This window comes from Phoenix dactylifera, chromosome 17 (assembly GCF_009389715.1).
Source record: "Phoenix dactylifera cultivar Barhee BC4 chromosome 17, palm_55x_up_171113_PBpolish2nd_filt_p, whole genome shotgun sequence".
NCBI lineage: Eukaryota > Viridiplantae > Streptophyta > Magnoliopsida > Arecales > Arecaceae > Phoenix > Phoenix dactylifera.
In genome coordinates, this window is record NC_052408.1 from 3552040 (window position 1) to 3624128 (window position 72089).

Genomic DNA, 72089 nt, shown 5'->3' on the forward strand with positions numbered 1-72089 from the left:
TTATTTTGGGACATGGCTTCTCTAGTTCTATTTAATTATGGGGCATTCTGCTTTGCTTGTGGGTAACTTCAATGTTACTACAAACTAGTGAAATAGAAGTATCAAAGAGTTCCAGGATTTCATTGTGGGAAGTGGGTTGATTCATCTTGGCTTCTCTGGTTCTCCTTACACATGATTAAATAATCGGTAGGGTCAAGCTTGAGTTTGAGAAGGACCGGATATGCCACAGCTCACGACCTCACTTTTTGGCTCCTTAGTCCTGTATAAGTATCCAAAACCTTCTCGACGAATAACCGAGTGAGACTAAACACACACCTGCACAGGTCCTCACATACTCTACTCGTTCAAGGTCTGACGTCCTCGTCAGGCTAAGGATTCAAATCCATTCAAATCTAATCACTAGCACCACGATCGGCCCGTGGTCAGCCTCTATGAACTCATGCTGCAATGTCTCCTAATCTACATAAGCTATGTGCCGAATTCGCTCTAATATAATTTGTCACAGCACAGAACCTCACTCAAAATGGCGAGCCAAAAGGTATTTTTTCAGTTTCTTAGTCCTGTATAAGTATCCAAGATCTTCTCAGTGAATAAATGATGTGAGACTAAATACACGCCCATACGGGTCCTTACATCATTAGTTTCTAGTTGCAGAATTAATCAATTTCCTGGGGCAGAGTCTCCCATCTTCCAAGAACTAATTCTGATCATTATCCAATTTTTATGCAGGTTTCATTTGATGACAATCAAAAATCAAGCCCTTTTAGATTTTAAAAGTTTTTGTTGAAATGTTATGGGGTCATGGTAGTAGTTCACCATGCTTCAAACGGTCACAGGGGACTTTCTCCAGCTACAGGGGTCATTACACTTGTTCATGCCACCAAAAGAGCCTTGTTAAATTGGAATAGAAGGTGTATTAGTAACTTGTTCTCCAAGGTTGATAGAATTGAATAGGAAATCAAGGCGTTGCAAGAACAGGATATAAATTCTGGAGGGTTAAGCCCGAGTAAATTTTCTATCCTTCTAAAGAAACTAAGGGAACACGATCGTGTTTTGTAGTAAACAAGAAGTTTTTTGGAGGTAGAAGTCTCGAATAAGATGGCTAAAAGAGGATGATCTGAACATGAATTTCTTTCATAAGATGACGATCCTTCGACACCGATGGAATAGAATTACTAAAATTGCTAAAGAGGATGATACCTTGTTGGATAATGAATGATGACATTCTCATATCCTTTTAAAATTATTTCCAAAGTAAATGGTCTACGGAATTGTCTGATGGCTCATTAGATCTTCCACCCATGCTATGGAGATTGAAGATACTGTGATGCTTCTTGCCTCTGACGAAGCTCCTAGACCTGATAGGTTTCCTCCATTTTCTTAAAAAAGTATTTTGGCTGATCGCTAGAGATAATATCATTGATACAGTTTGGATTTTTCAATTCAGGTGGCATGCTAGGGCCTTGGAGGTTAAACAAGAAGATTAACCGAATTGAGTTTAAAGATTTTAGGCCAATCAATTTGTGTAATTTTTTGTAAAACTGGTAGCTAAATTGTTGATCAATCAAATGAAGGAGATCATGCCCAAGTTAGTGTCAGAAGAACAGGGTGCATTCATTCCAGGTCGGTAGATTTCTGATAATATTCTCATTGCTCAAGAGATTTTTCACTCATTGGAAACAGACCCTAAAAGGAGTGCCCTAATAGTTATTAAGTTTGATATGAAAAGATCTTATGATCGGATGAAATGGAGTTATCTATTTGCAATCCTTTAGCATTTTGGTTTCCATCACAAGTTTATTCATTGGATTAGTATTTTTGTGTGCACCCCAATGTTTGTAGTATTAATCAATGGCTCTCCTTCAAATTGGTTTCATTCTACATTGCGTCTTTGGCAAGGTTTCCCTCTTTCTATTTGTTCTCTATTCTGATATGTTGTCTAGGGCTCTACAAGCAGCTGTGACTCTAGCTGAATCAGAATGGACCACTGATTAATTTTACATTTGATGTTCACGGATAACCTACTTCTGATACCGAAGGCCACGAGATCAAACATCACTATTTTGAGGCAAGTTATGTCTTCTTGCTGTAATCAATCTGGGCAGCTTATTAACATTGACAAATCTCAAATTCTATTCAGCTCCAAGTTGAATGGTGAAGTGCAGACAGACATATCTTATATGTTGCAGATAAAAGTTATGTCAGGGACAATCAAATACCTTGGTATTCTAGTTTTTGGAAGATGCTTAAAAGTTTCTGAATTTTAGCCCCTTTTGGACAAGCTTAATGGTAGATTAGAAGGTTGGCAATGGAGGGTTCTCTCTCAAGCGGGAGGCTTACTTTGCTTCAATCAATTCTGGCTTCAACCCCTCTATATCTACTTGCTAATCGTATTGTGCCGGCTACTGCTATTGATAAGATTCGGCAGATTTTTTCAAGTCTTTTTCTATGGATCATAAGATAGGTCGAAGGGATATTCATTTGCTACATGGGATGCAGTTTGTTCTCCAAAAAAGCATAGAGTTCCGGGTATTCGGGATCTGAAATTCAGACATAAACCTTTCTTAGCTCGAGCTGCTACGAGTCTAATTTTAAAGCTCAATTCTTTGTGGGCTAAGGTGGTTATTTCCAAATATGGTTTTAATGACTTATGGAAGATCTACAGGTGTCAAAGGAAATACTCATTCATGCATTTGGAACACCATCTCTAGTTTAGCTCTGACTATTTAGTTGGCATTTTAGTGGTAGATTGGAGATGGAAATAGAATAGATATTTTAAATAATGCCTAGTTGACTAATGCTCCATTGAACCATAGGCCAATTCCTATTAATTCCACTTTATGTATGGATTGTCATGTATCTAACCTACTCATAGATCAAGGCTCCACTCCAAGGAATTTTCAACATGGAGATGGTTGCTGAAATTTCTTTTCTCTTTTTTTTTTTTTTGGTGAAAACAGCATTTAATATAGCTCTAACTTGAGTACATCCAGTCATATCAAAAGAAAGTAAAGAGTACAAGGTAGGAGGAATATCTCCTACAGATGTCCATGTGATCTTTCCGGAGTGCCGGGCAACAAATGAGGCAACCCAGTCTGCTGCACTATTCGCCTCCCGAAAAACATGTAAAGCCTGTAAATCACTCGGCTCCTGAGCCAGTCTACGAGTCTCACGTATGAGAGGATGACCATCACTGTATCTGTCCACTTTTCGAATCCAATCGATCACCATATAGGAGTCTCCCTCAAGGCATATATGCTCAGCACCAAGTACCCACCTCGCATCGGATATCCCCTTCCTGGCTGCCCGCAGCTCCACCCCGACTGTAGTAAGTTCCGGCGTGCGACGGCCACCAGCTGCTATCAACCTACCCAGATGATCTCTGATGACAAAGCCAGCACCTCCTGACATCCCGTCCACCGACATACTACCATCGAAGTTCACTTTGAGATGACCAAGAGGTGGGGGTACCCAAGAAACTAGGGTGAACCTGGGCACTATGACAGTGAAAGGAGTACCCCAAGTGTCCCTGGCCATCTCAAAAGAGAACCTAATGGCAACTGTAGTAACCTCTCTCGCATGAAGCATGGCTCTATCTACCACCATCCGCGGGGGTAACCGCCTGCCCTCAAAGAGGCCAGCATTCCTGTCCAACCAAATAGAATAAGCCAAATATGCCCACCGAATTCCGGCCTCAACAGTGCTAGGCCTCCGCATGGAGGCTCTCAGCCAATGAATCAAATCCTGTATCAACTCGACTGAATGGGGCAGCAAGAAATTTCTTCCATTGCTAATTCAAAAGGCAAGTGCGGCGATCATTTGACTTGGCAGAAAACTGGTTCAAATTACGTTCTACACTTTACAATGTGGAAGACTTTTGCTTGAAGCTGACTCTAGCATTGTCATTCATTGGACCAATGGGAGTCTTCTTGGCCATCACACCCTCTTATTTTTTGACATACTTCATCTCTTCACGTCTTTGGACTTCTTTGATGCCATTCATATTTCAGAGAAGCTAATTTTCCTATGGATTGAATGGTAGATAGAGATTTCAACTGCGACGGTACCTCTCTTCTGTTGCAAACTGATTATATAAGACTTTGTTATTAGCAGTCTCGCTGAGATTGTTTTTAAGGGTGTTCTTTATCCCTTCTACCAAAAAAGGATAATTTTTTTTTGATAAATAGAGTTTTTGTATATTATTTGACCTGAGCTTTCAAATTGATATAAAAATATTTTTTACAATTTAATGTTAATAATAAAAAGTAAAAATTATGATAACTAAAACTCTCCTAGTATGGCATTTGATATGAACATTAAATCATAATGGTTGAAATTTTGGTTACGATATAGCACATCATCTATCAACCAATACTCTGCAAATAAATTATCTCTAATATTTAACAATATTTGATGTACAATATCATATACAAGGTTTAGAACATCAGTGCTTGTAGGATGTATGGTCAATAGCTAGGATGTCATCTAACCATAGATTGTGCTATTCCTACAGGACACATGGTATGTCATGGTGATCATACCTGTAGCAAATACATTGCGAGGAAAGTTATTGGTAGGGAAAACTAACAATGAAAGATAAATTTGAAGAAAACTAACATACACAAAAGTCATTGCAAAAAGATGTTATTGCTGAATTACTAATTATATATAACTATTTATGAAAACAACTTTGAGAGTTCTCTTATAAATACTTCAGGAGACCATCAAATCGATGAAGACCTCCATAGTGTGCTCAATACAAGGATGGATGGCTTTAGATTTCCACATCGATATGTTCTTTTCAAGCTTTTTGTGAAAACTTGATCCACTTGCTTTCTCGCTGCTTCCTTACATTGTATCTCTTCTTTAGTATCTCTACTATTTGATATTTTTGTTAGGATGCACTACTGATCTTATAAAAACCAGCATAGCTCTACTCTCCAAAAAGATTCCCGTAGCTTATGAACTCATTCATTTAAAAACTCCATGCAATGTTCGGCATCAGTTTCTTCCGCACATATCTATTCTACTATACATCCAGAAATTCTTGAGAGTCAGTTCATTTGTCTGTTCACAACTCGGATATGCACACAGCTCTTGCACTTCTCTTGAGAGAAACTTCACTGCTGACACTTGACCTTCATTTTTTGTTTCAACCCTTCGAAAGATCATATATGTCCATTAAATACTATTTCCTCTTCCATTACCATGATCATTAGTGTGTCAATTAGCACAAATGAGTTTAAAACACAATTACGCACATCAAACAATAGTTCGAATACTAGTGATGGTAGAGTGAAGCTAGATGGAGGATGAAATTTCCTTATTATCCTTTTTTAAAAAAATAAAAACGATTTTGGGGGATGCAGACTCAGAGTTACATGCACATGGGCAAGTCAGTAGTATCTTGATATCACATATAACATAGTACTCTTTAAAAAATAAAAAAAATACTTCTAGTTTATCTTCACTTGTGAAAATTTGAAATTGAGAAAAATAAGCCATCTATTAGCATAAGGATATCCTTGTATTAATATGACATCATTTCAACCTTAATTTAAAAAATAGGGCATTAAATTTTATGTGCTTACAAGATGTATCTCCAGGGTTATGTAGTTACAAATATTTTGCAAGGGTGGGATAACTCAAAGTATAATATTTTGGAATATGATATAGTGGATCGATGGTTGGTAGTAACCTTATAAACGCATTTAAGGAGTGATAACAGAAAATGACTTGAAGGTGAGATAATTAGCTGAAGTTGCTATAAGTTAGTTCTAGCTATCATGGGTTCTTGCCTAACAAATAATAAAAGTGGTCAAATGCACTGTTACAACCACTTTTCAACAAGCAAATGGTTGAAACCGAAGTGTGCTTTGAAGTGTAGTTTGAGAAAATGCACTTTTCCATCTTTCACCACCAACCCAGCACCAACATAACAAAAAAATTAGGAAAAATTCAGTCTGCTCAATTTAACCTCCCCATTCTATACACAGGTCTACTGCATATGGCAGAGTTTCTCGGCACTATTGATGATTCACCTGTTAGGTTAGCTGGAAAAATCTAGGGCCCTCATTCTGCTCTTGCAACATTCAGAACTGTACTTGTTTCTGGGTGCCCCCACTTCCTAGCTTTCTCAAGGTGAGCTTCGATGGCAGCATCAGCGAGGGAGGGAGCTGCGGAGGTGTGAGATTCATGATCAAAAACCATGACGCTAAGGTGGTAGCGGCAGGAGAAGGCGGATCTTCGACACATCTGTTGCTTGCGCCGAGTTTAGAGCGACATGGGAAGGCATTATCTAGGCGAGGCTGGTATTGGGCGCGGATCGCATCTTCCTCGAGGGGGACTCGGCCACGGTGATGAGTGGGTTCGGGATCAAGGATGTGGTGCAGAGGGGAGGTTGTTGCTCCACGTCGTCCACAGATTGCTGGGGGAGTGTGACTCTCATCAAGCCACGCATGTATACAGGGAGGCAAACGGTGTTGCATACTAGGTTGTCTTCTATGCAGCCCGCCACTACGGAGGTTTCATCCGGGCGAACCATGTGTCATTGACCGTGCCCTTATGTGGTCTTTTATTTCTTGATCTTGTTGGCTGCATTCACACCCGTCGAGTGTGATTCGCCGTTGTACTAATACACACACACACACAAAAGATGACATGGTTTTGCAAATTGGCTCTCCATCAATTCTTGGGACAATTAAGTATCCTTCTAGGACTCCTCCCAAGCTAGCTTGAGCAATTACCCACCTTCTTGCTCAACAGATCCTCGCCTTCCCTGCCAGCCTACCCCCATATGTTGTGACCTCAACATGGCCTAATTCCTCTAACAATTACCTAAAATAACTTAGTTACATACTTGTCAATAATTAGTAAATAAATAAATAAATAGTTTTGATAACTTTGAAGTAATAAAGGTATTTATTTTTTTTATTACATAAGAAGTTTATATCTCCACCATCCTAATAAAATACATGGTTAGCCTATCAGTTTCAGCAAGTCTGTTGAACCCAACTGGATATTGTGATTATACATTTCCAAGCTAGAGAAGTCAACATCATTTTTCACAAGCCAAATAGTGATCCAGAGAAATTGGTATTTCACCAAGATTATCAAAATTTATTATTTTCAATAAAATGAAGAAAAAAACTGCTTTTAAATTACATTTATAACTTAATTTTTACCTTTCAACCTCGAAAATATTAAAATTTTGTTGAGTCATGAGACATGAATTTTAGATTCCACATAGTGAAAAGTTGTCTTGTAAAAGGTATTCCTGATTTATTGTGAACTATGACAAATTTCAACCATTTGATTCAACATGATATAGCAAATGTTTTTCATTTTTGAACTGCAATTCCAACATAACTTTCTCAGCTTAATTGTAATATACTAATATAAGTTTGATGAGTTTTCATAATTAAGTTATGGGTAATTACAACCTCTGGCTATATTATCCTCCTACATGTATGTCTATATATGTATAAGAAATTAAGTGAAAACATGATGGCAATTTGCTAATGTATATAAAGTGAAAGAAAGAGAATAGGCTATTATCCCTACAAAGGAGTATGACATTTGGACTCTAGATTTCAGTACTTGGAAGTAAAAGGAAAGCTTCTATGTGCTTGGGCTTGGGCCCACTAATGCTAGGCCGGCAAGTTACACTCCATGACCTCCTATGTGTTGCCCAATAGATGGGAGGAGGAACCCTTCATATGCATGAAATAGATGCCCAATAGCATAAAAGCGTCCAAAAATGCCTATGTTTTCGAAAGCTCCTTGACGTTGACTGCACATTTCTGAAAAGGAGACGAAATAATGGTCCAATAAGCAATCATGCAAGGAAAAGTTACTCATTCAAATTTGGCTTAGAATTTATTTGTTCACTATCTCTTTGTGAGTTATTCACATGAATAATGCTCTGTTTATGTGTGTCTAATGTATGCTCTACCTTCATTAACGGAGATGAAAAATGCCTGTAAAAGTTCTAAACTCAACAAAAATAACCATTCTGTCGATGTTCTTTGTTTTCAATGGTCAAACAGTTTGGCCATGGCTAATTATAAGCGTGTTCAGTTAATCTTTCTGTTTAATTTTAAAATATTTTGTATTCTGATTTCCAAGAATGTATATGTATACTTGAATAATTTAATTCATCCAATTTCCAAAAAAAAATATAATCAACCTAGAAGAAGAAAATATAGATATTTTATTAGAAAAATTGAGGAAAACAAAAGAACATAGAGGTGATCAAAGAAAAATGCCCATGATATTCCTAAGGAAGACAAGAGGGCAAGAATCCACATGATTTACTTTGTTTATGTGACCTTGAAACCATTCAGTATTTAAATATATGCATATACATGTATCCCATGTAACACCAACATAACTACCTCATTAACTAGTTGCGATATTACTTGGCCATAGCAAATTGCTAGACTCAAGGTTTCAAAGAATCTGGCTCCTCCATGTTTAGCATCCCCTTTTATTCAAAGAAAATAGTATCTCCATTTAATTGAAAAAGGACAGAACCTCTCTCATTGTTATCTATGTTTAATGGCGTTTAAGATAAGTATGTCGATCCCACAAAACTCCTCTGCACATTAATTACACAATTAAGGAATTTAATGTCACTCCAAATAACCTTGCAAGAAATATTAGCCATCCAAATTTAGCACAACTATAATTAGTTGCCTACTTGTTGCTTATATTTTGTAATAATAGTTCTTTAACGGAGATTAAACATCCATATACATTTAAACAACAATTAAATAGATCGCCAGTGGATAACATGCAACCCCCCAAATGTAATTCTCATGATATAGTTTTCAATTATTTGCAACAATCAAATGATCCGGCCATGTCGTGGGTATAGTCATGTATCTTTCATGGTACACCAAGAATTATGGAAATGAAGAAATGGATATGAGAGGTGATCAAATTTCAGAGGAAAGAAAAACCCTTATGATGTTTTAAAGCAGGAGATGATGGAGCAAAAATCCACATGATTCTGTTTGCTCCTGGTCCTTTATTAGTATTTGACCATATGGACATGTGCTCCATGTTATATCCATTAACTAAATTGGGTTCGAGTTATATCTTTCATATGAATGAACGATTGATCTTCTTTTACGACATCAAATCATATCTTGCACAAATCTCAAAGCATTGCAAATTTTATTTCATCTATCTACACAAAATTGGAAGTAGGCATTAAATGGTCCAAGATGGTGAATCAGCCTTTCATGCGAAAGATATAACTCGAACCGCATTCCTGTAAGTGGATATTGATCATGAAATTTTGAGCTATATGTGCAACTCTCCGGCATTCAATCATAATGGAGGTTGATCTTAAATAAAAAAGAAAATCATTTCAAATTTTGTGCATAAAAAGTTTCAATGCACCTTCCTACCATATGGATTGCAGAGAATCTGCTGCCTAGTTTTGACAAATATCTACAGTCAAGATTGCGTAATCCCTCCTCATAGCCTTCCATCTTCCTTGTTTCTACACCACAGAAAGAAAAATACCGATAATGATAGAAAAAGAAACCAGTTAAAAAAAAGACAAGACCCTCGTCCCCATTCCTTCCCGTCTCTCTCTTGCTCTCTTTACTGCCTATACCAAGCATTCAAAAACTCATAAGAATCACAAGAACAGATTCAGCAACATGGATTCCCCCCGCCAGGAAGAAGAAGAAGAAGAAGAAGAAGAGAAGCAGAAAGAAATCACCACCCCTCTCCGTAAGCCCATGATCGACATTTCCTTCCCTTCCTCTCCCACTCATCTCTTCTCATCACCTCTAACCTCCTCCTTCCCTTTGAGCGAGCAGTTCACGCCGACCCCTCAGCCTCGACATCATCGTCATCTTCCCCGCCGCAAGCAGCTGACGATGCCGAGGAGGAGGAGGAGGAGAATTCGCCGATCGAGCAGGTGGCTCTCACCGTGCCGGTGGGCGACGACCCGTCCGTTCCCGTGCTGACGTTCCGCATGTGGGTTCTCGGCACGATCTCCTGCGCGCTGCTGTCCTTTCTGAACCAGTTCTTCTGGTACCGGAAGGAGCCGCTCTCGATCACCTCCATCTCGGCCCAGATCGCGGTGGTGCCCCTGGGCCACCTGATGGCTCGGACGATAACTGACCGTGTTTTCTTCAAGGGGAGGCGCTGGGAGTTCACGCTCAATCCGGGGCCGTTCAACATAAAAGAGCACGTATTGATCACCATCTTCGCCAACTCCGGCGCCGGCAGCGTCTACGCCATCCATGTCGTCACCGCCGTCAAGATCTTCTACCACCAGCACATCACCTTCTTCGTCTCCCTCCTCGTCGTCCTCACCACCCAGGTCTCCTTTATCTTTCTATCATTTTTCTCATTTTTTAATATTACATAATACGTTTTTTATTTAAAAAAATGATGAGGTTGTTCGAAAAAGGTGTTGGGGTTTGGGTGGGCGGGAATATTCCGGCGATATCTGGTGGAGCCGGCGGCGATGTGGTGGCCGTACAACCTGGTCCAGGTCTCGCTGTTCAGGTAAGGGGATTAGCGTTTCACCCATTTCTCATTCCCGGCCAGGAATCCTTCTGTTTCGGTGGGGTTCGGGTTGTATCTTTCGCGCGAAAGAATGGTCGATCTTCTTTCACGACGTCGCCCGTTGGATCGCTCTCCGCAGAGCACTTCGAACTCTCTTTCATCCGCCTGCGCAGCTCTCGAAGCCACCATTTGCGAAATCTAATGGTGGATTCGCGCGAAGGGAGGTGAATCCTTCTTTTGCGCGTAGATACGGCGCTGTACCGTTTCTGTGTTGGTTGGTTCGACACGTTTAATGGCTGAGCCACGGTTAGGTTGGAAATTAGCTGGCAGTGATGGTTACGTTTGGTGGGGCCCGAGTGTATTTTTATTTATTGGATCCGAAAAATCTTTTATAGGAAAGGGATGGGTGTCCTGTCATGAGGACGTGCCTTACCTTATTGGGTTTTCTTTTTTTTTTCTAAAAAAAATACTGATAAATTGTCGACCATGTCAATTGTCAAATAGCTATTCGGGAATTTTTTATTTTCTAATTTTTATGTATATATTTATACCAGTAGTATATAATCCATTTGTCTTATCAATATATATATAATAATTTTAAAATGATGATGTCGTCATTATTTATCTTAAAGAAAAGTATGCATATATTATGTGTCATCCAAAAATCTAACAATATACAAAAATACTTGAAAAAAAATATTCTCTTTCTATAAATCCACCATTAGATTTCAAAATGAGTGGTTTAAAGTTCACGTAGCGGATTATAAATCAATTTTGAGTATGTGGAGGTTTGTGTGGTGCTTAATCCAACGATAGACATTGCAAAAAAAAAAAATATATTTTTTTTTGTGCTAAGAGATACAAGCCTAACATATTGTTTAGAGCTTTTTCACGGTATTTTTTTCTTTTTTTTTTCTTTTTTGTAAGTGCGAACTTTGATTTTGTTTGCCAATTTTGATTCTACCACGCGTGCTTAAAATTTTGCAGAGAGACTATTTGATTTAATTTCCAACATCCGCTTTTCGAACGCTAGAATCAAATGCCCTTCCTCCCAAGGAAAGGGCGCTAGATGTCAATGATAGGACAAGAATCTGGCATTTTTATAAACAGAGAATTGCTACGTGGACCAGTGCGTACCTGGAATGAGCTCAGAACTGGGTCGTGAAACCCATGGGAGACTCTTTGATTTCAATTCAGAGCTCTAATATCTATTTTTAACTCCCGGCAGCCCACAAAAATCCCGGTTGCGAAGGCATTATTCTTTATAAAAAATTGGTATACAACAACTGCCTACCTGTGCCTAAACATCTTCCAAGGAGTAGGGTGTCATTGACTTATTTATTTATGGACAAGGCAGCAGTTTTCATGAGCTGTCTTCTCTTGTTTTATCCCAATGATATTTATTTAAGGCTTTTGCATGGTGATTGGTGATCCTGCGTTTCACGCGTAGAGAAGAATCCAACTTTCAAATAACCAAGCTTTTGCTGCAAGAATTTCTAATTTATGAAATTAAATTATAAATAATTTTCAAACAAGAAGGATGCTAAAATAATGAACAAGTCTTTGCAAGACAAGATTAGCTCTATGAAATTTTTGCCTTCAATAGCCTCCATACCAGCCCACACATAGCTGCTAACATCTACCTGTTATTATTTATGCGTTAACTCTAATAAGAAAAATGTTTTTGCTTTATCATGGTTCTGAAAAAAATTCTGATGTTTGATACTGAGTATGGTGATGACCTTGCTAAAGGGCCTAGATCACCATATATGGAGACTGCAATGAAGGAGTGAATGGCACAACCGGTCAACCTAAACACCTTCCTTCTGAAGCCTTTTAGAGCCACGGTTCGCTTACGTAGTGTCGGAATCAATTCAATCAAGGAGTGTCATTGAATCATACGAGTTGAATCAGAATACAATGTTTAATGATTCGTTTGATTGGGCTTTGAGTGTTTGAAAATCAGAAAATACGTAAGTAATTAGTTTAGGAGAATATCGATTATAGTGGGTTGGGTTTAACTGAGTGCAATCAATTATTTGTGAAGTTAGACTAGGCTTGGATTCGATATTTTGTTAGCCAGATTGAGCTTAGGCTGGTTCTTATTTGACCAACCCGCAGTCCTACTCCTTGTAATCTTGACTGCCAAAAACACATTGCTTTAATTATTTGAATTCAGTTTGTCTTCTTCTTTCATGATTTCTAGAAATTGAACATGTTTTATCACCTATACATCAAGCGAGCCATAAAGCAATAATACAACAAAAACTTTTTCTTAATCTATGGTTCAGAGTTATTGAAAATTCTTGAGTTTCAAATATATATGTTTTAAGATATGTAGACTAAAACTAGCAGTGTGTATTGATTTTGGATGGTTCGCTGCCTACAGCAAACATAAAAGCATTATTGAAAGCACTTTTTAAAAGCTCGATGATCCAACTTAAGGAATGATCAAACAGTATCGGATCTATAAGATTACTGGTTGGATCGCTTATCGGATCGCTTATTGAGGAAACAATTCAATCAAAAACTCAATCAAAGTTTCAGAAATATCTCTATAAAAATATTCAATTTATTTGCATGCACTTAAAATTATATAATCATTATTTTATTATATATATATTTATAATATGTAGTTGTCATATGTTTAAATATGATATTGTATATTTATGTTACTAAGATATTCTATTATGTATTTGATTAATTGACTTGCAAGTTAGTTCATCCAAGTCACCAATCCACTCGGATCACGGGTAAACTGGTTTCCATTATTTTAAATACTGATTTAAAAGATAATATATCAGCCTTTTAGGTAAGTAGCTTGTAGTTCAGGAATTGAAGTTTAATATCATATAAGCTGAAAGCTGGAAAAGTTTTGAAGAAAAAAAAATTCCAAAAATGCTTAGATCTTAATCAACATATAACAACTAGAATATCGGTTGATGTAGTAATTAAAAAAAACTTAAATTTGTGTATAGATCTTGATTTTAATATTTTGAAATAACGTTTAAGATAACACTGACAGAAACTTATATGGCATCAATCTGAATAAATCACCTTACATATGCCGATATTACAAAGGCCAAGAATGCTTTGTATTGATATCTTTGCTAGATTTGAAATTCTTCTCAGAAAAAAAAATCAACTCACAGGAATCTCAAATCTGATTTAGACTTGCTACATGCATATATACATCATTTGGCTGACTACATTTTTATTGAACTTTGTTGTGCAGGGCACTCCACGAGAAGGAAGCGCGGCCTAAGCATGGCCTGACCCGTAACCAGTTCTTCATGGTAGCCTTTATCTGTAGCTTTGGCTACTACGTGTTCCCGGGCTACCTCTTCTCCATGCTAACCTCCCTCTCTTGGATCTGCTGGATCTTCCCTCGCTCCATCCTTGCCCAGCAGCTCGGCTCCGGCCTCTACGGCCTCGGCATCGGAGCCATCGGCCTCGACTGGTCCACCATCTCCTCGTACCTCGGCAGCCCCCTGGCCAGCCCCTGGTTCGCCACCGCCAACGTCGCCGCCGGGTTTGTTCTCATTATGTATGTCATCACCCCCACCGCCTACTGGCTCAACCTCTACAAGGCCAAGACCTTCCCCATTTTCTCTGACGGTCTCTTCAGCTCGACCGGCCAGAGCTACAACATCTCCAGCATTATAGACTCTAACTTTCACCTCGACGTCGACGCCTACGAGAAGGAAGGCCCTCTCTATCTGAGCACCTTCTTCGCAGTGACTTATGGTGTAGGCTTCGCTTCTCTCACAGCTATTGTCTCTCATGTTCTCCTCTTCCATGGCAGGTAACTAACGGAAACTCTTTTCGCTTTTAGAACTGGACTGCGTACGTGCATTAATCAGCTGCCTTTTCGTTGATGCAATTTATGTCGCAAGCGCTTTTTTCTTTTTTTTTTTTCATGACCTCGCTTTGTTGCCTTCACACATTTGTGAAATGAAACAAACTGCGGAGTCATTTGCAACTCTAGCTGCTGAGCCATAGCAAAGATGCTGCAACATATATTTAATCCTATCCCATGAAGATCTTAGGTACTTATATAGTGCTAAAAAATCTAAATAATATTTTCTGACTAGCCCTCTTAGGTGAGATCATTGATTGCGATAGAACGGATCCAGAGCATGATTTATATGGATTAAGGGACGCTGTAGGATAGACTTATTCACCACAAACTGATTATGGTATTTATAAGTGGACTTATGGTGCTTATAATTGAATTTGAATTAATTTGATTCTGATTATTTGTGCAGACATATATTTAGTTCCACATCGGTTATTCGCTAGAGAGATCTTGAGTACTTATATAAAACTAAAAAATCCAAATGATACTTTCTATCTAATCTTTTTAGGTGAAGTCTACAGTTGTGACAGGCTTAGAGCTTTTGAGGATTTATTAGGGTTACACTAGGCAAAGTAGCTTTAGCTCTAGCTTTATCCAGCCCTAGGATATACACAGGAACTTCATTTGTTAGCAATCAAACAATATCTTGGTCAAAGCTACCCAAAAAAAAAAAAAAAAAATCATTGATGCTTTTGTAAAGACGAGTGCTTAAAATTTAGTAAAGTCAGAATATACATTTGAGGGGAAAATTAGGTAACCATTGGATCTAGCTGTATGGAAACGAATCTTAACCAAGTTGTTGATGGGGTGTTGCAGAGAAATATGGCAAATGAGCAAGTCGGCGTTCCAAGAGAAGAAGATGGATGTGCATACGAGGCTCATGCGCCAATATAAGCAAGTTCCGCAGTGGTGGTTCATCTGCATCCTCGTCGCCAATGTCGCTCTGACCATCTTTGCATGCGAGTACTACATCGATCAACTCCAATTGCCATGGTGGGGTGTCTTGCTGGCTTGTGGCCTTGCCATTTTCTTCACTCTCCCCATTGGAATCATCACAGCCACAACCAACCAGGTATCTGCAAGCTGGTTGTCTTTGTGAAATGTCCATCTAAATTGCTGAATTGAACTTTGAATTGCTTCTTCTGCTGCAAAACAGACACCAGGTTTAAACATCATCACAGAGTATATCATGGGATACTTGTATCCAGGCAGGCCGGTTGCAAACATGTGCTTCAAGGTATATGGTTACATCAGCATGACACAGGCCTTGACATTTTTGCAAGACTTCAAGCTGGGGCACTACATGAAGATCCCACCCAGAACAATGTTCATGGCTCAGGTTAGTTTCCCTTTCTAGTTTGTGTAATAATTACCACCTTGTGAACTAAAATGTGGGTATATATGCCTTGGAAAAACAACATTCATAACCCTTTTTCCTCATAAAAAAAACTCATAAGCTTAGGAATCAAAAGCATGTTGATCCAACATAAACACCACTTAACAATATACAGCGAAGCTAGATGTCCATATTTTTGAGATCAATATATGAGTTCTCTATTTATGCTTACAGTAGTTTGCCACATAGTTTCCAACTATTCCAATAAAAGATTGAATACCAGAGCAGCTACAACTCAACCTTCAAATGCTGCATAGCCATATCCAGTAGATGGCAGTAGCTGCAGTAGACAATGGTTAAAATGTCTCTAGGGACTTCTCTATCAGTCAGAAGCACAAGAATTCCCGTTTAATTATGACTGATTCTTCTCATAGGAATCCTGATTAATTCTCTACATGCAAAAAAAAAATAAGTTGATGTATTGCATGCTACAAGCATCAGTATGAAAACAGTATGAAGTGCTTCCTAGATCATTCTCCTTATATTCAACCCAGTAATTGTTCCTAGCTCTCCAAAATGACACCCTTGGTTCTACTTCTACCCATATTGCCATCAAGAAGTTGCTTTTAAGCTGTATGATATCATATTTACTCTCTCTGCTCAAAAAATCAATTTTACAATTGAATTTTCGGAAGTATGCACCAATTAAAGCAAGACTTATTTCCATTTACTATCAACATACATTCAGTTGGGTTAGCTTTTCTCTACCTTTCACATGCGAAAGCATTCACATCTCCCATAGCAATTTAACTGAGTCAAAACAATGGCAGGTGGTAGGTACTCTAATTGCTGCAATTGTCTATCTTGGAACTGCATGGTGGCTCATGGACACCATCCCCAACATCTGCGACACGGAGCTTCTATCCTCGGACAGCCCGTGGACCTGCCCATCTGACCATGTGTTCTTTGATGCCTCTGTCATATGGGGTCTCATTGGCCCCCGCCGGATCTTCGGAGACCTTGGTACCTACTCAGCCATCAACTGGTTCTTCCTGGCCGGGGCCATTGCGCCTCTTCTCATTTGGCTCGCCCATAAGGCCTTCCCAAAGAAGCAGTGGATAAGTCTCATCAACATGCCTGTACTGATTGGTGCCACCCACAAGATGCCTCCAGCCACAGCCGCTAACTACGCTACCTGGATCATTGTTGGCTTCTTGTCGGGCTTTGTAGTTTATAGGTACCGGCGTGATTGGTGGCAGCGGCATAACTATGTGCTTTCGGGTGCTCTGGATTCTGGGCTGGCATTCATGGCAGTCTTGCTGTATCTGTGCCTGGGGCTGGAGGATGTCAGCCTGAAGTGGTGGGGAAATGACCTGGATGGTTGCTCCCTGGCTTCTTGCCCCACTGCAAAGGGTGTTGTAGTTGATGGCTGCCCAGTTTTCTGATCATAGGTTGCAGTTTAAATTACTTGTCTTTTATTGGTAGAACGTCGATTCACATGCTAGTGAAAATATAACAAGATCAACGAAGAAACTATATAAACTGTCTGCACTTTACGCAAAAATGAAAAAGTCTTTAAGGATTTTTCTATCTTCCCACACCTAAACTTGCAGGACTTCTCAGAGGATGGATCTCTGCCGCCCAGAATACAGATAGTTTGTAATATAACCATGTTTTAAAGCAGCAGCATATCTCAAGCCTAACCTGAAAGCTGCAGTGAATACGATTCAAGAAACGAAAAAAGGAAACATTTCGAAAAGAAATAATTGTAATCGTGTATACTAATTTTCAGGACAATAGATCGAAGTACAGATGGAATGATTGGCAAGTATGAAGAGGCCCTAATGCCATCTTTCTTGATACGATTCTTTCAGTGGCTGGTTAAAAAAGGAAAGTTAATATAAATAGAAATTATGAAATATATACTGCTGATTCTGAAAGCTCGAGACTATAAAACACAAAGAAACAAACATTAGAGAATGAAATAGTTCATAAAAATCTGACAGGGTCATATTTCCTAACAGTCAGCGCTAGAAGAATAATGAATATGCTGAGTGCAGAAAGGCACCATCTTTTTCTCAAATGAATGAATGGTTCTGTCATTAATTACTACAGAAAAGGGTAACTGTGAATATAAACAAAGAAAAAAATATTGCGGTTAAGAAATGTAGATTATCAAATACAAGCTTGACAAACTAAATTTAAGGGCTTTGTGCATGATCTGCCGAACCAGACCGAACCGTTCGGTTCGGACAGTACTGAGCCGATTCAGTGCGAAACCGGATCGGTTTGGCTTCGTATTCAGTTCCGGCTTCGAACCAACTGGAACCAGCATTGAACTGGCTCCAAACCGGCCGGAATCGGTGCAAACTAGCCTAAAACCGTCTGGAACCGCTCGGTTTCATTCCAACTCGGTGCCAACCGGCTGGTTCACACCGAATCGACCCACTTCCGAACCGAGTTGACTGATTGGGTTGTCTAATGCCCAACAATTGTTGTTGGGATGGCCCAAGAAACCTTCCCAACAAAAATTCATAGTGAGGAGGTGTTCTTCCGCCGCTTTTTCTTTCCAAATACTTTAAAAACAACACTAACTCAGGCTATTAAAACGAAGATCCAAGGCTAAATACGCTGTGCTTTCTCTCTCTATCTCATTCCCTCGTTTTTAGGGAGCTTGAAAAAATAGCTTGAAAATTACAAAATAAGAAAAGATCTTGCCAAAATTTTTGATTTGGACTTGATTTTTTATATGTTGTAGGTCTATAAACAATCTACACGCTGTCATAAAAATTTTTAATTTTTGAATTATATATATTTTTAAAAAATTAAAAATATATCTTTCGGTTAAAAAATTAAAAATTAAAATAATTAAAAATTAAAAAAATGTAAAATTAGAAACGTATTTAAGATAATGCAAGCTACTCTTCATAAAAATTTGGTGTCCATTTATTCAAATTTTGACGCGATTATGTCCACAGTGCCCTATACCTAAATTTGAAAAAAAATTGAGAAATAAGTAGCCTTTGATGCATACCCGATAGATCTATATGTCGAAAATGCTCACAGAAGGTTCAGCAGGTGATAAAGAAGCACTTCATTGATTTCAGAGCAGCGAAGAAGAGGGTTTCCAAGAAAAAGGTGGAGGTGGATCGCCGAGCGGTAGAGCCACCTTTTTATCACTCTAGAGAGTCAGAGGAGGTGTCCGCTCCAGATGACGAGGAGGCACAGAATCAAACTGCCATGCAAGCGAGCCTAGATGATCAATGGCAGCAAGATGAGATAGCTAGGTATACGGCTCAATTTGGGTCCTTGTACTACAAGTCGGGCTCCGGTTCTGTGAGCAACAAGGCAGATCCAGAGTTCAAGAAGACCACCTCAGTCAAATAGGCCGTCAGCAGAGGCGGTGGCTGGATTGCTTCTATACGGAGGGCTTTTGGTAGCAAAAAAAGTCATCTATAGAGATTCCACCAGCAGCAACAATCTATGATTTAGATCAACATGCCTTCTCCAACAGAGATTCAAAGCAACAAAAAATTGACTCAATGACGAAGAAGGATAAGAAGGATATGTGGCGAGCTATTAGATTCTGGTTCCATTTCAGCCATATCGTAGCGAATGTGGCAAACGATACGTACTACAAGTCTGTCATTTCCATCATACAAGTTGTCAGTCCTGTGTAGATACTTCAGGCCCGAAGGACATCTACGATAATAAGGAGAAGATAGAGAAATGGATTGCCTCCTACAAGAGCAAATGACCTATATATGATTGACTGTGATGTGTGATGGTTGGACCAGTCCTACCAGGTAGAGCATCAACTTTCTGACATATTGTGATGCGAAAACCTTTTTCTACAAATCAGTTGATACTTCTGATCAGTGTACGGTGCCAAGTATATCTTCAAACTGATAGAGGAGGTGATTGATCAAGTAGCAGTAAGGCTGCAAATGTGTCGGGTTGACCCGTGACCCAACCCGACTCGACCCATTTTGGAGAACCCGTGGGGTCGGGTCGGGTCTTAAAATTGGACATGTTCTATTTTCAGGTTGGGTCTGGATTTACTGAATTCCTATCCGACCCGACCCAAGCGACCATTATATAGAGTATTAAAGTATTACTATAAATAATAAATAAATCAGGTTCTAAGAATCTGCTCTTCACTTTACACTAGTTCCAACACACGTAATGTAATAAATTCGCATTTTGACTTTGTGAGCTAAATTTGGGAGCTACGGGATAAGCTATGACTCATATTGTAGCTGCAGGATGTCCTAATAAATTTTCATGACTGCCTGGCCAGAGAAGCTAATGACAAGAAGTTTTTTTTTTTTTTTACTTTTTGAGGGAGAGGTTGACAAGATGTTACTTCTCACTCTTTTTTCTCTGCAGCCTCTGTCTATGACTAATGTTGTGGCTGCAGGATGTCCCTATAAATTCCCAAAATTGCCTAGCCAGAGAAGCTAAGGACAAGAAAAATTTTTTAAAACTTTTTGATGGAGAGGCTGACAAGGTGTTACTTCCCACTCTTTTTCCGCTACGGCTATGGAACAAAGAAATGAAATGATTAGGGTGAGGGGAGTGGGAGAAAGGAGCAACAGAATAGATGTCGGTCTCCCTCCGGCAACCTACTTCACCAGCTCTCGAGCCTCGATCTCCCCTTCGGCCCCAATGATGTCATGTTGGCTGCCATCCTTTTGCTAGCTCACAATGTGCTGACTTGTCAAGAGCGGAGCGTAGGGGGTCAAGGAGCTCGATGCGGCAGACAGGGCGGAGGAGGTCGATGGTTCCGAGGGTTGAGGAGGTTGACGGGTTCGGGGGCCGAGAAGGTCGAACATGCAAAGGCACTTGACAAAGCACCAGTAAGGACCATAGGGACGAAGGTGAAGTCGACAGCATCATAGGCGAAGTGGCGAGCGGCAGCGGTCTGGGAGTGGCTGGAGATGGTGGTGTTGTGAATCTTGTAGAGCTCGTGGGCAACTTTCGCAGAGGAGGTCATGACATAGAGGGTGGAGCCGAGGCAGAGGCTGAAGAGTGGCGGGTGGCGAGGCGGTAGAGGGTCCAATGGATGGGGGCCGGAGGAGGTGCAGGTGGCTAATGACAGGGAGGGACAGTGCCCCGGCGGTAGGCGGCGACGATTGGACCAAGCTTTGGAGAGGGTGGTAAGAAAAAGAACTGAGGCGAGGGATATGGCTGATTTTAGTTGAATAAGCTTTAATGGCTTGAGTGATGCACCGGACCAAACAAGCAGACCCGAATCGAACCCGAATTTTTTGGGTTAAGACCGAGTTATACATGGATCCGATCCGACCCGAATGACCCATTGGGTCTACTATAGACCCAACCCGATTTTCTATTGGGTCAAAAATTAGGACCTAAACAAGAAAATGAGTTGGGTCGAAGTTACTCAGGATCCAGCCCGACCCAACCCATTTGCACCCCTAGGTAGGCGAGGAGAATGTCATGCAGGTCATCACTGATAATGGGTCACAATATAAGGCCGCTGATGAGATCTTGATGGAGCGGCGACCCTATATTTTCTGGACCCCATGTATTGCATATTGCATTGGCATCATGTTGATGGACATTATGAAGATTCGTAGGGTGCAAGAGACAGTATAGACAACTCAAACCATCACTAGGTATATTTGTAATCATACATGAGTCCTTTTACTAATGAAGGCATATGCAAAGGGAGAAATCTTGAAACCGGGAGTCACATGATTTGCCACCCACTACGTTGCACTTGATCGCCTTCTTGAGAAAAACATCCCTACGTCAAATGTTTGTCAATCTCGAGTGGTAGAAAAATAGATATGCAAGGGCCAGCACTGAAGGGGTAATATTGAGGACTTGGTGATGAGGCAGACATTCTGAAAGTGGGCTACTGCGATAGAAAGGCTATCAGACTATTGTATGAAGTGTTACGAGTCGTGAACAGCGAGAAATACCCCTAAATGGATTTTCTATATCACATGATGGAGAGGACAAAGACTCATACCATAAAGACAAATCCAGCCCATGCCTAGGAGTACAACGGTATCATTGAATGACGATGGGACTACCAGATGGGTAGAAACTTGCATCTAGCAAGTAAGAAAGAATATTGAAAATTAGACTGCTCCCGTACTTATAAAATTTTACTAAGAATATAACGAACTCTATATACAGTATACTACTTGAACCCTCAGTTCCAATACAGCGAAGCAAGAATCAATATGGATAACGAACTTCTGGCTGCTCTGTGTAATGTTATTTACAAAATGAAGCCTAATCCAGAATTCACAACCCTATGTCTAAGAGAGCTAAGTTAACTTAAGTAACATATGTAAGTTAACTATTATCTTCTATTATTAACATATGTAAGCCTGGTATCTTCTGGTCGCTCGACAGCTGTCATAAGTAAGAAAAATATGAATCTAAGTATGTTACACATCAGAAGGATATATATTAGATCGTTACTAATATAGTATTATCTTATATCTATTTTTTTAAAATATTTTTGCAGCTGAATGGTGGATTCATTTTGAGATGTCCGCAAAAATTTTAAGCAGCTAGCTATTCGAACCTCTTCCAAATGGTCTTCTCGAGTAGTTTTGAGCACAACTGGTCCACCTTCGTCCTCATCCACAGCAAGTAAAAGAACCATTTGACACGGAAGCACCTCAGCGACCTTGTATATATTCACTACAATCTGAGATTGAGGCTAAAGTGCATTCAGAAGAAAGTGGAGCTCAAGTATACAGATCTGATCCATAGTGATTTCGATTGATGATGAGGATGATTTTATGATCGGATGACTTGTGGGCTAGCAGTAGGAGCCGGACCTTGATGAACGAAGATCGCCTCCACGATCGTCCAATTTTGTAGCCAGCGGGGCTAGGATTGATGCAGGACAATGGGCAAAGCACAATATTCCATGCATTCTTTCAGTTGATCAGCCACAGCCACAGGAGAGCCAATCACAACATGACTCCTTGTCCGAGACATCTCAGATATATGATTGAGAGATGCTTAGACGAGGCCACTACGCTACTTGGTCGACTCGGTCAGGAGGGCAACATACATCATCTCAGCATAGCCAAGCAAAGAGGGGCACGAAGGGTAAGAAGACAACTACCTAATACATCAAAAAAGAAAAACAAAAGGCGCTTGTAGCCCTAATGGAGAGTGTCGAGAAGGAGTCAGTACATTTAGATTCAGAGACAGAAGCAACAGCAATCCCAATTCTAGTAGTCATGGATCTACCCGCCAGGAAGAGAGTGGAGGAAAGAAGATTATTGTTTATAAGACAACCGCAGGATAGTCTTCAATTCATCGGTGAGTCCTAGTTTATGCATCCTATACAAGATAGGGACTACAGTGCACGATCTGCTAGAGTTCGCGAGAATACAATTGCATATAGGAGACAAACTCCTCGAGGTCATTCATGAGGACATGATACAGCTACAAATGACCCTGCATATGGAGTAGATTCTATAGACGTATCAGATTTTGAGCCATATACTGGATCCTGTTACCCGCAGCCACAAGCAGCCTATGACCCATATGCATACGAATATAGTGTGTCTGAGATATCTTTCGGCGGCTACTATCCTACACAACTCGGAGAATCTTATGGATCGAATTTTGCTATTAGCATTCGGATGAGCCCATCTACAGCCATATTATCAGCTAGAGGACACCTCTTAGAATCAAAGTTTCAGCGAGAGATCCAAAAGTGGCGACCGGACCAAGCTTTGGAGAGGGTGGTAAGGAAAAGGACTGAGGCGAGGGATATGGTTGATTTTAGTTGAATAAGCTTTAATGCATTGAGTGATGCACCGAATCAAACAAGCAAACCCGAATCGGACCCAAATTTTTTGGGTTGAGACGAGTTATACACCTGATCCGACCTGAATGACCTATTGGGTCTACTATAGACCCGACCCGATTTTCTATTGGATCAAAAATTAGGACCTAAACAAAAAACTGGATCAGGTCGAGGTCACTTAGGATTCGGTCTGACCCAACTCATTTGCACCCCTAGGTAGGCGAGGAGAATGCCATGCAGGTCATCGTTGATAATGGGTCACAATATAAGATCGCTAATGAGATCTTGATCGAGTGATGACCACATATTTTCTGAACCCCATGTATTGCATATTGCATCGATATTATATTGATGGACATTACGAAGATTTGTAGGGTGTAGGAGACAGTATAAATAACTCAAACCATCGCTAGGTATATTTGTAATCATATGTGAGTCCTTTCACTAATGAGGGCATATGCAGAGAGAGAAATCTTGAAACTGAAAGTCACATGATTTGCTACCCACTACGTTGCACTTGATTGCCTTCTTGAGAAGAAAACATCCCTACGTCAAATGTTTGTCAGTCTCGAGTGATAGAAAAAAAGATATGCGAGGGCCAGCACTGTAGGGGCAATATCGAGGACTTGGTGACGAGGCAGACATTCTGAAAGCGGGCCACTGCAATAGTGAAGGCTATCAGACCATTGTATAAAGTGCTACGGGTCGTGGACAGCGAGAGGCACCCCTAGATAGGTTTTCTGTATCACATGATAGAGAGAACAAAGATTCATATCATAAAGGCAAATTCAGCCCATGCCTAGGAGTACATCGGTATCATTGAACGACGGTAGGACTACCAGATAGATAGAAACTTGCATCTAGCAGGTAAGCAAGAATATTGAAAATTAGACTGCTCCTGTACTTATATAATTTATTAAGAATATAACGAACTCCATGTACAGTATACTACCTGAACCCTCGGTTTCAGTACAGCGTAGCTAGAATCAATATGGATAACGAACTTCTGGCCGCTCTGCGTAATGTCATTTACAAAATAAAGCCTAATCCAGAAGTCACAACCCTGTGCCTAGAAGAACTAAGTTAACTTAAGTAATATATGTAAGTTAACTGTTATTTTCTATTATTAACATATGTAAGCCTAATATCTTCTGATCGTTCGACAACTGTCATAAGTAAGAAAAGTATGAATCTAAGTATATTACACATCAAAAGGACATTAGATCGTTATTAATATGGTATTATCTTATATCTAATTTTTTAAATATTTTTGCAGCTGAATGGTGGATTCATCTTGAGATGTCCGCAAAAAAATTGAAACAGCTAGCTATCTGAACCTCTTCCAGACGGTCTTCTCGAGTAATTTTGAATGCAACTGGTCCACCTTCGCCCTCACCACAGCAAGTAAAAGAACTATTTGATACGGAAGCACCTCAGCGACCTTGTATATGTTCACTACAATCCGAGATTGAGGCTGAAGTGCATTCAGGAGAAGTGGAGCCCAAGTATATAGATCTGATCCATAGTGATTTCGATTGATGATGAGAATGATTTTATGATCGGATGGCTTGTGGGCCAGCAGTAGAAGCCGGACCTTGATGAGCAAGGATCGCCTCCACGATCATCCAATTTTGTAGCCAGCGAGGCTAGAATTGAGGCAGGACAATGGGCAAAGTACAATATTCCATGCATTCTTTCAGTTAATCGGCCACAGCCATAGGAGAGCCAATCACCACATGACTCCTTGTTCGAGATATTTTCTCAGATATATGATTGAGAGATGCTTAGACGAGGCCACTACGCTACTCGGTGACTCGGTCAGAAGGGCAACATACATCCTCTCAGCATAATCAAGCAAAGAGGAGCATGAAGGATAAGAAGATAACTATTCGAGACATCTTTTCAGATATATAATTGAGAGATGCTTAGACGAGGCCACTACACTACTCGGTCGACTCGGTCAGGAGGGCAACATATATCCTCTCAGCATAATCAAGCAAAGAGGGGCACGAAGAATAAAAAGATAACTGCCCATTACATCAAAAAAGAAAAACAAAAGGCGCTTGTAGCTCTAATGGAGAGTGTCGAGGAGTCAGTACACTCAGATTCAGAGACAGAAGCAGCAGCAATGCCAATTCTAGTAGTCATGGATCTACCAGCCAGGAAGAGAGTGGTCTTTGATTCATCGGTGAGTCCTAGTTTACGCATTCTATACAAGATAGGGACTACAGTGCATGATTTGCTAGAGCCCGCGAGGATACGATTGCATATAGGAGATGAACACCTCGAGGTCATTCAGGAGGACATGATACAACTACAGATGACCTCGCACATGAAGTAGATCCTATAGACGTATCAGATTTTGAGTCATATACTGGATCCTATTATCTGCAGCCACAAGCATCCTATGACCCATACAGATACGAATATAGCTTTTTTGAGATATCTTTCAGTAGCTACTATCCTACGCAGTTCGGAGTATCTTATGAATCGAATTTTAGTTTTGGCATTCGGATGGGCCCATCCATAGCCGTATTATCAGTTAGAGGGCACACTACAAAAAAAACCATCTTTCCCGACTTTTGTCTGCCGACGCTAAGTAGAAGCGTCGGTAATTTTTTTTGAAGTCTGGCTTCCGCCAACGCTTATAAGCGTTGTCGCACCCCGTGGCTTGGGCCGACGCTTAAAAGCGTCGGCGGAAGCAAAAATCCTTTTTTTTTATTTTTTTCTCCCAGAAAGTCTGGCTTCCGCCGACGCTTATAAGCGTCGTCGCACCCCGTGGCTCGGGCCGACGCTTAAAAGCGTCGGCGGAAGCAAAAATCCTTTTTTTTTATTTTTTTCCTCCCAACGACGCTTTAGAAAGCGTCGTCGGAGGCCATTATCCCCCCCTCCCCTCCTCCCTGCAAATTCCTCCCGATCCCTAACCCATCCAGCCGCCCCCCTCCCCTTCTCTCTCCGCCGCTCGCCCCCTCCCCCCTCCTCTCTACAAATCCCCTCCCCTCTCCCGATCCCTCAAACCCCCTCCCGATTCTTGATTAGGTTCCTTCCAAGAAACGAGAGAGAGAGAGAGAGAGCGGCCACCCAGGCCCCCGATCCCTCTTCTCCGGCGTCGATGGAGTTCGATGGAGCTTCCTCCCTCTTCTCCGGCGTCGGCTTCATGCCTTCTCAGGCCACCCAAGCCCCCGATCCTTCTTCTCCGGCGTCGATGGAGTTCGATGGAGCTTCTCAGAAGAAGAAGAAGAAACGCACAGGCGTTCAGAGTCGATCAGGCCATACGCTCGTTTCTCGGAGACCGCGGGAGCGGGAGCTTCCCTATTTTCAGATAGCTCTTGCACCCTCGAGCTCCAAATTAGAGGTTTGGTTTCCTTCCTCGCAATTCTTTTTTCCATTGCTCGGTTCATGTGCTTCATCATCATCATCATCATACTTAAGCTCATAAGACACAGAGCTCGGCTTCCTTCTTTGTCGACATCTATGTCCTCCCCATGTTCCATCTGATGCCTTTTCTCTGGAAATTCTTCTTCACGATTCTTGATTTGTCCGGTTTCCCATGATATAATTTTCGGTGGCTTCTGGCAAGCGAATGGAAGTGTATAGAAATGCCAAGCGACAAAGACGCTCGACCTTCGACTAAAGCAAATTCTCTTCTCTTCTGGCAAGCGAATGGAAGTGTATAGAAATGCCTGGATGGAAAGAAGGTTCTGCTGCTTTGGTGCAGCACAATCAAGAAAAAGGAAGAATGGTGGTCATCGCACAACATCGGATTCAGGTACGATTCCTGATCATCCACTACCCATCGCCTCTCTCTCTCTCTCTCTCTCTCTCTCTCTCTGTAGGAAGTCGAAGTCGAAGTCGAAGTGGGAGAAGAAGCAGCAGCAGCAGCAGCAACAGGGCTCCGCTGCTGCCTCCGACCAGCCCCCGGCCAACCCGCCGCCCAAAGAGGGCGAATGACCGTGCGATTCCCCGCCGAGGAGCAGGCGAAGGCCGCGGCGGATCGGGCGCAGCAGAGGAGGCGACGGCGGCGGTTTTCTTGGGTATTTTTATATTTTTTTTCTGTAAAAAAAATTATGACGACGCTTTAAAGCGTCGCTAATTAAACTGGTTGAGGAATTTTAGCGACGCTTTTAAGCGTCGCTAAAAATAACTTTAGCGACGCTTTTCAAATGCGTCAGCAATTTTTTTCCACTCCGACATAGCCGACGCTTTGGTGACGCTTTGAAAAGCGTCGGGAAGAAAATTACCGACGCTTATAAGCGTCGGTAAAAGCCTCAAAAAGCATCGCCAAAGCTTCTTTTTCTTGTAGTGGCACCTCTTAGAACCAAAGCTTCAGCGAAAGATCCAAAAGTGCTTATAATCCAACATGCATTACTTATGGGATGAACGTATAAGACTACAATGTTATTTAGTTAGAGAGGTGGACTAATGTCCCTCCTGACTGTGTTGATGATCTAGATATCTACGAGAGACATCATCACTCCATCCGATTTTAAATATCGGTATGTATATTGAACTTTAAATGTATGTAATTTATTGTATTATTTTTTAATTTTTATGTCACTACTTGATTTTAAGATATTTTATGTTGTTCATTGTAGAATGCAATATTTCACTAATCATTTTATGATTTGTATCATTTTAAAACAATAAGATGCATTATCTAGGTTAAACTAGGATCATAGAAATATCGTACAAGAAGGGCTATTAGTAGGGTCATGTATCTTCGAGAGTTTGTTTAGTGTTAGCAAAATATAACCGACCAACCTACTAATATGGAAAATCACACAGGATCTACACGATGAGTTTTTTTGGTTAATTTTTCTGTTCAATTTTAAAATATTTTGTTTTCTGACTCCCAAGAATGTGTGTATATATATACTTGAATAATTTAATTCATCCGATTTCCCATATATATATATATATATATATATATATATATATATATATATATATATATATATATATATATATATATATATATATATATATATATATATATATATATATAACACCAACCTAGGAGAAGAAAATATATATTTTTTATTGGAAATTTTAAGGAAAAGAAAAGAACATAGAGGTGATCAAAGAAAAATTCCCATGATATTCCTAAGGATGAGAAGAGGGCAAAAATCAACATGATTTACTTTGTTCATGTGACCTTGAAACCATTCTGTATTTAAATATACGCACATACATGTATCCCATATAACACCAATGTGACTACCTCATTAACTAGATGTGCTATTACTTGGCCATAGCAAATTGCTAGACTCAAGGTTTCTAAGAATCTGGCTCCCCCATTTTTAGTATCCCCTTTTATTTAAAGAAAACTAGGATCTCCTTTTAATTGAAAAAGGACATAACCTCTCTCATTGTTATCTATACTTAATGGCATTTAAGATAAGTATGTCGATCCCACAAAACTCCTCAGCACTTTATATACACAATTAAGGAATTTAATATCAGTTCAAATAACCTTGCAAGAAATATTAGCTATCCAAATTTAGCACAACTATAATTAGTTGCCTACTTGTCGCTTATATTTTGTAATAATAGTTCTTTAACCGAGATTAAACATCCATATACACTTAAACAACAATTAAATAGATTGCCAGTAGATAACATGCAACCCCCCAGATGTAATTCTCACGATATAGTTTTCAATTATTTGCAACAATCAAATGATCCAGCCATGTCATGGGTATAGTCATGTATCTTTCATGGTACACCAAGAATTATGGAAATGAAGAAATGGATATGAGAGGTGATCAAATTTCAGGGGAAAGAAAAACTCTTATGATGTTTTAAAGCAGGAGATGATGGTGCAAGAATCCACATGATTTAGTTTACTCTTGGTCCTTTATTAGTATTTGGTCGTATGGGCATGAGCTTAATGTTACATCCATTAACTAAATTGGCTTCGAGTTGAATCTTTCATATAAAAGAACAATTGATCTTCTTTCACGGCATCAACCACTAGATCATATCTTGCACAAATCTCAAAGTATCACGAACTTTTATCTATTTGCACAGATCTTGAAGTAGGCATTGAACGGTCCAATGGTTGATATCACGAAAGAAGGTGAATCACTCTTTCATGCGAAAAGACCCTGCATTCCTGCAATTGGATATTGATCATGAAATTTTACGAGCTATGCAACTCTCGGATATTCAATCATAATGGAGGTTGATCTTAAATAAAAAGAAAAGATCATTTCAAATTTTATGCATCAAAAATTTTCAGTACACCTTCCTACCATATGGATTGCAGAGAATCTGCTGCCTAGTTTTGACAAATATCTACAGGCAAGATTGCGTAGTGCCTACCCATAGCCTTCCATCTTCCTTGTTTATACACCGTAGAAAGAAAAATACCGACAATGATAGAAAAAGGAACCAGTTAAAAAAAGACAAGACCCTCGTCCCCATTTCTTCCCTTCTCTCTCTTCCTCTCTTTACTACCTACCAAGCATTCAAAAACTCCTAATAGAATCCAACGTTAAGAAAAAGACCGGTCGGTGTCATAAGAATCACAAGAACAGATTCAGCAACATGGATTCCCCTCGCCAGGAAAAAGAAGAAGAAGAAGAGAAGCAGAAAGAAATCACCACCCCTCTCCGTAAGCCCATGATCCACACTTCCTTCCCTTCCTCTCCCGCTCATCTCTTCTCATCACCTCTAACCTCCTCCTTCCCTTTGAGCGAGCAGTTCACGCCGACCCCTCAGCCTCGACATCATCGTCATCTCCCTCGCCGCAAGCAGCTGACGATGCAGAGGAGGAGGAGGAGGAGAATTCGCCGATCGAGCAGGTGGCTCTCACCGTGCCGGTGGGCGACGACCCGTCCGTTCCCGTGCTGACGTTCCGCATGTGGGTACTCGGTACGATCTCCTGCGCGCTGCTGTCCTTCCTGAACCAGTTCTTCTGGTACCGGAAGGAGCCGCTCTCGATCACCTCCATCTCGGCCCAGATCGCGGTGGTGCCGCTGGGCCACCTGATGGCTCGGACGATAACTGACCGTGCTTTCTTCAAGGGGAGGCGCTGGGAGTTCACCCTCAATCCGGGTCCGTTCAACATAAAGGAGCACGTATTGATCACCATCTTCGCCAACTCCGGCGCCGGCAGCGTCTACGCCATCCATGTCGTCACCGCCGTCAAGATCTTCTACCGCCGGCACATCACCTTCTTCGTCTCCCTTCTCGTCGTCCTCACCACCCAGGTCTCCTTTATCTTTCTATCATTTTTTCTCACTCTTTTAAAATTACATCATACGTTTTTCATTAAAAAAAATGATGTGGTTGGTCGAAATAGGTGTTGGGGTTTGGGTGGGCTGGAATATTCCGGCGATATCTGGTGGAGCCGGCGGCGATGTGGTGGCCGTACAACCTGGTGCAGGTATCGCTGTTCAGGTAAGGGGATAAGCGTTTCACTCATTTCTCATTCCCGGCCAGGAATCCTTCTGTTTCTGTGGGGTTCGGGTTGTATCTTTCGCACGAAAGAACGGTCGATCTTCTTTCGCGATGTCGCCCGTTGGATAGCGCTCCGCACGGCAATCCGAATTTTTTTTCATCTTTCTGCGCAGATCTTGAAGCCACCATTGCGCAATCCAATGGTGGATTTGCGCGAAGGAAGGTGAATCCTTCTTTTTGCGTGTAGATACAACCCTGTACAGTTTCTGTGTTTGTTAGTTGGACACGTTTAATGGCTGACCGACGGTTAGTTTGGAATTAGCTGGCAGTGATGATTAGGTTTGGTGGGGCCCGAGTGTCTTTTTATTGGGTGGATCCGACAAGTCTTTTATAGGAAAGGGATGGGTGCCCGGTCACGAGGACGTGCCTTACCTTGTTGGGTTTTCTTTTTTTTTTTCCTAAAAAAAATAATATATGATCCTATAAATTTCGAACCATGTCAAATAGCTATTCGGGAAATTTTTATTTTATTATATATATATATATATATATATATATATATATATATATATATATATATATATATATATATACCAAAAGTATATAATCTATTTATTTTATCAAAAAATATATAAATAATAATTTAAAAATGGTGATGTCTTTATTATTTATTTTTGAAAAAAGTAAGCAAATATTTTGTGTCAACAAAAAATCCAACAATATACAAAAATTCCCTGACCTTAAAGAAAACGTTGTTTTGGCCTTTTAATTAATGATATAATAACGCAAAGACATCCGCATAATAAACAGCAGTTTAGGAGTTCGCGATGTATCTTTGGCATCAAAAAAAGAAAAATCATCCTCTTCAATGTAAATCCACCATTAGGTCTCATAAAGATCACTTCAAGATCCATACAATCAATGATAAACCAATTCAGAGTATTCAAAAATCTGTGTGGTGCATGATCCAACGGTACATATCAAAAAAAAAAAAAAAAGATTGTTCCTTTGTGCCGGGAGATACAACTCTAACATGTTGTTTAAAGTTTTTTTCTCCGTATTCCTTTCTTTCTTTTATTTTTCTTTAGTGCAAACTTTGATTTTGTTTGTCAATTTTTGATTCTATGACGCGTGCTCAAAATGTTGCAAAGAGACTATTTAATTTAATTTCCAACATCTGCTTTTCAAACGCTAGGATCAAATGTCTTTCCTCCCAAAAGAAAGGGTTCTAGATGCACTAACTCTAATGAGAGAGATGTTTTTGCTAACATCTACCTGTTATTATTTATGCACTAACTCTAATAAGAGAGATGTTTATGCACTAACATTGTTCTGAAAAAAATTCTTATGTTTGATACTGAGTATGGTGATGTTTTATACTAGGATGCATTGGACCTTGCTAAAGGGCCTAGATCACCATATATGGAGACTGCAATGGAGTGAATGGCACAACCGATCAACCTAAACACCTTCCTTCTGAAGCCTTTTAGAGCCACGGTTCGCTTACGTAGTGCCGGAATCAATTCAATCAAGGAGTGTCATTGAATCATACGAGTCGAATCAGAATACAATGTTTAAAGATTCATTTGACTGGGCTTTGAGTGTTTGAAAAACAGAAAATATGCAAGTAATTAGTTTAGGAGAATATCGATTATAGTGGGTTGGGTTCGACTGAGTGCAATCAATTAATTGTGAAGTTAGATTAGGCTTGGATTCGATATTTTGTTAGTCAGATTGAGCTTAGGCTGGTTCTTATTTGACCAACCCGCAGTCCTATTCCTTGTAATCTTGACTGCTAAAAAAACATTGTTTTAATTATTTGAATTCAGTTTGTCTTCTCCTTTCTTGATTTCTAGAAATTGAACATGTTTTATCACCACACATCAAGCGAGCCATAAAGCAATAATACAACAAAAACTTTTTCTTAATCTATGGTTCAGAGTTATTGAAAATTCTTGAGTTTCAAATATATATGTTTTAAGATATGTAGACTAATCTAGCTGTGTATTGATTTTGGATGGTTCACTGCCTGCGGGAAACATACAAGCATTATTGAAAGCAAGTTTTAAAAGCGCGATGATCCAACTTAAGGAATGATCAAACAGTATCGGATCTATAAGATTACTGGTTGGATCGCTTATCGGATCACTTATTGAGTAAACAATTCAATCAAAAACTCAATCAAAGTTTCAGAATTATCTTTATAAAAATATTCAATTTATTTGCATACACTTAAAATTATATAATCATTATTTTATTATATATATTTATCATATGTATATATTTAAATATGATATTGTATATTTATGTTACTTAGATATTGTATTATCATGTATTTTATTAATTGACTTGCATCCAAGTTGCCAATCCACTCGGATCACGGGTAAACAGGTTTCAATTATTTTAAATGCTGATTTAAAAGATAATATATCAGGCTTTTAGTTAAGTCGCCTATAGTTCTGGAATTGAAGTTTAATAATATCATATAAGCTGCAAGCTGGAAAAATTTTGAAAAAAAAGGAGTCAAAAAATGCTTAGATCTTAATCAGCATATGACAACTAAAATATCGGTTGATGTAGTAAATTAAAAAAAAAAAAAACTTAAATATGTGTATAGATCCTGATTTAATATTAATAATTAAAATAACGTTTAAGATAACACTGACAGAAACTTATATAGCATCAATCTGAATATATCACCTTACATAGGCCAATATAACAAAGGCCAAGGATGCATAATTTGTATTGATATCTTTGCTTGAGTTGAAATTCTTCTCAGAAAAAAAATCAACTCACAGGAATCTCAAATCTGATTTAGACTTACTACATGCTTATATATATCATTTGGCTGACTGCGTTTGTATTGAATTTTTTGTGCAGGGCACTCCACGAGAAGGAAGCGCGACCCAAGCATGGCCTGACCCGTAACCAGTTCTTCATGGTAGCCTTTATCTGTAGCTTTAGCTACTACGTCTTCCCGGGCTACCTCTTCTCCATGCTCACCTCCCTCTCTTGGATCTGCTGGATCTTCCCTCGCTCCGTCCTTGCCCAGCAGCTCGGCTCCGGCCTCTACGGCCTCGGCATCGGAGCCATCGGCCTCGACTGGTCCACCATCTCCTCGTACCTCGGCAGCCCCCTGGCCAGCCCCTGGTTCGCCACCGCCAACGTCGCCGCCGGGTTTGTTCTCATTATGTATGTCATCACCCCCACCGCCTACTGGCTCAACCTCTACAAGGCCAAGACCTTCCCCATTTTCTCCGACGATCTCTTCACCTCGACCGGCCAGGAATACAACATCTCCAGCATTATAGACTCTGACTTTCACCTCGACGTCGAGGCCTACGAAAAGGAAGGCCCTCTCTATCTGAGCACCTTCTTTGCAGTGACTTATGGTGTCGGCTTCGCGTCTCTCACAGCTACTGTCTGTCATGTTCTCCTCTTCCATGGCAGGTAACTAAGAGAAACTCTTTTGGCTCTTAGAACAGGACCGCGTGCAAGCCTACCTAATTACCGAACAGCTGCCTTTTCGTTGATGCAATTTATGTCGCAAGCGCTTTTTTTTTTTTCACGACCTCGCTTTGTTGCCTTCACAGTTTTGTGAAATGAAACAAGGTGCGGAGTCATTTGCAACTCTAGCTGCTGAGCCATAGCAAAGATGCTGCAACATATATTTTATCCTATCCCATGAAGATCTTAGGTGCTTATATAGTACTAAATAATATCTTCTGACTAGCCTTCTTAGGTGAGATCATTGATTGCGATAGAACGGATCCAGAGCATGATTTATATGGATTAAGGGACGCTGTAGGATAGACTTATTCACCACAAACTGATTATGGTATTTATAAGTGGACTTATGGTGCTTATAATTGAATTTGAATTAATTTGATTCTGATTATTTGTGCAGACATATATTTAGTTCCACATCGATTGTTCGCTAGAGAGATCTTGAGTACTTATATAAAACTAAAAAATCCAAATGATACTTTCTATCTAATCTTTTTAGGTGAAGTCTACAGTTGTGACAGGCTTAGAGCTTTTGAGGATTTATTAGGGTTACACTAGGCAAAGTAGCTTTAGCTCTAGCTTTATCCAGCCCTAGGATATACACAGGAACTTCATTTGTTAGCAATCAAACAATATCTTGGTCAAAGCCACCAAAAAAAAAAAAAAAAGAAAAATCATTGATGCTTTTGTAAAGACGAGTGCTTAAAATTTAGTAAAGTCAGAATATACATTTGAGGGGAAAAAATTAGGTAACCATTGGATCTAGCTGTATGGAAATGAATCTTAACCAAGTTGTTGATGGGGTGTTGCAGAGAAATATGGCAAATGAGCAAGTCGGCGTTCCAAGAGAAGAAGATGGATGTGCATACGAGGCTCATGCGTCAATATAAGCAAGTTCCGCAGTGGTGGTTCATCGGCATCCTCGTCGCCAATGTCGCTCTGACCATCTTTGCATGCGAGTACTACATCGATCAACTCCAATTGCCATGGTGGGGTGTCTTGCTGGCTTGTGGCCTCGCCATTTTCTTCACTCTCCCCATTGGAATCATCACAGCCACAACCAACCAGGTATCTGCAAGCTGGCAATCTTTGTGAAATCTCCATGTAAATTGCTGAATTGAACTTTTGAATTGCTTCTTCTGCTGCAAAACAGACACCAGGTTTAAACATCATCACAGAGTATATCATGGGATACTTGTATCCAGGCAGGCCGGTTGCAAACATGTGCTTCAAGGTATATGGTTACATCAGCATGACACAGGCCTTGACATTTTTGCAAGACTTCAAGCTGGGGCACTACATGAAGATCCCACCAAGAACAATGTTCATGGCTCAGGTAAGTTTCCCTTTCTAGTTTTGTGTAATAATTACCACCTTGTGAACTAAAAATGTGGGTATATCTGCCTTGGAAAAACAACATTCATAAGCCTTTTTCCTCATAAAAAAAAACTCATAAGCTTAGGAATCAAAAGCATGTTGATCCAGCATAAACACCACTTAACAATATACAGCGAAGCTAGATGTCCATATTTTTGAGACCAATATATGAGTTCTCTATTTATGCTTACAGTAGTTTGCCACAAAGTTTCCAACAATTCCAATAAAAGATTGAATAACAGAGCAGCAACAACTCAACCTTCAAATGCGGCATAGCCATATCCAGTAGATGGCAGTAACTGCAGTACACGATGGTTAAAATGTCTGTAGGGACTTCTCTATCAGTCAGAAGCACAAGAATTTCCATTTAATTATGACTGATTCTAATTATAGGAATCCTGATTCTCTACATGCAAAAAAAAAATAAGGTGATTTATTATATGCTACAAGCATCAGTATGAAATGTTTCCAAGATCAACTTCATTCTCCTTGAATTCAACCCAGCAATTGTTCCTAGCTCTCCAAAATGACACCCTTGGTTCTACTTCTACCCATATTGCCATCAAGAAGTTACTTTTAAGCTGTATGATATCATAGTTACTCTCTCTGCTCAAAAAATGAATTGTATGCACCAATTAAAGCAAGACTTATTTCCATTTACTATCAACATACATTCGGTTGGATTAGCTTTTCTCTACCTTTCACATGTGAAAGCATTTACGCCATTGGCCCTCTCAATTGATAGTTAAAATTTGTGACAAGGGTTAAGCAGTTTACTTAACTGAAACAAATAATATAAAACACCAAATTCTTATTTTTAACTGATTAGACCAAGCAGATAAATGCATAACTTTCACTCTTGAGTGATCATAGCCTGGAGACATCAGGCGTTTTTACCTTTTCACAATGTGCTAATCATCTCCTATAGCAAGTTAACTGAGTCAAAACAATGGCAGGTGGTAGGTACTCTAATTGCTGCAATTGTCTATCTTGGAACTGCATGGTGGCTCATGGACACCATCCCCAACATCTGCGACACGGATCTTCTATCCTCGGACAGCCCGTGGACCTGCCCATCTGACCAAGTGTTTTTTGATGCCTCTGTCATATGGGGTCTCATTGGCCCCCGCAGGATCTTCGGAGACCTTGGTACCTATTCAGCCATCAACTGGTTCTTCCTGGCTGGGGCCATTGCGCCTCTTCTCATTTGGCTCGCCCATAAGGCCTTCCCAAATAAGAAGTGGATAAGTCTAATCAACATGCCTGTACTGATTGGTGCCACCGGCATGATGCCTCCAGCCACAGCCGTTAACTACACTACCTGGATCATTGTTGGCTTCTTGTCGGGCTTTGTAGTTTATAGGTACCGGCGTGATTGGTGGCAGCGGCATAACTATGTGCTTTCGGGTGCTCTGGATGCTGGGCTGGCATTCATGGCAGTCTTGCTGTATCTGTGCCTGGGGCTGGAGGATGTCAGCCTGAATTGGTGGGGAAATGACCTGGATGGTTGCTCCCTGGCTTCTTGCCCCACTGCAAAGGGTGTTGTAGTTGATGGCTGCCCAGTTTTCTGATCACAAGTTGCAGTTAAAATTACTGTCTTTTATTGGTAGAACGTCGATTCACATGCTAGTGAAAATACAACAAGATCAATGAAGAAACTATATAAACTGTCTGCAATTTACACAAAATGAAAAAGTCTTGAAGGATTTTTGTATCTTACCACACCTAAACTTGCAGGACTTCTCAGAGGATGAATCTCTGCCACCCAGAATACTGATAGTTTGTAATATGCCCATGTTTTAAAGCAGCAGCATATCTCAAGCCTAACCTGAAAGCTGCAGTGAATGCGATTCAAAAAATGAAAAAAAGAAACATTTCGAAAAAAATAACTGTTATCTTGTATAATAATTTTCAGGACAATAGAAGTAATGATGGCCTGATTGGCAAGTATGAAGAGGCCCTAATGCCATCTTTCCTTGATACGATTCTTTCAGTGGTTAGTTAAAAAAAGAAAGTTAATATAAATAGAAATCATGAAATATATACTGCTGATTCTGAAAGCTCGAGACCATAAAACACAAAGAAACAAACGTTAGAGAATGAAATATTTCATGAAAATCTGACACGGTCATATTTCCCAACAGTCAGCACTAGAAGAATAATGAATATGCTGAGTGCACAAAGGCACCATCTTTTTCTCTAATGAACGAAGGTTCTGTCATTAATTACTACAGAAAAGGGTAACTGTGAATATAAACAGTGAAACAAACATTGCATCCCTGATTAAGAAATGTAGATTATCAGGTACATGCTTGATAAACTAATTTTAAGGGCTTTGAGAGACCTTCAGTAAAGTCTGCTACCAGTTACCATTGCAACATGTTGCAATCATGCAATGGTTTGTGGTTTTGTACAAAGAATTCTGAGTTATCTACTGCAGCTTGATACACATACTTGATAAACACTCGAGGGGTTAAATCATCCCTACTAAACGATTACCATGCCATCACAGCATAAATCATGTTCTTTGAAAAATGCTGAAATTCCCCAGGCACCGGTAAAGAAACGTGTAGTCAGAAACCTCTCTTTAAGCCTGGTATATGAAGTCAAGCTTGGAATTTACTCTCTTAGAAAGGATGATCCCTCATCATGTCAGAAATAAAACAGCACTATGTAATATCAAGCTGTCCTGTTTCATTATGCTAATCAAGAACAAAGCCATGAGGCCTTCACATTGCCATCTTGAATCTTAAAGTATAAAGAAAATGATGGCATAACATGAGATTATATTTCCGAGTGCCAGCCGAATCATTAGTTAATGTGAATTCAAGTGATGGTGCACCGAGTTCTTCATGAATGGGCTCTTCATTGGAATATAATGTTCAACTGAAGCTGAGCAGCCAACCCCACATTTGTCATTCAAAAATAAGAAGATTGATCATGAAGCACATTCAAATGAGCAAGTATTCTAGCGGCCAATGCTTTAGTGCTACCATTTCCTCTTTGAGTTATGTCAACTAAAGGCATCTGTGCTGAAGCTCCATACATCCGCTTGTACTCCTCCAGGCGGAAAATCCTCTCTAAAACAAGCAAAGCCTTCTCTTGCAGCTCACTTGATTGGGAGCTCAGTAGCTTTATAATAGGCAAAACACCATTCATCTGAGAAAGCACCATGCTGCCACTCTGCAGTCTTTCAGCCTCCATGAGTGTTGACAGTGCCCTTAAAGCAGCATCACTCGCACTGGGATCTTGCTCTCCAAGCACTCGAACAAGTGGTCTTACAGCATCTGCTTCCACAAGACAAAATGATCCCTCCACCGAACAGACACCCATGTGCACAGGGCAGCCTATTTCAGGTGGGGCAGAACAGCACAGGAAGCCCCCACGTCGTTCTACAGGCCTGCTCAGTCCAAGTGAACTCTCTGAAAACTGAGCAAGTGAAATAGCTGCATATCGTTTTGTCAAAGCAGTGCCAGATCCCAACAACTGGACAAGCAATGGGATCACACCAGCCTCAGCTGCTCTCTTCTGGCATTCTAGATTGGAGGATATGGTAAAACGGCATAACGCTCCAACAGCATTTTCTATCAGCTGACTCTGCCCACTCAGCTTCCCATCAGTAAGATATCTGACAATGATTGGAAGTGCCTCTGCATCGAGAAGCCACTGAGTGATTTGGGTACAGCCTGTAGGAAGATTAGTGATGATGCCCAATGCGGCAGCCACTTCCTCCTCATCCCTGGAATCTCTTATAATTGACAGCAAAGTTTCCAGCCACCTCTGACCCACCTGCTCTGCTGACATGTTCTCATCTCCACCTTCCATCAAGCAATGCAATAACTTCACAGCATTTGCCCTTACCATAGGATCACTGTTCTCACAGTGTGGAATTAATATTTGGATTGCAGAGAACTGTGAGATAACATAGAAAAAAGAAATCAGGACACAAAACAAATCTATACAATGCAAACACTAAATTAGTTAAGAACAACATTTTCGATCATCTGGAGGAAACAAGAAATTGTACAAAATTAGTGGAGAAAAGGAGAGATAATGCCTATCTAAATCCCAATAAAAGCTGTAGGAATGTTTTAAAGAATCAGTCACACCAGTACTTGACTGACTTTGTTACCTGTCCACATCAGGGATGCTGATAAGTACATTTTAATTCCCATACTGAAGGAAAAAGATAGCTCCGAATGCTTACCTGTCTTAGCTTTGCTCTCATGTCTCCTGCTAACTGAAGCTGGCACAAGGCATAAAATGTTTGTAGAATGCTTTGTTGTATCTTTGGTCCTGTCAAGATAATCAAAGAAAAAAGCCGGGAGATTTCATCATCAGATTCCAAAAAATCCAGGGTTTCCTCAGGTCTCAGCTCTCTTGCTGATATCGCGATGTTCATAATGGTGGCTGCCACCAGCTCCCGCAGAGAGGGGGATGATCCGATATGGAGGTGCAGGAGGTCAAGAAGTGGATGCACTGCTCTTGCCCGAATCATCTGCAGACCATTCTGATGAAAGCTTGAGAGCTTGTGAAGGGCTTTAACAGCCATGGTCTTGTTATACACATCACTATGTGACATCAACTGAAGAAGTGGCTCCAGTGCTCCATCTTCAAACAAGGTGGCTTTACTGTGATCCGTTAACTCCATTTCAGCTAAAGTTTTCACCATGTTCTTCTTCACATCATCTGATCCTGAAGATCTAAATCTCTGAGTATTTGCAAATGGTGAAGCACTCATACCAGTCGAAGTATAATGGCCCTAATATTTCATTACTTGAAACTAAAATAACATGTAATAAAAAAGAGAGAAGAAGATATCAAATTCTCCTGATTTTGCTAGGTACTATTGTTTGAAATTTGCATGAGTAACTTTTTATGGCATGATAAGACATCACTGAATCTCAATTCAGGTTCAAAAATGTAGCTCGGGATAAACAACCCTGAAAAGTATCTTTTAATAAATAAGCCAACCATAATACCATATACGGCTAATTATCCCCTTCAAATCTGAAACATAAGCCCAAAACTATGTCTAACGATTTTCTGTCTGTAATAGAAATCACCAGAGGACAATATAGACCCTTAATATACTGACACACTACTATTTGCATATCAAAGCCATTACCCAGCAAAATTAGTTACTTCAAAAAATATTAACAAAATAGGTGGTGTTTCTGATCAAAAAATTTATTCAATACAAGTGAAAAGCAACCATGACCATCCCCAAGAAGTCGATGTATATGTTGAGTTCGATATCTGAATGAACCAAATTGTCATAATTAGCAGGGGCTTAGGATATTAGAGGAGATAATGGAAAAACAAGAGGAAAAACTACTGAGTAATTTGATATAATTGAGCAGAAGGGAAGCAATAGTGAAGAAGTTTATTTAGTAGAAAACAAAAGGGGAGGATCTGTAGAACAAACCAGAAAAAATAAATCCAACAAAAATTCTGTCAATTATCTGTCTTCTCTCAAACACTTTCAACAATAAAGACTTTTTAAAAAGAATTGAGAGAGAGAGAGAGAGATCCTTTACAACTTAGCTCTTGTGGCAAAAATTTAAGATCTACAAAACCTTAAAAATGATGGTAGATATAAAATTACAAAGTTCTGAGGGTTAGAGAATCCTAAAACCTAACTCAAGTAAATTTTTGAACATTTCCTACATGAACTAGATGCAAATATAGTTTTAGGGGCAACAACTGTTAGTAGAGTAGGTTGGCACCCGACCTCTCAAGGCTTGCCCTTCAGGTAACCCAGGGTTGAAATCCTGGGTATTGCTTAAAAAGTAAAAAAGTTTGAGATACAAGTACACTGTCAAGCTCCACAATCCAAATGACAACCTTTCCATGATGCACAATTAAGTAGTTGGACTTTCCAGATCCTTCAGAAATAGAGTTCAAATTGAGTGACTTTAGGCACATTAGAAAGCTTTAAAAGTTATCAGTAATCATAAGGTTGTCTTCGAAATCTATTTTTCATTGCTTGGGAGAAGGAAGTATATCATCTACCATCCTGTTTAAGCCAGAATGGTCACCATTGATTCTGCATGCGCCATTGGCATCTAGTCTGAGTCGCCCCACTCTCGGACTTGACGTTGAACTTCAAAACCCTAGACTTTAAAAGTAGAAGAAAAATATAAGAAAAATATTGGCTTAAGAACTTGCAATTTTGCTGCCCCTTACCTGTAACTAAGCGAGATGATCATCCACCTGTACAATATTTGTGGTGTGTTGTTGCAAATTTTTTCCCATAGTCCTTAGCCACTTTGATATTAGTTAAAGGTTCAGTCTGTTTCAACACAATTGTACTGCTCCATGAATACTTTAACACAAAAAACACAGAAATGAATATGTCTTGTTTTCTTGAAATAGAATTGAAACTGCACTTAAAGAAAGTCATGTCACCTATAATCCTCCAATGTACTCTTTTATCAGTGATCAGATTGCAGTTTCTTTATCATAAAAAGTGTAATCATGATCTCCTCTTCTTGGATTGGTCCACTAGAGAAATTTCTGGACGCATATATAGAAAATGAAGGGTTTATCTTGTCATGGCTGTTGTAGATTCTCCATCACAAAGATGAACAGAAAGGTTCTTGGATATACAGGAACAGCATGATCTGGTGAAAAGATTTGCAATATGAAAATTAAGGCAAGCATGCTCTCCATTATAATAAAAAGGAGCTCCTCAGCTTCTTCCCATAATTACCCATAAGTAACATATCAGTTGCAATTGCTCCTTTAGCTTTTTCTTCGGGGCATCTTTTGGCCAATGATGCCAAGCTTTTGCTCACGGTTCCCACCATATAATTTTGAGAATCATCCATGAAGATCCCTCTAGAATGCAGGGCAACAAGGATGGAAGAAAAACTTTTAGCAGTCACCAAAAGTTTTGATCCAAACGGTTCCATGAAGTAGGTAAAAGGATTCTGTGCTTCCAATGCAGTTTTGCCATATGGTATTTCTTTTCTCATATGGTATTTTCTGGATGGCATCTATAAATATTTTCAGTATCATGAGTACCTACAGAGAATATTTTTGGAATTTAAATTGGAATTTGAAAGGATTCTGTAATTTTGAGATCTAAAATCTTGACCCTTGAAGAACTCCTTCGGTAAGAAGTAGCTAAATCAGGAGATAGGAAAGTTAAATTGGAATTTAAAATTGCATCTCTAAGAAGCATATGGAAATTATATAAAAATTAAATGAGGAGACAGCGGCTAATGTTTACTATGTTTTAAGATTGTCGAGAAGTGTGATTTAATTATTGAAGTAATGTGTTTACATTCAAGCATCTTGGCATTTCCTATATCACCATTGAAATTAGGGGTGTGCATGGTTCGGTTCAGGTCAGTTTAAGGTTATATCTGAAGCTGATCCGATTTAAATTAGTTTCCTAAAATTAAAACCGAAACCAAATTGACCATATGCGAAAACTGGTTCAAACCGACCCGAAAAATTCGCTTCGATTCGGGTTCTCACGTTGCTCTCAACATTCTATGATAGCAACAAAACTAATGTAGATTTAGAGGGACAAAAGAGTTTTCAACAGACCTTACAACCTATTTAACACCAACAGGCAGAGTAAAGTATCATGTTTCAAGATTACTTTTAAAGCATAATATGATAAAGCACCTGAATGGAGACGCTCCAATAATGGTTTAAAATAGTTTGCCCTTGCCATTTGCACAACATTGTCATCAAGAAACGAAAGATTCTCCAAAAGCTCTCTTGCATTGCTGGCAGCTTGGTTGTTATCACTATTTGATGTTGTCACCAGAAGAAGAATGCAACCCTGTACCTTCCCGATATAGCTGCGAACCTTGTTACTTTTTGAGAGTTCCAACAGCAAAGCCACTGCCAGTTTACATTCCTCGACACGCCGTGCAAGAGATTTAACAATAGATTCGATGGCATTATCTACTTCAGCAATCTTTTCCTGCAACAAACTATCTTGAAACTAATTCTAGTTCGCACTAAAATAAGAAAAACCTACCACCTTAGTGAACATAAATTATGACAAGATTCAAACACATTTTCATTTCTATTATCAGACAATGATATATGTCAAGTTTGGAACTGAAAGAGTTACCTTCTGGTCATCGTTATCCTTTGCCAATAGGCAAAGAATAGACAAAGCACGATTCTTTATCATCGAATTGCTTCCTCGAAGAAATCCAACAAGAATGGGCAGGTAATTCTCCAGCACGATGCACTCCCTATTCGATTCCTTTTCCTCGCAGAGCTGCTGTAGCTGGTTCAGACTCTCGAGCACCTCCTTCTCATCACCTGAGCTGAGTCTGGACTTGATGGAAGAAATAATTATAATGGTGTTCCTCTCCTTCCACTCCTCAATAGACTTCCTCAGAGTAATGTTAGGCCGGAGAACCTCTGTGTTCAGTGGAATCATAGTCAGGGGACAATTGGTGTTCCCATCGGTGAACCACTTCTCGATCGCGCGCCTCTCGAAGGTCTGCCCGGAAGAAGTCTCGACAGGGTCCTCCATGACATCCCGAGTGATGGGGCAATAGAAAGACTGAAGCGGCTCCAATGGCTGGCTCCCCAAAGAATTCCTTTTGTTATAGTACTTGACCTCCTTCTCTTTGAAGGACGAGGCGGCATCGGCCCTCCCAAGAAGAGCTAAAATTTGATCCATCTGGATGGCCTCGGCGATGTCCTTCCTCAGCTTGGCCTCGGCGACCTCGTTCTTGAACTCGTCGAACTCCTTCTTGATCTCCGACCGGTCGTTCGAGATCCCGACCGCCTCGGCGATGAGGGACAAGAGCCTGTTGGCGTAAGACCGGTCCGAATTCCGCTCCTGGATGGCAGCCTCGATCTTGTCAATTATCTCCTCCTCGGAGACGGCGGCGCGGAACTCGGCCCTGGCCATGGCTTCAGTCAGCCGGCCGACATCGTCGGCGACGGCGGAGGAGAGGTCGAGGGAGGCGAGGGGGAGGAGGCTGAGGGCGCGGCTGATCTCCTTGGTGGTGGACTCGAGGCGGTGGACGATGCGGCGACAGTTGAGGAGGAGGTACAGCTTGCTGCGGTTGCAGCAGTCGAGGGTGAGAGTTTTCGCGGCCTTGACCTCGCGGACGAGGATGTCGATGGCGGTTGCGAGGGCGGCGGAGTGTTCGGCGCGGGAGCGAGAAGACCTGGCCATTTCGTGGAGGAGGGGGACCATGCGTTCCAGGTAGGAGGAGACCTCGCCGAAGCTCTGGCGCTCGAGGAGGACATCGCGGGCGGCATGGATGGTCTCGAAGACCGCCTCCACGATCTGGGAGATGACCTCCGAGATCGGGACTATGGAGGCGTTCGTGATCAAATCCGTCGTCGCCATCGCCGATTCTTGCTTTTTATGTCTCTGGACTAATTATTAGGCAAATTATTCTTCCTTCTTATGAGCATAAAAATGATACGATGGAGACGATGGAAGTTTTGGGAGTGGAGGAAGAGGGAACAGGCGCGGCAAAGGGAAGCTTAAAATGTTTCTCTTTTCTTCTTCAATTCTTCTCTAGTTGTTAATTGCTGCTGCGTTTTTTTTCTGGAATTGGCGTTGGAACAGCTGGGTACGGAGAGGGCAAGCTGAACCAGGGGATGTGAACGCTGGAGGAGGAAGGAAGGCGGCTCGGGAGGCAGTCCACGAATTCCAAGAAGCACGGCAGTCTGATAGACCACTACTTGACTCACATGACGCTGCTTCCGAGCTCGGTAAACCGTCAAAATGACACGGGAGAAATAGGGTTTTTTTTTTAATATGAATAGCCTTTTAAATATTAAATTTTATATTAATACTATCAAAAATTAATATTTATATGTATACTCTCGTAAAATATTTATTTTACTATTTTATTTTTTTTATATTTTTGCATAGATATCCACGCCATCTAATACCATTAAAAAATTGATGGTGTCAAATTAAAATGACTAAAATACTCTTAATAGGTAGATGTGCCAAAAAAAAATTTATAAGACGATTGCGATGGAGGATCAAAAAATAATTTTGAAATTTTATTTTATTTTAATTAAAATAAATTTTGTTTTTATTAATGGTGTTAGAAGAACGGTTATATTATGGGTATTTATGAAAAACAGTATTTTATGGAAGTACAGAAATAAATATAAATTTTAAGAGAGTATTTATATAAATTTAAATTTTTAGAAGGATATGCATACAAAAAATCTAAAAAAATAATTATTGTACGGTTGGATGAAATATAATATCTACATTACTCATGATAAAGGAAGATTTAAATAATGAGAAGAAGTCTAGTTCGGCATGGTGATAAGAAGCCATGGATTTACATGGATTTAAATATAGTCTTCCTTTTTCTTTCTTAAAATCTAGGTTGATATGATGATTGTAACTTTACCAGGAAAAATTTTTGATTGCATCCTACCAAAGTTTTGTTTACATGGAGATTTGCATTTTTTAAATTCCTAAAACAACTTTATTTCAAGTAGCTTGCCCTGTTTTCTTTTCCGGTTGTAGAAATAGAAGATAGAAATTTTGACTCAGAAGTGGCATGAATTGGTATTTGATTTGTCTAACCATCGTGCTACGATTGAGTGTTTCTTGAATTCCAATGATGGCTTTATGCCAATCCATGATGAGTTAAAATATTATGACCTTTACTTGTGACGTTATAAGTTTCATAAAATTTATTTATATATCAAATTAAATATAATAATAGATGAGAGTACAGAGTTCAAAATATCTAAATCATCTCGTACGCTTCTAATGGTGGTATGCTCTGCTATTTTCACATCCAATGCATGTCCCATCTACCAAGTGTTTTCAAAGTCCATAAGATCTTTTTTTTAAAAAAAAATTGAATTTTGAAAAGATAAAATTTTATGTTATAATAAACCATTATAATATTAAATAATATATTATAAATAGCTATAGCCATTATTTTTTTGACTGGTGGTACAACACCAACAAGAGTCTCATGAAGAAAACGATAGAATGGCTGCAACAAAAATTACTTCCCTGCAAAGCCGAATACAAACAACCTTTTAGAACTTATAATTATATAAGCTATAACGAATAACATATTAGCTGTGTAATTTTTTTCCCTAAAAAAAAAAAAAAATCAGCTAGGAGGGGCTTCATCTACCTCCCCTCTAATATTTACGTGCATGGGTCCTTCCACCGCATAAAATTTGTCATTGAGTTGAGATTGCTCTGTTTCCTCATGTTTTACTGAGCTGGCGCTTCTCTGTTTTGCTAGTTAATATGAGCTGGCATCTCAAGCTTTTGTCGGTACAATTGAATGTCCACCCGAGCACTGGCTATGTCAGAAGCAGTATTAATGAGCTGGCAGAGTTTTTTTTCTAAAAATAGAAGTCACATACATATGACACGTGCGAATACAGTCAAAAAAAAAAAAAAAAAAAAACAATACATCAAAAAAAAACAATTGGCAACTCCGCATCTCCCTCTCATAGATGGTCCTTCGAGTGGTTAGCAATAAAAAAAAACTATCCAACCTCCTGCCCTATTAGCCTCTCTAAATAGATGCTTCGTCTGAAGAACCGGTCCATCAAAAGCTATGACCTGAATATCTCTTACCAGCATGTGGTAGTCATTGAGCCCTCCAAAAGTTTGCAGAATTCACCTAATAAGCATTTCAGAATCATTTTTTAGAAAAATATCTTTTTTCTGCAAAGCGCATCAGATGGAACAAGCTCAACGAGGTCGCTCTCAACTCCGCTCCAATCACCTATGTATCAAACAAGTGGCACCATGAGGTGGCAGCCTTCACTAAGTGCAAAGTCCGTTGGCCATCGTTACGTTGGCCTGTGCACCGAGATAAAGACAGCTTTCATCCATCTTCTAATAATACCAGCCATTAAATGCTATACGATATTTTATACCAAAGATCCTGAGTCATATCGGTCATATCTTTGTCGAGTAGTATTGTTGATACTAAATATGAGTTATAGGAGATTTTTATTTTTGATCCTTTGCATGTTGGTAATCTAAGATATATGGAGAAATGGGCTAATATTGGTTGAGGTGAAAGATTAAAAATATAAAAACTTCGGTATTGTAAGATCATAAGAAGGTTCCGACCTCTCAATTGATTCAGTAGATAAAATCATGTACTAGTAACGCGGGTATCAATATTAACGATAATTCATGATTTCAATGAACTTTAGTAAATTTAGTCTATCATTTCTTTGAAAAAATACAACTCCACTTGAACAAGAAAATGTCAAGTTGCCAACTTTATCAAGAAAGTTGTTAGACTGGATTTATAACTAACCTCCAAAAATAGATAAGTAATGTTTTACTACTCTAGTCCTTCATTAATCGCAGGAAAAAATCAAGCACATATCTCCATCAAATATGTTTTGGAATTTGGCGACCCTTTAATGCAAATTTAAAGGGCCATGTCGAGGTGAAACTTAAAACAATTTGCATCAAGCAGTGGTGAAATAAAAAAAAACTACTATGAAGAAGAAGGGTCAGCTTGCCTATAATCTTTGTCAATAATAACTGCCTACTTAGTTGTTAACTTTGTATCTATTAAAAATTGTCTATAGAGAGTTATAAGCTTCCACAATAGCCACCAATGACATTCCGACACATCAACGTAGAGAGATGCTTTTTTTTTATCCGATCGAGAAGAAAAAAGATTTTTCTCAACCCATTCAACTCAAATCTCAAAAAAAAAAAAAATATAGAAAAATTGTGAAAATAAGGCTTAAGTTTTCTTTTCTTTCATAAATGATTCATACCTAAACTGAGGTATATAGTCCTAATTTATCATACTGGTGAAGTCTTCTCTTTCACAATTTGGATTGGATTTTTTTCCTAATTCAAATAGGACTAAGTATCCTAAAATAAATATAACTAATAGAATTCTAGAAAAAACTAAAATTTAGAAATATTTTAAAAACAGCTAAAATTCTTGAGAAGATAGATCTCGATTTCTATATCAACTATGTCTTCTATCGCTCCGCTTGATTTTTCTCAGATAGAAAGCTACACCCAGTCAAGATCTTATCCAAAAAGAAAATTTTTGATTTGACCGGTCCATTTCGAAGCCTAAATGATAAAATTTTGGCCTGATTTAACCTCATTAACCAAAGTTGTAGATCTCAAAAAATTATATAATTTTAAAAAAAAGATCATCTCAATCAGGTATTGTATGACCATATTATGGTCTCATGAAGTTTGGCGCCTATTTAACTTTCTGATATAGCAGATCTTGCTTCTGAATCCTATCCAAAACTACTCATAATGGCTAAAATATTTCTCATCGAGTTTGATAAGCACCTTAGATACAACCGTAGTAGCCAAAGTGATGTACATCGAGTCTGAAGATTCTTGTAGATAGTCATAGTAGCCAAAATATTGCACATAAAGTTTGATGATCTTTCTAAGTACTCGTAGTGGACAAACTAGTTCATATCAAGTTTGATGATCCTTCTAAATTATCTTTTGATTAAATAACCAATGTAACATTAATCCACTCGTTTCTTTTATGACACCTATCAAGGTTTACAATCAAAAGATAGCAATTAAGATGTTTCTCACTTCGATGAAGGTCAACCAATGTGTAATATATCAGGACATGGGATCAGCCAGGACTACTCAAACTTGAAATATGGTAATGCAGCCCATTTGCATCCCAAATTGGGACAAGCATATAACTAAGGTACATTTGGCTACTTGTAAGGCCTTACCATTATATGCAAGGTTCTCCAAACCCCACACTAATTAAATTTAGGTGGACAAAGACTCTTCCACAATGGCCAGATGGATAAAATATTGATCATCTTTGCCTACCTTATAACTTTCTTGTTTGTTTCATTTTTTTTTTAATATTATTTTTATATCACCTATTGTTTTTGGAATTCTGGCATATGGCACAATCTTCTGACCCCTTCCTAACTAGTCAAACTTACTTGAGACCAGTCAACTAGAAGATTGGGCTAGCAATTATGTTGGATTGCATCTTAAGGATGATAACCTACCATAAGTTGGAGGATGTATCTTTCAAAGACTGGTGTGGTCACTTTCACCCCTATGAAAAAGAAACAGAGATAAAAGAATACCAATGGTCAACCAATGAGCTTTTAGCCTTTTACTTATGTGGCAACTTATGATTGGCCCTATTTAATGGTTAATGTGAAGAAAGGGGGTACTATACAACTTGCCAAGTAGTCTGCAGTTTCTGTCCGCAGGAAGTCTCTGCCTTTCACCTCGTGTGGACCCTTTGACGTTAATTGGGGTTTTATCAAAAATTCGCCATATTTCTTGCAGTCATTTATTCTAATGCTGTGATTTTTTTTTTCCCCATCAGAATTTACCTTCAATTTAGGTACTAGTTTGGTCTTCATCCTTTCCATGCCAAGATAATGGACTTAGGGATGGAATAAAGATCAAGCCAGATTGCTAACAAGTAGAGAGCAAGATCGGAAGTTAATCAATTTTTTTTTTGTAAAATAAATCTAATATTTTTTGTTCTAAAACAATAGGGATATCATGGGAAAATAACAATAAGCAAGTGGTTCAAAATAATTTAATTATATTTTAATCTTTTTTTAACAACTTTTTTCTTGTAATTTTCTTATCTTCACAAATATGCAAAAATACTATGAATTGGACTTGCCTCGACAGAAACACCCCTTCGCTTAGCAACTAGAAGTTTTAGGTTAAAGCTTTGAATGGTGAATTTCCCATTATCTATACCTAATTTTTAAATCATATTGGTCACTTCCTTTTAACAAATTTCAAACTTTTACATTCCTCTCCTAATATATACTTTTTTTCCATTTTTTTTATGAAGGATGGAAGCCATCTTAGAAAAGCACAACTCTAAGCATTTATAGAAATAAGAAACTAAGACAGGAGAAGGAAATGACAATATAGAATCTAATTCATGATCAGTTTTTGCTACATAACCAAGTAACCAATCGGCCACCTGGTTGCCCTTTGATGAATGTTAGAAATCCTATGGTTAAGGATATTAGCAAAAGCAATTTGATGTCTTGGGATAGTGAAAGATCGAGGATGGGGAACTTCACAGACCTTACACATATCTATCCAGATGGTTGCCATCTCTAGAAAGGAATGGAGGATAGGAGATGGGAATTGCAATCAGCCAGAAAAATAGATCCCTACTCATTCCTGACCACATATCCACTTTCCACCTATTACACATTGTTTCCAAACGCATCATCAAGGTTAATCTTTACAGTACCAATAAGGTGTTTGCCAACAGACTAGCTATGAAGCACCAAAAATAAGGCTCCAAGAGCAAGGGCACCCTAGTATACTAGATGCTATGAGACTCAATAGCACTGGTATACTCGGGACAGGATGGAAGTATGGATGGCCAAAGATATTGGGAAGCCTTGTTAGTACCACCACAACAGAAAAAGGCTATAGCGACATTTACATGCCGACGCTATATAGAAGCGCCGGTAATTTTAGCTCTACGCCAAAATTTGCCGACGCTTCCTAGCAGCACCGGCCGATATAAAACTATGCCGACGCTTATAAACATCGGCATGAGCTCAAGATTTGCCGACGCTTATTAGCGTCGGTGGAAACCTAAGTATACCGACGCTTAAAAGTGTTGGTAAATATTTTTACCCTACATCTACCAACGATTTTGTCAGGCTTATTAAAGCATCGGCACGGAAATTATCAACGCTTATAAGCATCGGAAAAGGCACTAAAAAGCATCGGTAAAGATAAGTTTTTATGTAGTGTACATACTCTAAAAGGTACTTACATATGATTGAAAAGATTGTGTAGGTTAATCGATGGATTTTCTCTTCCATGATCATGAAAATAGTGTAAGGTATGGATCATCTATCAGCTTTAGAGTGACAAAAGTGTTCATGAGTATTCTAGAGGGATTATCCAAATAGTTAGGGTGTTTACCACGAGGAGGGTTGGGTATTCTGAAGTACTTCAAATTTATTTAGGGCTCGTTTGGTTCGCGGGAAGCATTTTTCTTCCTAGGAATATGATTCCTGGGAAACAAATTCCTAGGAAGAGGATGCCTAGGAAAGTACTTTTGGCATGTTTGGTTGACCATGGGAAAGTGACAAATTTCCAAGGTGCTTATGTTTGGTTGGCCATCCACTTTCCTAGGAAAGTTATATATAATTCCTATTATGCCCTTAATAAAAATTAGTTTTTTAATGCCTCTTTAATGCTTCTTTAATGCTGAAGGGACGTTTTGGGAAAAAGTAAAAATGGAGTGATTCCCGCCTCATGGGAAAGTAACTTTCCCATGTTTCTCATGGGAAAGACTTTCCCATGAAATATGGGAATCACATTCCCATGGTAATACAACTTTCCCTTCTCTCTCCTTTGAAAACTCCAACCAAATAAGAGGCATCTCATTACTTTCCCGTTGACCACACTTTCCCCCCTTCTTTTCCCGCGAACCAAACGAGCCCTTAGAGCTATGGATGAGGTTGGGCATTACCGAGCGCACTTGTACCTTACTTCGTTAAAAAGTATTGCAAGTGCAGGCTGCTACTAAGGGGGCCGCTGTCTCCCTTGACTTCATAAAATAATTCAACACCATTGCAAGGACTCTCTGCAGAAATCCATACCTTTAGGATACCTAATGCCATCTTCCAACAACTTCGGCCAAAAATAGTTGAATCTCACTGTCAACTAGTGCATTTTCGTTTCAGCTTGGTGAGCTCCACATATACCTTCATGTACTTCACCATAGCTGACTAGACTCTTCTTCACCCAAACATCTCAAGAGAAGTCCATCTGCATTCTTTCGGTACAGCTCATCTCCTAAGACGAAGTAATTTATGGCATGGAGTTTTAACTTTCTATCAACTTTGGTTGAAGGATCTTTGAGATACTTAATAATAGGATAGTATCAATCATTCTAACTAGCATATAATATAAAGCACCTACCCTCAATTGTGCCACACCCTCAATTTGTCTTTTGAAAATCGATGGTAATAATCTCTCTTCTACCTTTATAAATTTGACATATGCATCTTCAACTTCAAGCATCTTCATTCCTGAAGCTATCTGTTTGCTAGCTTCTTGATTTTCCAAGGAACGAACTACAAAATTACTTTAGCAAAACTCTTTATTAGTACCTTGTAAGTGCTTCACTGTAGCTTTTGTACTCACTGCTTAATTGCTTAATCACAATTTGAGAATTACATTTACTATTGGGGCCGCCATATCTAGTGATACTTTTAGGCTGATAATCAAGGTTTCATATTTGGCCTGGTTATTTGAACAAGGATATCCTAGTTGGAAAAAGAATCATATTCTCTTTTCTGTAGGAAAGGCTATAAGGATCCTTGCTCCCATAGCATCTTCAATCTTTGAACCATCTAACTTTAACTTCCAAGGTTTAAGACTAACTATTCTAATCTTTAATTGCTGCATGATATTCTTGTCAACAAGAAAGCATGGATGATCTACTAGGAAATCAACTAGAGCCTGAGCTTTGATCAATTTCTGTGGAAGGTACTGCTAAGCATACTCAGAGAGCACTTACCCATCTACCAATCTTGCCATATATGATTTTCTTGATTAGTATGCATTTAATTATATCTTATACAAGCACAATATAAGGCTAAACATAGTTTCTCAACTGGCATATATCACTGCTCAGTCTTTGACATGTCTTAGGCTAATAGACTCCCTATAAAAGCTTCTATGGATGTATTATAACAACTCAAGATAAGTACCCAAGTTCTACCCAGCGAATAATTAATGTGGGACTAAATACACATCTGCACGGATCCTCACATACTTCTCCATTCAAGCCCCAATGTCTTCGTTAGGCTAAGGGTTCAAATCCATTTAAATCTAATTACAAACACCACGATCGGCTCCATAGTCAACCTCAATAGATTCGTGCTGTAGATCTCCTAGTCCACATAGGTTATGGGCTGGGTTCGCTCTGATACCATATATAATAACTCAAAACCTCATCCAAAAAAACTAGCTAGAAGGTATTATTTGAGTTCCTCGATCCTGTATAAGTACCCAAAATCTTTCCAGCGAATAACTGATATGGGACTAAACACATGCCCGCACAGGTCCTCACAGGTATATTCAATTTAATCGGCATATCTGCTATTGGTGGTACTAGTATAGGTGGCTTCATAATATATTGCTTGACCTCCTCAAAGGAACGGTGGTGTTCATTGATCCATAAGAATTTATTCTCTATCTTAAGGAAAGAAAAATTGAATCTTTCCTGCCAAGTTGAATATAAATCTTTAGAGAGAATTTATTTGTTCGATGAGTATCGGCTGTAATTGTTTCTTGCTTTTATGGTGGTTGGCAACGATTGCCTTTGCTTTATTCTTGTCTACTTCTATATCTCTCTAATGGACCAAGAACTCAAAAAAAATTCCAGTGGAAATGTTGAAGACACATATGAAGATTTATTTTCAATTTATATGCCCACATCCTTTGAATTATATTTCATAGGCAGTCCAAGTGCTCGATCATGCTCTAAAACTTCACAGCTATGTTATTAATATATACTTCCATGAATTGGCCTGTCATATCATAGAAATTAGTATGCATTATTTTTTGATAGGTTGCCCAAGTATTTTTTTAGGCCAAAAGGCATAATGACCCATTCAAAGATGCCAATAAATTCCGAACATTGAAAGATAATTATATGTACATCCTCCTTGGCTATAAAAATCTGGTTATAACTAGAATGACCATCTATTAAAAAAAGTAATTGTGTTGTAAAGTAGCATCCACAAGACATGTCAACAATCAGAATGATATTTTTACCTTTAAAAGAACGGACTTGCCTTGTTAAGGTTTCAACAATCAATGCACACTTCTAATTTTTAATTTTTTTGACCACGGGAACTATGCTAGCCATCCACTCAACATACCTGGCCATTTTTATAAATCTGGCTTGGAACAATCTCTTTATTTCCTCCTTTATTTTTGGAGTTATTTTAGCCAAAATCCCTCTCTTCTCAATCTCTCAATCAAGTGTTTAAACCTTACTAGATTTGGATCAACAACGCTTGAATCCATTGTGATGACAATTTGGATTTATTTTCCTAAATCGAAAAGGGTTTTTCATGAATCTCTACCCAATTTTTCAGTTGATTGGATCAGGTTTTAATCATAGTTAATCAATTAGGATACTACCATATGAATTGTAGTTTATAGATCATTGCTCCTAATTTTATGAACACCCTCCAATTAGAAAGAAAGAAAAAAACAAAGAAATTTACCTTTTCTCGTTTGGAATATGTGCAAGGTAAAAATTATTATCATATCCTTAGACTATATAAAAGTTGATTAATTTCCTAATTTTTCAATTTTGATAATAACACTAGTTAGATTCCTCCATCTAAAATATTTCTATAACAATCCTAGTTTGATTACTCTTTTAAAGGCTAAAAACATACCAATCTTCTATGAACTCCCAAACAAATAGATGGGAGAAAAACTGATTTCTTAAAATGTAAGTTAATATAAGTTAGTTACTTTCATGTTTTTTGAGAATTCAAGACTTTAGATGAACCGTTCTTATAAGTCTAAAATTTTCAGTAGCCATGTGCATTTGAACATGAATTATAACTAGTTCAGAATTGTATTTCTGTATGTCTATTACAATATACAGGAGCAGCCTTTATATAGACTAGGAGGCTGACAAAGTTTAGTAAGGCCGCACAATCAATCACAAATCAATCAAAGTGAAGTTTGGTAAGTCCGACTAAGTTGGGCACAATCAATCACATTTCTAATCAATCATATGATTTTAACATCCTCCTCAAACTCAAGGTGGTAAAGTAGACACCAACATAAGTTTGGAAACAAGAAAACACAAGATGCCATGAGGATAAGCTTTGGTGAAGACGTCCGCAGAGAAGATAGATCTCAGAGAGAAGGCAACCGAAGTTCAACGATGCTCGTAAACGAAAGCACCATAGAAGAAGAGTAAGAGACCTCGAACTGAATGATGAAGGAGACGAAGACAACAAATAAAACCGAAGATTGAGGATTGAGGCTATGCCATACAGATGCATGCCTCCATGATCGAGAGCAACATCGCGCCTGCCAAATTTATTCGCCAAATTTCTAACGGTTCGGTTTGATGCGCGGCTGCTGGATTTTGGAACGAGAAGCCAAATTTATCCATCAAATATCTGACGGTACGGTTTGACACGCCGCTGTTGGGGTTTAGAACAAGATCGCGCCCGTCAAATTTATCTATCAAATTTCTGACGGTACGGTTTGATACGCCGTTACTGAAATTTAGAACGAGATCGCGCATGTCAAATTTATTCATCAAATTTTTGATGGTATAGTTTAACGTGCTGCTGCTTAAGTTTGAAATTTATCGATATAAAAAAAAAAAATTATTGAAAGCAGGTGCTCAGAAAAATTAACTTCCTCGTCTCCGAAGAAATAGGATCAGCTAGCCGATGAGCTCATATCCGTTTCCATGTCCCTTTCCTTTCTGTCTAGTCAAGATAATCCCTCATCTCGTATACTGGTCCGGAGACGTGGCTTGTAGAACTTCCTTTAAAGACACCCCCGGTTATTCAAGTCTATTGGCGTCAAGCCACCAAAAGGTATACTGCCGTGTGGACCACCTGGTTCTGGAAAGACACTGACAGCCAGAGCACTTGCGAATGAGACAGGTGCTTTTTTTTTTTTCCCTTCTGTATCAATGGCCCTGAGATCTTGTCAAAACTGGCTGGTAAAAGTGAGAAAGGCTTTTGAAGAAGCAGAGAAGAATGCACCATCAATCATTTGTATTGATGAGACTGATTCAATTGCTCCGAAACGAGAAAAAACTCACGGAGAAGTTGAAAGGCGCGTTGTTTCTCAGCTAGACATTAATGGATGGGTTGAAATCCCGTGCATATGTCATTGTTATTGGGGCTGCTAGTCGGCCCAATAGTATTGATCCAGCTCTTAGGAGGTTCAGCAGATTTGAGCGGTAATGAGTGGCTTTGATACCATGTTAAAAAAAAAAAAATTATATTTCTATCTATCTATTATAATGTATAGAAGCAGCCTTTATATAGATTAGAAGGCTGATAAAGTTTAGTAAGGTCGACTAAGTTTGGCACTATCAATCACAAATCAATGAAAATAAAGTTTGGTAAGACCGACTAAGTTTGGCACAATCAATCACAATTCTAATCAATCGTATGATTTTAACATGCATAAAGATGATGAAAGTGGAGTTTAGGAAGAATCCTAAACCTGCAATAGGCAACAAAAGTTGTGTAAAGAAAAACAAAAATTTAGCAAAAGTGGTATAAAGTATGTAGAAGGAATTGCAGAAGCAAAAGATGAAGATATATAAAAAATGATAGAATTCGGAAGCAACAGAAGGTCTCCCACCTTTTTTTCATCCTTGCAGAAACTTTTTCTCGTCTTAGCATCAAGCTTTGCTTGGAAAGATCAAACTTAGCATCAAGATTCTTGTCTAACCTTAAAGGCCTCAAACTGCAAAAGAAGATACGTTCAAAAAGGCTCTTCCATTTTATTAACTCAATTACGTCTAATTTAAAAAAAGGAGTACATCAATATTTATAGGTGGAGGCTTCTTTTACCATTAGAACTGTCTTGTGATTCATAACAGGACTTTTAGCTTGATAAACCTTATTTCAATTAAAAATTAAAAAATTGAAGAATGGTCAAATTTCATGCGTGGGTCGAGCTAACTGTAGAATTATAATGATAGATACATTGAAAGTGATTTTACGTTCAAAATTAAATTTTGTCGTCTTTAATGCATCTTCTTCTCCGCCTTCTTCTTCTTTTTATCTAGACCAATGCACGTCAGTCCTCGTGCACTATGTGATTCAGGTTGCACCTAGGTAAGTCGTATGGTTCAAAAGGGATCATTAGCTTGGCCTTTGTCACGTTCCCACCCGCGCGGGCATGTAAGGCACCCAGTACCCACATGAGGGCGAACACGGGGCTTCCCTGCCAGATATTGTCCGATTTGGTATCAGAGCCGAGGACGGCTGTAGTCCGAGGGCGGGTGAATAAAAGATCCTACATCGGCTATAATCATTTCAAAGCCTGGGCATATGAGGCAGGTGTCTCCAAATCCTGTAGATGCATTTTGGATGGAAAACAAAATCGGGGAGAAGTTTGAGCGGCGCGTGTGCACGCGTGCGGAGCCTCGGAACTGGACAATATCTGGCAGGAGAGCCCCGTGTTCCCCTTTCATCTGGCCTCCATGTGGGCACTGGGTGCCTTACGTGCCCCGCGCAGGCGGGGGCGTGATATTTGGTATCAGAGCCGAGGACGGCTCTAATCCGAGGATGGATGAATGAAAGATCCCACATCGGCTAGACTTGTTCCAGAGCCTGGGCATATGAGGCGGGTGTCTCCAAATCCTACAGACGTGTTCTGGATGGAAAATAAAATCGGAGAGGAGTCTGAGCAGCGCGCGCGTGCATGCTCCGGAACCGGACAATATCTAGCAGGAAAATCTGTGTTCCCTCCTTATATGGCCCCCACGTGGGCACCGGGTGCCTCACGTGCCCCGCACAGGTGGGGCGTGACAGCCTCAACCTACATTAGAAGTATGCAGAAGTTTTCATAGGGTCTGCCCATTGATCAGCACCAAACTGTACAAACTGGCCCATCAGCCAGCCTATTTGCATCACTATCTTGTAAGCCCCAAGGATTCTAGCTTGTGCACTCATTAGAGACTAACAAGCAAGATGAGAACTGATGATGGACCCTTGATTTATATGGAGATGTTTCCATGATATGTTTAGTATTTGGTAAGTTCTTCATGATGCTCACGTAAAAGCTATTGCAGGACTAAAGATGACTGTAGTCGTTGCGTTTTTCCAGACACGTCCTATTTTTTCAGTCTGAAACCACTGCTGACTGCAGGGCCGGCCCGAGCCTTAGGCGATCGAGGCGGTCGCCTAAGGCCTCGGGCCAATGGAAGGCCTTTGGGAGGCAAAGGGAGCAAAGAGATTGAGAGAGGGAGAGAGAGGGAAGTTTCTGTGACCAAAAGGAAGCAAAAGCCCCATATAAAACGGGAATAGGAGCTGGCTACGAGTCTTCCCCCTTGATGGAAGGGAGGTGGAGAGTTTCCTGGCCTGCAGAGGGGCAATTTGGGAAGTTGGGGACAGTAGTTTTGTTTTGGGTGCGGAGAGAGAGAGAGAGGAGGGATTTGGTTGGCTTGATACACGCCTGAAGCCGCTCTTATCTTTCATCCCTTCTCTTTTTTGGTTTTGGTCTTGGTTTTCCTTCCCTCACAGTACTCCTGATCCAGTTGGGCCATCGGGAAGAAAGATAGGGGGATTGGAGATGGACTTCTTGGAGGGTGGAGATTCTTTTAGTTTTCTCCTCTCGGTTTCTTCTCCCCTCTTGGGTGGTAGAGAGAGAAAAGGAGGGAGGGGGTTGAATGGCTGCTATGCTGTGATGTTGCAGTTGCTGCTTGGGTACTCACTTGAAGGGGAGATGGTGGGATGGGACTTTTATTAATTAGATGGAGTGAATTTCCCATAATGACCCTACTTTCTCTTATAGAGAGGTTCCTTTATGGACAAATTCTTTTCTTTACCTTGACCATGAAGTGCCATGGGATGACCTTTTCCTACTTATTGCCAAGCATTATCTCAGTTATTTAATCAGTTTCATGGCCCTTCATTTTGAGTAATTATTTTTATGTGCTTCCATTCAAGAATTATATTAAATTGAAAAGGCTTCTTGTCTATCTTTGTTAGATTCATGTATCTTTGTTGAAATAGTGTACTTGATAGCTATCTATTTCCATATCATTTTTTAAGTATTTTATATTTATTAAAACAAATTATTATTAAACAAAAAGGCCTCGTTCGTTGGATTCGCCTTAAGCCCCCAAATGTATTGGGCCGCCCCTGCTGCTGAGCACTATCTTTCCTTGGCTCGGCAGCGGAAACCACAAAGGAGTTTGTTTGGGTTTAGACAATGTAAAAATAACAACGTTCAAATTGTATGCTCAAGTTGTATGTTGTAAGAATGCAAACATTTTAGAAATGCAATCCTAAAGAACAGTTTTGTGACAACCCATAGAATAGCCTATAATTCATTTCTCCTACACGTTTGGAAGAAAGCTCAACTTTGAAGATGCACATAACAATTACTTTAACAGGCATTCAGTTTTCCATCCAACATCCCCATCCGACAATATGAAGCAATCCCATCCACCTTGTATAGCTTTACGCTCATGTCTCATTCAAGAGTAGGTGAAGATATATCAAGTGATAGCATGGACTATTGTATTGATCTAGAAAAGCTAGTTGGAATGTGTTATTTGAATTTAATACTTGTATGTATCCAAGATCTTCCCAACAAACAATCAAAATAGGACTAAATATATGTCCACATGGGTCTTCGCATACTCTCCTTTGTTCAAACCCCTCCGTGCTCGCCAAACTAAGAGTCTAGATTGTGGAGTGATTGATTAAAACCCCATTTGATTTTGATGAGCTCAAAGCATTTGAGTATATCTTTTAATTACTAATGAATTCAATTGAGTGTTTCAGTGAAAATCCTGTCTAAGTGTCCCAAGACTTGGTTCATAATTGTTGGATAAGTTAAGGAGTCTGTTTGAACCAATGTCTGAGACTCGAGTCGACTCCCGAGTATCACGAGTCGACTCCAAGCGTATCAAGTTCACTGGCACGAGCTCGAGTCGACTCCAGATGAGTACGAGTCGACTCCGACTGAGAACAGACAGAAGAACAGAAAGGATCAACTCAGAACCTGTCAACGAGTTGACTCCTGAAGTGCGCGAGTCGACTCCAATGTTCACCAAGTCGACTCCAGGGAAGTAAGAGTCGACTCCAAACAGTCACAGGCAGAAAAGTCAGAGAGTAGTTTTCGGGTCTGAGATTCGAGTCGACTCCAGTGGAACGCGAGTCGACTCCGATGGTTGACAGGTCGACTCCAAAGAAAGCAAGAGTCGACTCTCAGCGGTACACAAAGAAAGTCAGAGACCATTTTATGGACTCTGAGATTCGAGTCGACTCCCGCAATACGCGAGTCGACTCCAAGACACCGCGACCCCAAGACAGACAGAAAACCAAGTTACTGCCTCTGAGATTCGAGTCGACTCCCAGACAGCTCGAGTCGACTCCAAGACAGCTTCACGTCAAAAGGCAGAAGACCATCTTTCGGAAACTGAGAGCCGAGTCGACTCCAAGGAAGTTCGAGTCGACTCCAAGACTGGACGAGCCAAAAGACAGAGGATCGGGAGTTCGGGCTCTGAGATTCGAGTCGACTCCCAGGACAGTCGAGTCGACTCGAGTGGACAAAATTCAAAATTGGATCCACGGACTTCAGTGGATGAGCCGACTCCAAAATTGCCAAGTCAGCTCCAGAAGTTGACGAGTCGACTCCAGGTCAAGACGAGTCGACTCCCAGTCGTGAAGGCAACTTTAATTCAAATTTGGAACAGTTGCCGAGTCGACTCCGGAAAAGCTTGAGTCGACTTCCGCTACAGCCGAGTCGACTCCTGATCGCGCGAGTCGACTCCAACCCACCAACGGTCATATTGTCAGGCTGCGCAGAGTGTTCAGAACGGGCAGAAAAAGCACTCTAACGGCTAATTTCCGTGGGGGTTGGCTTAAATAGCCACAGAGGACTGTAGCAAGGTAGAGAACAACTATTTCACTCCAACTAATCAAGCATTCAAGCTCCGCAACGTGCTCTTCAACGAAACAGAGGAAGATCTGCATTTACTGCTTCCAACTACATCTTCCCAGCAATTAAAGCCTCCTTCTCCTGCATTCAAGTCGACTACTCTTTCAAGAGGAGACCAGAAGTTTAAGAAGCCATTCCTCATCTCCAATCTAAAAGCGTTTGAGGCTTCTTAACTTCATTTATTGTTCATATTGTTTTCATCTGCTTTTTGAGAAGCTCATTTTCTGTTTTCTTTTTACAACTTGTATTTACTTGGTTCAATCGGGGATTGAATCAAGGGGATTGAGGTTGGTTGGTGAGCCGAGTTAAAACCAACGTGTGTAAGGGTTCGATTGTGATCCCGGGAAAACAATCGGGGGTGGTTCTAGTCGGTGAGCTTGGGAAAACCGACCGAGTTCGTTGTGAGCTCGTAAAACAACAAGTTTGGTTGTGAGCTTGGAAAACAACCGGCTGTAATCCAAGGGGATTATAGTGAATTCCCAAGTGAGACTTGGGGAGTGGACGTAGGAGCAAGGGTTAGCTCCGAACCACTATAAAACTTGTGTTTGTGATTGATTGTCTCTCCTTCTTCTCATTTCATATTACTCACAGCACATAGTAATTAATTAAATAACTTGCAATAGTTTTTAATTAATCATCCATAACGTTTTAAATTATCTAAATTATTTTAAAACCCAATTCACCCCCCCTCTTGGGTTGTCTATCTGGGCAACAAGTGGTATCAGAGCCTAAACTCTTCCACCCAAGAGTAAAAGATCGAAATGACAACCCCATTTGGATCTTCCCATATTGAGGGTCAGTCCACCCAAAGACCCCCATTCTTTAATGGGTCTGACTACTCATATTGGAAGGCTAGGATGAGAATATTCATCCAAGCCCAAGACTATGAGATGTGGACTATTGTAGTAAATGGGCCATACATCCCATCCATATATGTAGATGGTGTCAAGGTACCCAAACTAGAAACGGATTGGGATGAACATGACATGAGGAAGGCACAACTAAACTCTAAAGCTATGAATGTGTTTTATTGTGCCTTAGATAGAAATGAATTCAATAGGGTCTCTACTTGCAACTCTGCAAAAGAGATTTGGGATAGACTTGAAGTGACCCATGAGGGCACAAATCAAGTTAAAGAATCCAAAATAAATATACTGGTTCATAAGTATGAACTATTTAGAATGGATTCTAATGAGACAATCACTAGCATGTTCACTAGGTTTACAGACATTGTCAATGGCGTAAAAAGCCTTGGCAAGAGCTATACTAACAGTGATCTTGTCAGGAAAATCCTTCGGTGTCTACCTAGGTCGTGGGAAGCTAAAGTGACGGCAATCCAAGAAGCCAAGGACTTGAACAAGTTACCACTAGAGGAGCTTCTTGGATCCCTAATGACGCACGAGCTAACCATGAAGCAACACAACGAGGAAGAGTCCTCCCATAAGAAAAAGGTAATAGCTCTAAAATCTACTTCATCTAACAAGGACTTATCTTGCAGTAGCAGCAGTGACGAAGAAGAGGATGAGGAAGATGATGGTGAGGCTCTTCTTGTGCGCAAGTTCAAGAGATTCATCAACCACAAGAAGTCCTATCATCAAAGGAGAGGCCCCTCAAATTTCTACCGCAAGGACAAAGGTAAGGAAAGGGAAAACGAGGGGATTGGGTATTACGAGTGCAAGAAGCCGGGTCACATAAGAGCTGAATGCCCTTTACTGAAAAAGGGGAGCAAGTACAAAAAGAAGAAGGCTCTTGTCACGACTCTATCCGACTCCGACTCATCATCCTCTTCATCGGATGAGGAACAAGAGGAAAAGGCCAATCTCTGCTTCATGGCCAATGAAAGTGAGGTAACATCCGAATCACCTTTAGATTTTACTTTTGATGAGCTTTATGATGCTTTTAATGAATTAATGATAGAATATAAGGCAATAAATCTGAAGAATAAAGAACTAAAAATAGCTAATCAATTATACATACTTAAGTACGATAAATTAGTTAAGGATAAGGACTTAATCACCAAAGAAAATATGAAACTTAAGACAAGCAATAAACTTTTAACTCAAAAGACTAATACCTTAACTAAAGAAAATGAAAGGCTAAATAAAGAAACATTAGAACCCAAAAACCATAAACAAATCCTAAACAAGGATCTCACAAAAGAACTTAATGATCTAAAAGCAGAAAATCAAACACTAACTAAAGAACTTAACAAATACAAACCCTTAGTTGAAAAATTTACCTATAGTTCTGAAAAGTTAAACATGATACTTAATAGTCAACGAGCCGTATTTAATAAAGCGGGGTTAGGATATAAACCAAGAAATAAACAAAAACTTCTTAGTAACTTCTTTGTTAAAGCTGGGAAAACTAAAACTAAGAAAATAACCTGCTTTTGTTGCGGAACTATCGGATATAAGGTAAATGTATGTGACTATAGGAAAAGTAAAACAAAAAGGAAAATAAAAAGGGTATGGGTTCCAAAAGGAACCAACTTGACTAACCATGAAGGACCCAAGAAAATTTGGGTACCTAAGATGACATGATTTGCTTGTGTAGGAGTGTCTTGCAGCCAAGGTCAACAAAAACTGCTGGTATTTGGATAGTGGCTGCTCAAGGCACATGACGGGTGATAAAGATCAATTCTTCACCCTCGAAGCTAAGAAGGGAGGTGCTGTGACTTTTGGAGACAACAACCAAGGTCACATCATTGGTATTGGTAAAGTTCAAATCACCCCTTCTACTTTTATAGATAATGTTAGATATGTTGATGGTCTTAAGCATAACTTGTTAAGCATTAGTCAATTATGTGATAAAGGATATGATGTTATGTTTAAACCATCACTATGCATTATAACAAATCCTAATGATAATAGTTTAGTTTTTAAAGGGATTAGGCGTGGAAATGTATATGTTGTAGACCTAGAAGATCTTGTAAAACATAACCAATGTTTAGTTGTTAATGAAACTAAAGAAAATGATGCTAGTTGGTTATGGCACCGTAAGTTAGGTCATGCAAGCATGGACACAATAACTAAACTAGTTAAAAGAGACTCCGTGATAGGTTTGCCAAAATTAAAATTTGAAAAGAACAAAATATGTGAAGCATGTCAATTTGGCAAACAATCTAGGAACTCATTTAAATCCATAAAATGTGTCTCTACTTCTAGACCTCTAGAATTATTACACATGGATCTATTCGGTCCAACTAGAACAACAAGCCTAGGTGGAAATAAATATGGTCTAGTCATTGTAGATGATTATTCTAGGTACACATGGGTCATGTTCCTAGCACATAAGGATCAAGCATTTTCTGTCTTTAAGAAATTCCATAAAGAAGTAACCAATGCTAGAGATAACTCAGTAATAGCTATTAGAAGTGACCATGGTACCGAATTCGAAAATCAGTCATTTGAGGAGTTTTGTAGTAAAAAGGGGATAACCCATAATTTTTCAGCACCTAGGACACCACAACAAAATGGAGTTGTGGAAAGGAAAAATAGAACACTAGAAGAAATGGCTAGAACTATGTTATGTGAAAGTAACCTCCCTAAGTACTTTTGGGGAGAAGCCATTAATACTTCTTGCCATATATTAAATAGAGTTTTGTTAAGACCCATTATAAAGAAAACACCTTATGAACTTTGGAAAAACAGAAAACCAAAAGTTAATTATTTTCATATTTTTGGATGTAGGTGTTTTGTTCATAATAATGAGAAAGATAATCTAGGTAAATTTGACTCTAAATCGGATGAAGGAATATTCTTAGGTTATTCTACAACTAGTAAAGCCTATAGAGTCTTTAATAAAAGAACCTTAGTTATAGAAGAATCTATACATGTTGTTTTTGATGACTCTAGTGACATCTCGTCTAGTAAGAAGATTAATTTTGATGATGATGTTGAAATACTTGAAGAAAAGATAGATGAGATGGGATTTCAAGATAATAATCAAAAGTTGATTGAAGGAGAATCATCAAGCCAAGAGGGTATTGTGGATCATGGGCTAACTAAAGCTTGGAGGTATGCTCATGGGCATCCTAAGGAACTAATTCTAGATGATCCATCTCAACCCGTTAGGACTAGAGCATCCCTTAGGAATTTGAATAACCATCTAGCTTTTGTTTCACACTTTGAGCCCAAACATATAGAAGAAGCCGAAAATGATGTAAATTGGATAAATGCAATGCAAGAAGAACTAAACCAATTTACTAGAAACAAAGTGTGGAATCTAGTAGAGAGACCTTCTGAATATCCAATTATAGGTACTAAATGGATATATAAAAATAAGCTAGATGACAATGGAATTGTTATAAGGAATAAGGCTAGACTAGTAGCAAAGGGTTATAATCAAGAAGAAGGCATAGATTTTGATGAAACCTTTGCTCCCGTAGCTAGACTTGAGGCTATTAGATTATTATTAGCATATGCATGCTCTAAGGACTTCAAACTATATCAAATGGATGTAAAAAGTGCTTTTTTAAATGGGTATATTAATGAGGAGGTATATGTAGAACAACCTCCTGGTTTTGAAAATCATCAATATCCCAATCATGTATATAAACTAAACAAAGCACTTTATGGTTTAAAACAAGCACCTAGAGCATGGTATGAGAGGCTTAGCAAATTCCTATTAGAACATGAATTCTCTAGGGGAAATGTAACAACATTATTTCTGAAAAAGCAAAATAAGGATATGTTATTAGTACAGATTTATGTTGATGATATCATTTTCGGTGCTACTAACAATCGCCTCTGCGAAGAGTTTGCTGATTTGATGCAGAGTGAGTTTGAGATGAGCATGATGGGAGAGCTGAACTACTTCCTCGGGCTTCAAATCAAACAGTCTGAAGGAGGCATCTTCATTAATCAAGCTAAATATATCAAGGAGATGCTCAAGAAGTTTGATATGGAGGGAAACAAATCAATCAGCACCCCCATGAGCTCATCATGCAAATTAGACCAAGATGAATCAGGTAAATCTGTAGATCAAAAACTTTATAGAGGTATGATAGGATCTTTACTGTATCTTACTGCAAGTAGACCTGATATTATGTTTAGTGTGTGCATGTGTGCTAGATATCAGGCTAATCCTAAAGAAACACACCTAGCTGCAGTTAAGAGAATTTTTAAATACTTAATAGGAACTAAGAACATAGGGCTATGGTACTCTAAAGAATCTAGCCTAAACTTAATAGGATACACAGATTCAGACTTCGCTGGATGTAAGCTTGATAGAAAAAGTACCAGCGGGTCGTGTCAATTTCTAGGAGAAAACCTTATCTCATGGTTTAGCAAGAAATAAAACTCGGTTGCATTATCCACTGCAGAAGCTGAATATGTTGCAGCCGGGAGTTGTTGTGCTCAAATCTTATGGATTAAACAACAGTTAGAAGATTATGGCATTAAACAAGATAAAATTTCCATTAATTGTGATAATACAAGTGCCATAAATCTAACTAAAAATCCAATTCAACATTCAAGAACTAAACACATTGAGATAAGACATCACTTCATAAGAGATCATGTATTGAATGGTGATGTGACACTCCAATTTGTTTGTACTGATAATCAATTAGCAGATATTTTTACAAAATCCCTAAGTGAAGAGAGGTTTAGTGTGCTTAGGAAGGGATTAGGAGTGATTGATCCATCCTAGTGGTAGTTTCCACTAGATTCATTGATTTTGATGATTACAATATGGTTAAAATAGAGTTCCTTTTCAATGATCATCAAATCAGATCTTAATTAGGTGATTTTTCCTCATTTGGCACGATTATAGCATGATTTTTAGGTGCGTGCCAAGGTTAGAGACGACTCGAGTAAGTTACAGAACCGGCTCCTAAGGGGGAGTCGACTCGCGCATTGGCGGGAGTCGACTCGCAAAGATGGCAGCAGAGGGGGAGTCGACTCGCATATTGTCGGGAGTCGACTCGAGGCCTACAGGCGCATAAGGAGAGTCGACTCGCGCATATTCTGGAGTCGACTCGAGGTCGAGTCGACTCGCGACTCAGTGGAGTCGACTCGCAGTCGGGATCCGACTTTTTAACCCTAGATTTGTCGTTTCGAAAATACTTTTCTCTCAAGCCGCCACTGTTCAAAAAGCCCTAGAGCCGACTCCTAGGTCGTCCCCGATCGTCTCCAACCCTTTTTCCGTCGATTTTTCACCGGTTCTTAGGGTTTTCGTCCGTTCCTAGGTCGTCTCCGGTCCGTCCCAAGCTTCCTCCGTCGACCCTTCTCCGTCCTTTAGGTTCTTCATTCCATTTTAGGTCAAAATGCCACGTAAGACCGTGGTTAGGAAGAGGTCCCGTCCCGAGGCCGGTCCCGAGCGGCGCTCCAAGGCGCGGCACGATCCCGCGAGGCAACCACCTCCGGCTCGTTCCCCGCCTAGGGCGGTTCCCGCGAGGCCATTGGCCGGGAAGGTCGTCTTCACCGGGAGGTATGTCGATTTCGACTTCCTCTCCCGGGAAGGTTTCACCATAGGTGAAAGACTTAGGGTCCAGGGCTTAGAGTTCTTCCTTACATTGGACCTCCCCACATATCCAGGGCTCGTTAGAGAGTTTTACGGTACCGTCCATCGGGGAGATGGGGGTATCGAGGGCACAGTAGCCGGTGTCCCTGTGTTTGTCACGGAGGATCTTATTGGCCACATCCTCCACCTTCCACTAGTAGGGGTGGCTCCCACACATCCCGAGGACAGAGCTGAGGCCCTTACGGCCGTTCTCGGGCATCCACCCCAGTCACCCGTAGACGAGGTATCCGCCAGCTCACTACCGATTGAGATGCGGATCCTCTTGAGTATACTGTCTAGGTCCATCTTCCCTAAGACAGGGAGATTTGATTTTGTAAATGAGAGGGACCTAGCTCTTATGTTCTATATGCTTCACGACACCCCAATCAACTTTCCTAAACTCATATATCGATACATGTGTGAGCCCCTAGATAGACCTAGGCTCACCCTCCCATATGGCATGATATTCACCCTTCTGTTTAGGGAGTACGAGGTTCCCATTCCTGAGGGGGAGCCCTTTCGCTCTTTGCGATGGACTGATCGCACGCGTGCAGGGACCCTACACAGGATGGGGTTTCGGAAGAGAGAGGGGGTATGGGTTAGGAAGTCTACCCTCACCGCTCAGACCACCAGACCTTCACCCAGTCCTGAGCCCGATTCAGACTACCCAGACCTTCCAGACCATCCAGACCTTCCATCCACTCCTCCTGCTCCTACCACCTCCGCCGGACTTTCTTCCTCGGCACCACCCTCTATGGCGGTCCGGATTGATCCTGAGCAGCTCCGGGAGCTGCGACAGGAGATAGTCAGAGAGGTGAGGGATGAGCTGCTTCGGGAGCTCCGAGGTGCGGTGCCTGCTCCCACTCCTGCACCCGTATCTTCTCAGTTGGTCCCTTCCTTGACAGCCGTGACTGACATGACGGCTCATGTACGGAAAGAGATCTACAATGTCCGGAGTTTGGTCCAGGCCCAGTTCCAGAGCATGAGTGAGGTCACGAGCACCACTCGACAGTTGCGAGAGGACATAGGTCGTGATATGCACACCACCACCGAGGGGGCCGAGCGCTTGTCGAATGTACTCATCGACAAGCTGGACGCACTTCAGACGTCAGTGACTGGGCTTCAGACGTCGGTGACTGAGCTCTCCACTACACATAGCAGAGCCACTACGTCTATTATCACGCAGCTCGGACATGTTACAGATGCAGTCACCCTCCTCATGGAGCAGAGCCGATTGAGAGGAGGAGCACCATCCTCGAGAGGAGGAGCCACATCCTCGAGAGGAGGAGCCACCTCATCAAGAGGGGGAGATACATCCTCGAGGGGGGGATCTTCATCCTCGAGGAGACCATAGATGTTCTTTTTGTTTTGTTTTGTATTGTTTTGCTTTACTTATTGTATGCTCAAATGTATTCACATTCATATCAATACAATGAGTAGACATCTTATCTTCATTTCTGTGCCATTTGATGATTGGTTGTGCCATTTGTGCCATTGATTGTGTGTGATTACCTCCTTTTTGATATGATGACAAAAAGGGGGAGAAATATGTATAAAATATGTAAAAGGGGAGAAACATGGATAAAATATGTAAAAGAAATCAATAAAAAGATAAACTCTTAAAAACACACACAAATTTGTTCTAAGTGGATTCGGTACCTCGAGGCTCATTATCTCTCTTTTGGGGCTCCTAATGGAGTAATCTCCAGAATCTATTCAAGGGATATTCGGAGATTAGCTGAATCTTACTCATGAACAAATTGACAGATTTTTCTCTCTAAAAACCAAAAAATTCAGTTCAAAAACTTCAAAGCATTAAAAGGAAATTCAGAGAATCAAAACATAGTTGAATGCATATGTTGAGGGGGAGAATCTGAATTTTAATCAAACTAAATCATTAATGACATATAAGCCAAACAATTGATTGCATAATATGAAGGCTTATATAATTCCAAATGAAAGGGGGAGCTTTAACTCCGAAATTTAATGTTTCACTCCTTTCAAGCTTGGATAAATTGAATTACCAGATATTTGAATTCATTTATGGATTTTATTTCATTATTTATTGAGCAATTCATTTTACATATACTCAATGTTTTGTCATCATCAAAAAGGGGGATTGTGGAGTGATTGATTAAAACCCCATTTGATTTTGATGAGCTCAAAGCATTTGAGTATATCTTTTAATTACTAATGAATTCAATTGAGTGTTTCAGTGAAAATCCTGTCTAAGTGTCCCAAGACTTGGTTCATAATTGTTGGATAAGTTAAGGAGTCTGTTTGAACCAATGTCTGAGACTCGAGTCGACTCCCGAGTATCACGAGTCGACTCCAAGCGTATCAAGTTCACTGGCACGAGCTCGAGTCGACTCCAGATGAGTACGAGTCGACTCCGACTAAGAACAGACAGAAGAACAGAAAGGATCAACTCAGAACCTGTCAACGAGTCGACTCCTGAAGTGCGCGAGTCGACTCCAATGTTCACCAAGTCGACTCCAGGGAAGTAAGAGTCGACTCCAAGCAGTCACAGGCAGAAAAGTCAGAGAGCAGTTTTCGGGTCTGAGATTCGAGTCGACTCCAGTGGAACGCGAGTCGACTCCGATGGTTGACAGGTCGACTCCAAAGAAAGCAAGAGTCGACTCTCAGCGGTACACAAAGAAAGTCAGAGACCATTTTATGGACTCTGAGATTCGAGTCGACTCCCGCAATACGCGAGTCGACTCCAAGACACCGCGACCCCAAGATAGACAGAAAACCAAGTTACTGCCTCTGAGATTCGAGTCGACTCCCAGATAGCTCGAGTCGACTCCAAGACAGCTTCACGTCAAAAGGCAGAAGACCATCTTTCGGAAACTGAGAGCCGAGTCGACTCCAAGGAAGTTCGAGTCGACTCCAAGACTGGACGAGCCAAAAGACAGAGGATCGGGAGTTCGGGCTCTGAGATTCGAGTCGACTCCCAGGACAGTCGAGTCGACTCGAGTGGACAAAATTCAAAATTGGATCCACGGACTTCAGTGGATGAGCCGACTCCAAAATTGCCAAGTCAGCTCCAGAAGTTGACGAGTCGACTCCAGGTCAAGACGAGTCGACTCCCAGTCGTGAAGGCAACTTTAATTCAAATTTGGAACAGTTGCCGAGTCGACTCCGGAAAAGCTTGAGTCGACTCCCGCTACAGCCGAGTCGACTCCTGATCGCGCGAGTCGACTCCAACCCACCAACGGTCATATTGTCAGGCTGCGCAGAGTGTTCAGAACGGGCAGAAAAAGCACTCTAACGGCTAGTTTCCGTGGGGGTTGGCTTAAATAGCCACAGAGGACTGTAGCAAGGTAGAGAACAACTATTTCACTCCAACTAATCAAGCATTCAAGCTCCGCAACGTGCTCTTCAACGAAAAAGAGGAAGATCTGCATTTACTGCTTCCAACTACATCTTCCTAGCAATTAAAGCCTCCTTCTCCTGCATTCAAGTCGACTACTCTTTCAAGAGGAGACCAGAAGTTTAAGAAGCCATTCCTCATCTCCAATCTAAAAGCGTTTGAGGCTTCTTAACTTCATTTATTGTTCATATTGTTTTCATCTGCTTTTTGAGAAGCTCATTTTCTGTTTTCTTTTTACAACTTGTATTTACTTGGTTCAATCGGGGATTGAATCAAGGGGATTGAGGTTGGTTGGTGAGCCGAGTTAAAACCAACGTGTGTAAGGGTTCGATTGTGATCCCGGAAAAACAATCGGAGGTGGTTCTAGTCGGTGAGCCTGGGAAAACCGACCGAGTTCGTTGTGAGCTCGTAAAACAACAAGTTTGGTTGTGAGCTTGGAAAACAACCGGCTGTAATCCAAGGGGATTATAGTGAATTCCCAAGTGAGACTTGGGGAGTGGACGTAGGAGCAAGGGTTAGCTCCGAACCACTATAAAACTTGTGTTTGTGATTGATTGTCTCTCCTTCTTCTCATTTCATATTACTCACAGCACATAGTAATTAATTAAATAACTTGCAATAGTTTTTAATTAATCATCCATAACGTTTTAAATTATCTAAATTATTTTAAAACCCAATTCACCCCCCCCCTCTTGGGTT

At 39.9% G+C, this 72089-nt stretch overlaps 3 protein-coding genes across 4 annotated transcripts; 2 read left to right on the plus strand and 1 right to left on the minus strand.

Moving 5' to 3' along the window:
- Nucleotides 1-9421: 9421 nt before the first annotated feature.
- LOC103719069 (oligopeptide transporter 7-like) lies at nucleotides 9422-17326 on the plus strand. The gene is made up of 7 exons (XM_039114763.1): nucleotides 9422-9747; nucleotides 9837-10345; nucleotides 10436-10533; nucleotides 13769-14338; nucleotides 15209-15464; nucleotides 15549-15731; nucleotides 16559-17326. The coding sequence occupies exons 1-7, from the start codon at nucleotides 9675-9677 to the stop codon at nucleotides 17171-17173; spliced, it is 2304 nt and encodes a 767-aa protein (XP_038970691.1). The 5' UTR covers nucleotides 9422-9674; the 3' UTR covers nucleotides 17174-17326.
- Nucleotides 17327-29810: 12484 nt separating this feature from the next.
- On the plus strand, nucleotides 29811-37550 carry LOC103719071 (oligopeptide transporter 7-like). Its single transcript, XM_008808141.3, has 7 exons — nucleotides 29811-30154; nucleotides 30244-30752; nucleotides 30845-30942; nucleotides 33823-34392; nucleotides 35262-35517; nucleotides 35603-35785; nucleotides 36783-37550. The coding sequence occupies exons 1-7, from the start codon at nucleotides 30088-30090 to the stop codon at nucleotides 37395-37397; spliced, it is 2298 nt and encodes a 765-aa protein (XP_008806363.2). The 5' UTR covers nucleotides 29811-30087; the 3' UTR covers nucleotides 37398-37550.
- A 435-nt stretch (nucleotides 37551-37985) lies between these two features.
- On the minus strand, nucleotides 37986-45501 carry LOC103719070 (U-box domain-containing protein 44-like). Of its 2 annotated transcripts, none has more exons than XM_008808140.4 (4): nucleotides 43925-45501; nucleotides 43468-43771; nucleotides 40034-40515; nucleotides 37986-39738 (listed from the first exon to the last, which is right to left on the minus strand). In XM_008808140.4, the coding sequence occupies exons 1-4, from the start codon at nucleotides 45167-45169 to the stop codon at nucleotides 38746-38748; spliced, it is 3024 nt and encodes a 1007-aa protein (XP_008806362.1). In that variant the 5' UTR covers nucleotides 45170-45501; the 3' UTR covers nucleotides 37986-38745. The 2 variants fall into 2 exon arrangements, with proteins under 2 accessions (XP_008806362.1, XP_008806361.1); XM_008808139.4 differs by having other exon boundaries at nucleotides 40034-40521; nucleotides 43925-45499.
- Nucleotides 45502-72089: the final 26588 nt, after the last annotated feature.

Bases quoted from the DNA above. Each gene is read 5' to 3' on its own strand.
- LOC103719069 (XM_039114763.1), top strand. From the start codon at position 9,675: ATGGATTCCCCCCGCCAGGAAGAAGAAGAAGAAGAAGAAGAAGAGAAG. The intron at 9,748-9,836 runs GTAAGCCCATGA...TTGAGCGAGCAG, and splicing joins AGAAATCACCACCCCTCTCC to TTCACGCCGACCCCTCAGCC. The intron at 10,534-13,768 runs GTAAGGGGATTA...TTTGTTGTGCAG, and splicing joins GTCCAGGTCTCGCTGTTCAG to GGCACTCCACGAGAAGGAAG.
- LOC103719071 (XM_008808141.3), top strand. From the start codon at position 30,088: ATGGATTCCCCTCGCCAGGAAAAAGAAGAAGAAGAAGAGAAGCAGAAA. The intron at 30,943-33,822 runs GTAAGGGGATAA...TTTTTTGTGCAG, and splicing joins GTGCAGGTATCGCTGTTCAG to GGCACTCCACGAGAAGGAAG. The intron at 34,393-35,261 runs GTAACTAAGAGA...GGGGTGTTGCAG, and splicing joins GTTCTCCTCTTCCATGGCAG to AGAAATATGGCAAATGAGCA.
- LOC103719070 (XM_008808139.4), bottom strand. From the start codon at position 45,169: ATGGCGACGACGGATTTGATCACGAACGCCTCCATAGTCCCGATCTCG. The intron at 40,522-43,467 runs GTGCTTTATCAT...TTAGATCTTCAG, and splicing joins ATTGGAGCGTCTCCATTCAG to GATCAGATGATGTGAAGAAG. The intron at 39,739-40,033 runs GTAAGCATTCGG...GTTATCTCACAG, and splicing joins TGAGAGCAAAGCTAAGACAG to TTCTCTGCAATCCAAATATT.